The sequence below is a fragment of the Lagenorhynchus albirostris genome, chromosome 1 (assembly GCF_949774975.1).
Source record: "Lagenorhynchus albirostris chromosome 1, mLagAlb1.1, whole genome shotgun sequence".
Classification (NCBI taxonomy): domain Eukaryota; kingdom Metazoa; phylum Chordata; class Mammalia; order Artiodactyla; family Delphinidae; genus Lagenorhynchus; species Lagenorhynchus albirostris.
The window spans coordinates 9,942,696-10,013,858 of NC_083095.1; the positions used below are offsets into that span (position 1 = coordinate 9,942,696).

Below are 71,163 nucleotides of genomic sequence, written 5' to 3' on the forward strand. Positions count from 1 at the left end.
GGGAGTCTTCATGCTCTCTTCATTCAGAACCCACCCAGATGACTAAAGGACACTCCACTTGGATGTGTCCATCCTCAGGTTCAAAGGTGACAGTCGGCCTGCCTGTGTATACAGGTGTGGCCGAAGAGACACAGGTGTGACCTGCAGGCTGACCACCTCTAGGCACATGCCGGCTGCGTGATGACCGCAGCCGGCTTCTGGGGAACTGCTCGGCCGACAGATGCACAGACCCTCTCCCTCCTCTTCTTTTTATCTATTTCAGGAGAGCACCCACTGTGGTTAATTAACACTCTCCTGCTAATGGTCTTTGGCCTGGAATTTGGAGAGATCTAAAAGCAGGAAGGGGGCTGGTGGGAGGTGGCAAGGGTGAAGCCGTATTCTTAAACAAGGAGCTATTTAGCACGCTCACTGCACCAAGGCCCGGGGTCAGCTGGTGGGAGGTACAGAGCTGAATTGATGCTGATTCTGCCAGTGTGGTCCCAGGTCGGACACCTCCGACTCCAGAGGGACTTGCGCTGGAGTACAGAAAAGCCCCAACGATGACACCAAGGTCTTCAGAGTGGCAGAGGCCACATCCACGCGGCCAGACAGGGAAGCCAGTGTGGATGTGCAGAGACAGCAGGGGAAGGCCATGTAGGAAGACAAAACAGAGCCAACAAACGCACAGAGACAGATGGCACAGAGCAGGAGCCCTCCACACGGCTGGAGTCCTGACAGACAACAGTGGGAAGAAAGGCAGGAAAAGTACTTGGTGCCGAGGAGCAAAAGGTCTTGCATGCCAGGCCAAGGAGCTGGGCATTTCACTTGTTTTACTGGCATAATATGAGACCAAGAAGATAGCTTTGGAGCTAAACAGAGCTGAGTTCAAATCCAGACCTCAGCTGGAAGACTTGCGCAGACTAAAGGACCTGATCTGACCTTGGTGTCCTACCTGTAACAGGAGACAGTAACAGGGCCCACCTCCCAGGAGGGCAGTGGCCATCCACTGAGCACACGGAGACGGCCCCCTCCTTCACCCTTCCTTTTGGGCAGGACTTTCAGAATTTTGTGCCAGGTCCATTTGCTCCATTTTCTGGAACAACCAGATTAGCATGGTCATGGCTAGCCCTCATACCAGCTTCTATGGCCTGATGCCCTGGGATGCAGATGTTTGCTCTCAGTTAGAACATGAACCCATATAAAGGCAATTTGTTACTAGGTTGGGAGGCTAGTTCAGCCCCGACAGAGATCCGAGGAGTGAGATTTCACAGCGACTCCAGCTTTGTGAGCGAGAAGTATTCAATAAAGAACTTCCCTGAAATACGGAGTGGGGGCATTCGCCACACGTATTCAATATCCATCTTTTGTCAGAAGTGCTGGAATTCCTTTGCCAAGCAGAGTTGCTTTTCAAAGCAACTTTACTCCTCTGCTCCTCCTTTATTGAAGGACTTGAACGGTGAACAAGTCATTTTAAAAATTATTTGAAGTCAAACATTCACTGGATCAACGCAGTTTAACTTGGAAAAAGCTACTTTCTGAGGGTTTTGGAAAAAAAAAAAAGAGAGAAAGAAAGAATGGCCACGGCTTAAATCAGAATGTGGATAGCATTATCAAAAACTTATGTTGCTGTCTCAAAGTCAACTGGAGATACTGTAAGATCCAAATAATTCCAGAATTCTAGAGTTTCAGAGCAAGTATTGTCATTAGTTGGGCACGAATGTGTCTTGCCATCACCATTTCATTTGCACATATTGTGTTGACCTACCTGGCAGAACCAAAAATGACTCTATCTACAAACCTATCTACTCTATCTACAAACCGAAGAACATTTCATGTTCTTTGCGGGACCTATTTTATGTTCTTCGGGGACCAATTTTAAAAAAACTGTTCTTCGGGGACCTATTTTAAAATGTTCTTCGGGGACCTATTTTAAAAAAAATCCTGCGAGGTATCATGTAGACAAGAGGGGTCTTTTCAGCTCAACTGTCCTACATTTGGCTCGTACACTGAATTCCCCAAGCTATCATTACTACCAACATACTTTCCCCACATAATACATAAATTACACCAACCCAATGACATGGGAGATAGACTCTTGTGATTTTAAAACCAAGACCTTCTGGTCTGCAGAAAGAATTTTACTGCTAAGTGAAACCAAATTCTCATCGTGGATCAAGCATCTTTCAGTTTTTGTCCCTGACTGCAGGTAGATACCCCAAACAAGGAAATGCACACCAACTCCAGAAAGGAGCTGACCAGGGAGCGGCTTTGGAATTGACTGGCCCAGAAATGATCAGTGTACAAAAATGAAGGAGCAAGGGGTTGAGGGAGGAGGGGATGCAAATGTGAGAAAGTGAGGAAGGTGGTAGGTTCCCAAATTCCTCATCTCCTGGCTAAAGAAAAGACAATGAAAGCCCCAACACAAGTCAGACTGAAAGCTGAGGCTCTTCCTGAGAATCCTCCTCCTTTTTCCCATCACAGGCAAGCAGAGAAGCACCGAATTATCCAGACAGGCTGGTAAGGGCTCAGCCTCCTCTGCCCATGGCAAGGCCAGGCTATAGTTGGGTCACAGCATCAGATCCTTCGGATGGTGGGACTGAGCAGGTGACGTGGCCAGTGACCTCTGAAAATGGCTTTGTTTGTTTGTCTCCATTTCCCATGACTCTACCTGACTGTTCAGTCTAAGGAAGGCTTGATTTCTGCATCTAACCAGTGGGCAAGGGAGTCTAGCTGCTTCTTTAAAAAGCAGACGGGAATTAATGGGCCCAAGTAAGTGCCCTTCTAGAAGTTCAGAAAACTATTCAAAACCACGGACAGACAGAGATGTTGGAGTCTCCTCCGGTGACTACTTTGAAGAACAAGACACATCTGGGAATGTGCTTGTTAGTTTCCTTACTCCAATGTTTAAAAAGAATCAACAATGCTATCTAATATAAATTTCAATCCAGATCTTAAGATGATGTACCAGCAAATGACCATTTTATCGAGTTCTCTTTAAAAAGATAAATACAATAACAAAGTTCCACATTACACATATCTTTACTGATACTAACCTTTCTAGATCCATAGCTTTATACACGTAACGTGGCCATCCAGGCATGGCTATCTTTTTTTATAATTTTCAGTTTATTTTACAATATTCTTTCCTTCAAAAAAAAAAAAGGCCCCTCAATTTCCCGAATTATCTTTTAAGTCTTATGCGTCCCTCTTTTACCCAAAATACAGATCTTGCCTAGCTAACTTTGATCACGAATACATTTTGGGGGGTAAGTGTCTCAAAGTTAATCAGCTAAAAGCTTCAGAACTATTTTATTAGCAAATCAATTGTTTTTCCAATAACTTTAAAAGTACAGCAAAGGAAAAACAAATTATCCTTATTCATTTCAAAATGGACAGAAAGGTTAGGCAGGAGTGTAGACCGTTTAGAAAAAAAAACAAAAACACCCGCTTGGTGCCTTCTTCATGTCATGAAATACGTCCTTTCTTTCCGGTTTGCTGACCACAAGCTGATGTGTTGGAATGAATAAAAAATGTAAATAAAATACCTCCTGCTGTCTCTCAGCCAGTCTTTTTTCTTAATTACGTTTCTCCCCAGCACCATCTTTACAAAGAGAATCTCAGTTTGCTCTGAAGGCTCAAATGTATACAGAGAGACACTCCGTTGCCTCCTGTTCTCTCTCCGCCCAGTTCCTCCAAAACTTCACAAAAGGGGCGATGTCTCTCAGAAAGTCTGTATATGACAAAGCTGACTTGCAGGATACATATGGGCAGGACCCGGAGAACAGAAGGGAAGGGGCAGCCTTAGCCCTGCCACCTGGATCCAGAAGTCAATGTGTAGCCCCGTCTAGCACTTGAGCAACCCACCCTCCAATCCACATTCCAACGCTTATTTATGGGGGGCGGATACAACAAATGGGTTTATGCAGATTTATACCCGTTTCAGGAACCCTGGCAGCCCAGAGCGGTCTCTTAATTGTGCCCTGGGCCAGCTTTGCATCCCCCAGCAGGAGCCTCCCACCCTGAAAGACCCCCGTGCATGGCTCAGTGCTGTAATTTGTGTCCAGTGATTTTGTGCCCAGGATGATTCTCCTCCGAGACTGAGTGATTTTGTTTTGCATCTTAATGTGACATGGAACCATTTCGCTGGTAGCATCCCGAAGGGATACCTAGATTTTTAACACCTATTTGTGTGTTGGACTAAAACAAGCATTTAATGACATGCCAGTCAGTCCCAGCTCTGCTTAAGTGTCCCCTCAGTCAGGCCGGTTTAAAGAAAGATGACATAAAATGTTCTTTAATAACTATGGTTTATCCATTTCTCTCAGATAGTAAGTGGCACGTTCTCACCTCATGTGCAGCTTTTTTTTAATTCCAAATGGACATTGCTTTTGAAATATCCTCTTTCTTTCCCGCTTTCCTTCCTTTTTTATTTTTTCTCCCTGAGGCTGCCACTTGAAAGCTGAAATCTAGCAAGAATGTAATGGTAGGGTGGCAGCTTTCTGAATTACAGGGTGACTCTGCCTGAACTGATCCTACAAAACAAGTGTCTTTTTTATACCGCATAAAAGGCTGAAATGTTTACATATCAAAAGGCTATAGGCCAATTTCTGTCAAAATTACACATGAAGTTAAGCAGTACAAGCAATTTATTTAAACACTAGTCATTGTAGAAAAATTCAAAACCATATGCTCTTTTAGCAGCTTTTCACAAATGCATTTGACCCATGACTTGGCTAGACATACAAGCTTCATAATTTACTCTAAATTTCAAATCCCCTTGACGTTTAAATAAAAGATCTTCATTAATGAGGTTTACATGAATGAAAACTTTAGAAGCTGATATCGGTTAGCGAGGGGCTTCGGGAACCGTCTGTGCAATCGCTCTAATTTTCAAATGACTGACTCTGCTAATCATTTCAAGAGAAATTTCCACTGAGAAGAAATTATCGTCATTTGCATTCTGTGATTTGCAAAAGCAACGGCGCAGTCACTTTGAAACAAACTTTGGTAAATAGCTCGGCTGAAAGTGGATTTCTGCAACCCTGGAAAACTAGAGCTTTTTTTTTTTTTTTTTCCTGATGCCTTGGGAACGCGTCATTTTTCGACACCCTCTCCTTCTCCCCCAGTGTTATGAGTTTTCCTAACACCTTGATTATTTTGTCCTTAGGGGCTAGGTGGGTTTATTTGGAAGTTCCAAAACCCCCAGCAAAATGCAGCCAGCAAGCTTCCCTAAGTCGGGCTGAAAGCCGGAGACCCAGCCCTCTTAAGCGCTTCCCCTTAGTGGGGTGGCATTTGCTCTTCGTGTTCAACTCCATCCACCCAACCTCACACGGAAAACCCCTGGGGCTCCCGAAGGTGTCTTCGAGGGAGCAGCAGGGCGGTGGAGCGGGTTTTGTGCACTGGTTTCGAGACACTGGATATTTTTTTTTAAGTCCAAATGTAAACAATAAAACCGATAAGCGCTGTACAGACTGCGCGGGTCTCTACGCTGCGCCCTGGCTGCAACCGGGTCTGCGCATTGTTCCCAATTCCTCTGACCCGGCTAATTCGCCCTGCGAGGGGGCTCCGTACCTTTGAAAAGGACACGCCAGATTTTTGCACGTGCCACGAAAAATCCTACTTAAAGGCATCTGATTGTGAACTCTGCTCTGTGACCGGGCAAGAGGCTGAAAGAATTAAGAAAAGAAAGTTCCTGGAACGAACGTAAGAAGCTGGGGCCACATATACATTTTTCTTTTTATAGCCGTGTGTGTGTGTGTGTGTGTGTGTGTGTGTGTGTGTGTGTGTGTGTGTGTGTGTGTGTGTGTGTGTGTGTGTGTGTGTGTGTATGGGTAGCGGGACAACAGTTTTCTCCATGAAATATCTTTGGGCAGGAGGAGACACCCAGATGCACACTCCAAACTTGGGCACTCGGTTTGAAATCAGAGAAGCAATTTAATCTACGCTCTGTGAATCAATTTAAGGATGATCGCAGTGCAAAAGCGTCTTGATAGATGCTGAACCGCAAATATACCTTATGCATGTGGAATCCGCTGATCTATTCTTTAATATTTTAAAAATGAGGGCTATTACCAGGGCGACTGAATCCTCAACAAACACATTTTCATAGACTTCTGCGTGGTGATTGCTTTGTGTGAAATCGTGTTTGGGTGATAATAGGGAAAATCAGGAGCGTGTTTACCGCATTTCCGATCTAAGCGCTCGCCGGCCCCTCCAGACGCTCCTGGCCCTCCCATGCTGAGCGGCGCTTGCAGGGCGACAAACAATCGCTTAGCAACACGAAGCAGGCAATTTGCGTGCGTCGTATTTGTTATTCCAATGGCACCGAGCAACGCGAGGCTACTGATTGTTTGTTTAGCGCGTTGTGGACACTTGTGGGTTTCGGCCCCGCGGAGGAGGCGCAGCGCCCCTGACTGCCTTCCACGGCTACTCGCCTCCCTACCGCCTCAGAGAAACCTCTTTGGATTGAGGGGCAACCTGGAGGAAGAGGCCCCATCGCACCGGGGTGAGCTCCCCGCGAGAGCCCGCCGAATAACGGGAGTGGGGTGTCCTCGGAGTCCCTGTGACTTCTTCCCGGAAAGCCACTACCCACGGCAAGACAGAGCCTTCAGCCTTGCATTTCCTCATCTTAGACCTGGCTGATACAGAGACCCTGCCCTCAGGTGGGGGTGGGGACAGCAGGCTCCTTTGTCCCAATGAAAAGTTCTAGAAATGCTTCTAATTCCACCCTCAGTCTCCTTGGCAAACGGGGGACAACTGCCCAGCCTCATTAAGTGTTCGGGTTGTAAGGGACCCAATGAAGGTTGGCATTGGTTCAATAACTAAAAAACCTGAGGCCTGGAGAGGAAGGATGATTTGCAAGGTGGCAACGTTAGGTCTAGAACTCTGACACTCCAGACTCTCTGTACCGTGCTCTTCCTTCCAGGAATCGGACGGCACAGTGGGAAGGCTGCAGTAAAACAAGGGGTGAAGCTTAGGGCTTTGCTAAATCTGATTATTAAAGAGAACTCTGTGCCCAGTGGAAGGAGGCAGGACGGCATGTTGCAAGTAAGAGAGGAGGTTGCCTTATTTAAAAATTCGGAGGCACTCTGAGACCTGAAGCTGAAGTCTTTGCGTGGTGCTGCTCCGAGCACTCTTGCAGAAACCCACGAGGAATACGCCCCGCTTTCCCACTGTACTTCTGCCAATGCCTGACTCATCAAAGGTCTTGAAAGAGCCACACGCGCGCGCGCGCACCGCCGCGTGCGCCCAGCCACGAACACAAACGCAGCCGGAGTCCCTGCTAAAGGTGCAGCCTCTAGTCGTGTTCCATCATTTGCCCTGTAGAATTAAACTCGGAAAAGGTTGGCGGGGAACGTGTGCGTCCAGAACCTACCTGGTGATTTTTAAGTCTTTAAGAACAGGGGAAAAAAAAAAAAAAGCCTCCATCCCTGGTTAGTGGGAGAGGGAGAGGCGATACCCTTCTTTCCCTAGATCTGACCTCTCTGGGCGGGGGCGGGGGGGGGTTACACTCCTTCCTCTGGGAGCGGTGTTTATTGTAAAAAAAAAAAAATCCAGCGCATCCCCAAATTGAGACCCATCTGCGTCCTACCCTAATCTCCTCCTACAACCACTTCTAAGTTGCTCAGCACTCATAGAAGCAAAGCTCTCAAGCCACGAGCGGGTGAGCGGGTGGGCATGAGGGCGCCGAGGTCCACGCGGGGAGGCCCAGGAGGAGAAGCGCCACCGCCTAGCTTCTGCCGATCAGTGCTGCGCGCCTCCGGAGTTCTACGCGCGGGCAGGACCAAGCCTCCGCGCAATCTCTCCTCTGACCCGAAACCAGCAATTAAGTACCCTTTCCCCTTTGCCCCAGAACCACGGAGGAGGCGGCCCACATACTTAGCCGTAGTGCGGCGACTTCAGATACTCTTGCTGGGGCCCCAGGTTAATGAGCCAGTAAGAAATAGCGAAAAATGGGCGTGAGTTAAAGTCGGCCATCCTTCGGGAAACCCGAGGTGCCCCGGTACCCCGGCGCTAGGCAGTCTCGCCTGGGCCCGGCACTGCCCTTTCCCCTGGAGTGGCCGGAGTTGCCTGCGCGAAAGGCCGAGAAAGCACAGCTCTGCAAGACCGGGACTTGCGCCGGGCTCGAAGGACCTCGGGGGCTGCTTTCGTTCCGCGCTCAGCGTGTCCTACCTTCTCGCAGGGCGCTCGGCTGCCTGCGCTCAGTCGTGGACCGGACGCGCCTCCAGCAGCTCCGGCTGACGGGCCGTGACGCACCGAGGATCCGGCAAATCACCGTGGCCGCCTGCCGAGAGCAGAGCCGAACTTCGGCCAGGCCACCGGGGCCCAGGGATCCCAGCTTAGGCCTGCCAGGGGGGCCTTAGGGGGCCTGTCCCAGTCAGGGAACCAGCAAGTCGAAAGGGAAAAATGCGATTCAATTGTTGGGAAAGGGGACAGAGAATCCCTCAAGTCCCATTTTTTGTATTTTGCACTGAAAACAAAAACGGTTAAGGGAGAAGACACCCTACTTCCGAAAAAAAACAAATTAAAAAACAAACAAACACGAAACCTACTGACACCCACGCAGGAGGCAGTTGGAAGCATCGCTTCTGATTGCTACTCTGGGTGGAGAATTTTAAATTAGTGGATGAATTTGGTCTCCGCTGTGTAAGGGCCTAGGGACTGCTATGCTAGTTTTCACACCCAAAGTGACTGCAAAAAAAAAAATCTATCTATATGTGTATATACATATATATATGTGTATATATATATATACACATATATATACACACACAATTAAGAACCACGATGCACTTCTTTCGTCGTTTTGTCATTACAAATTTTGGCGTTTGCAAAAACAAAAGGGTTTTTTTAGGGGGTTAACCAATTCCATTCGGGAGAGGATGTCAAGATAAAAAACAGAGGTGAAATTAGGCGGCCAGTGCATGGGGGCCGAAGGAAGAGCGGAATTTCAATCTCGCTTGATTGAGGCCGCAGCCCCTCACATTTTCTAAAACAAAACACATCCCGAAAGGAAAAGAAAAATGTAGCCCCAAAGTAAAACTGGCCACAATGAATTTGAGTTTCATGGAGAGGAAATCGCACCCAGTAATAGGACCCAATCTGAGGAAAAAAGGTGGGGGGCGGAGAGGTCGGCAGAGGGAGTTGTTAACGGCGGCCTCACGGTGGAATTAATGAGATTAACCGGGGCAATTAGGACGCCCGCCCAGCTCCGCCGGCCCGCGGCGGGGCGGCTGAATGGAAAAGATTAGGTTAATTTCATTAATTCGCAATCCACAATCTATTTTCAGGCCCCCGTAGCCCCCTCCCCTTGGCACCTCTTCCCCTCCCCCTCTGTTCAAGCCCCCCCACCCAAAGGAACAGAAAGGGCCAAATCTGGTTCTGTTTGTCATCTGCATATTACCAGGAACTAAATCCAGGATGACGTCGACTCAGTATAAAACCAACAAGAGGTTCAGCTGGTCTAAACTCCGTCCTACCCGCGAGTTGAGTTCGGCAAACGCTGCAGCGAGGGGAGGGCGGGAGGAGGGAGAGCGGACGCAGGGGGCGGGGAGGGGCGCGGGGCTGCGCGCTCGCCGGCGCTCTCTTTCGGTTTGGTCCGCCGCGGGAGGAGCGTGGACCCCCCCACTTTGAGGCTTTTTCCTCGGCGCGTCCCCGCCGCCCCCCGGTACCGGCGCGGGGCTTGGGGATGCCCGCCAGCATGTTCAGCATCGACAACATCCTGGCCGCCCGGCCGCGCTGCAAGGACTCGGTGCTGCCGGTGGCGCCCAGCGCCGCGGCTCCCGTCGTCTTCCCGGCCCTGCACGGGGACTCGCTTTACGGCGCCGGCGGCGGCGCCTCCTCGGACTATGGCGCCTTCTACCCGCGCCCCGTGGCCCCCGGCGGCGCAGGCCTCCCGGCTGCGGTCGGAGGCTCCCGCCTGGGCTACAACAACTACTTCTACGGGCAGCTGCACGTGCAGGCGGCACCCGTGGGCCCGGCCTGCTGCGGGGCCGTGCCGCCGCTGGGTGCCCAGCAGTGCTCCTGCGTCCCGACGCCCCCAGGTAGGGTCGCGCTCGCGCCGGCCTCGGCCTCGGCGGCCGGCCGCGGTCCTCAGCCCCTGGGACGTGGGTGGGCGGTGGTGCTCGCCTTTTTCACTTTGCACAAACTTTTCTCCTCTTGAAAACCTGCCCCCACCCGACCCCCGTCTTTTCGTGGATCGGGCGCAGGCGTTTGCACACTTGCTGCAAACTTTAGGCGAGAGTTAGCGGAGACTGTAACAGTGCCTGCGTGGAGGAGACTTTTAGAATTTAGCCTTTTAGGATTCCCTAACCGGCTTTGGGCGTGTGCGGGTGGACGCGGTCGCACGGTCCCCCGGTTCCTCACACCCTGTTTTCCGCGCACCCCCAATTCCCAGCACCCCCTTGCTGACTATTTTAAATCCGGAGTGGGTGTCGGGCGGGCGTGTGCGCGCGCGGTGGCAACGGAGGCGGCTGACCGTACGCCTTACTCTGTCGCAGGCTACGAGGGCCCCGGCTCGGTGCTGGTGTCCCCTGTGCCGCACCAGATGCTGCCCTACATGAACGTGGGCACCCTGTCGCGCACCGAGCTGCAGCTCCTCAACCAGCTGCATTGCCGGCGGAAGCGGCGGCACCGCACCATCTTCACCGACGAGCAGCTCGAAGCTCTGGAGAACCTCTTCCAGGAGACCAAGTACCCAGACGTGGGTACCCGCGAGCAGTTGGCCCGGAAGGTGCACCTCCGCGAGGAGAAAGTGGAGGTAGGCGCGGGACCCCGCCGGGGCGCGCTCCATGGCCCTTCCCAGCGAAATAAGGCTCCAGCCGGGTTTGCTCAGCTCTCCTTGGGTCTCCTTGCTCTTTAAAAACATCCCAGCAGCGGCCTGGAGGCTACTGGAGGGCGCTTTAGGCCCAGGAAGTTGGATGAAAATACGGAAGCGGGAGCGGGTCTCCTTTTGATGGCGTGCGCGCGGGATCCCCGCGTTCCCTCTCCACGCCGGGGTCGTCCCGGGGGTGCCCGGGCATGGCGGGGGCGCGCCTTTGATCCTAACCGTTTTTTTGTCCTCCGTTGCGCAACAGGTCTGGTTTAAAAACCGCCGCGCCAAATGGAGGCGGCAGAAGCGGTCCTCGTCGGAGGAGTCGGAAAACGTCGAGAAGTGGAACAAGACGTCGTCGAAGGAGTCGCCTGAGAAGAGGGAAGAGGAAGGTAAAAGCGATTTGGACTCGGACAGCTGACGGCCGCGGGCCGGCCGTGGCCCTTGCCTAACTCGAAGGACTTGCACACCCAGACGATGCTACTTTCTTGCACACGCGCTGCCTTGCGGGAGGGGGGTCGAGAAAGAGGAACGAGGAGCTGTAAATAGTGTACCGTCCGGAGGGTGGGCGCCTGGGGTCGGGCCGCGCCGGGACTTGCTGCCCCGAAGTCCGAGGCCGCCGGCGACTCACTCCCCACCGTAGTATTTATAGTTAAATTAACGGTGACAATACAATAAAGTGACGGCGATGTAGACGGGCCACATTCTGTATTTCGTACCCTACCGCCAGCACCATCTGAGGCCCACAAAAAAAAAAAAAAGAAATCTAGTTAGTCTATAGCTTCAAAAGGAAAACCGGGCAGCTCTGACCTGCCCAAAAAAGGAAAAAAAGAAAAAAGGGAGACAGAAGGTCTGGGTACGAATGGTCACAGGACCGGGCGTCCTGGTGTAAACTTCGTCTGTAGGTTTCCGGGCAGGGGTGGAGAGTGGCACTGCCGGCACTGGGGGCGGTAGCGTTGTCCCTGCGAGCAGGCTGTTCCCCCTCGCCCGTGGGGAGAGCCAGGACCTTTTCCCTCCTTGCTGCCCATGGGATAGCGGATAAGCAGGATCTGCTTGGAGCGGACGGATCCTGGGAGCGTCTCCAGAGTCCGTTTAGGCTGCTCACCCGGCCCTGCTCCCGCGAAATCCCCAGACCTAAGGCGGCGGGTCCGCGTGGAATTAGGCAGGCATGCCCTCTCTCCAGAAGCTTTCCTGGATCTTTGCTGGTCTCTCTCGCCGCTCACCTCCTCCCGGGTGAAAGTTTCTGCCCCACAGCCCTGCTGTGCGCCCAAGAGCCCGGTGAGGAGCCTGCCGGTGCGGGGGGGGGGGCCCATCATGCTTCTCCCTGGGAGTTGGGGATGACCAGGTGCACATTCTGAGCCCTGCATTCTGTCCGCCTACCGGGCCTAGAGCACGCCAGCAGCTGTGGCAGAGTCATAGTGAGGTGGGAGTGCTGAGCCTTTGGCTTTCTCTGCCTACTGTCTCTGCTCTGCCCCTGATGGGGCCAGAGTAGGAGAAGCCCCGGAGAGGCTGGGGCGCTGGTCAGTAGCTTGGAAAGGCCTGTAGAAGCTTCCCGGTGCTGGGAGAAGCACTGGGGGCGAAGATGAGAGCATGCATTCCGTAGGGTTCTCTCCAGACCATGGGGAGGATGGAGTGGAGGCCAAGGGCCAGCAGGAATGGCTTTTAATGTGTTAAACTTTATTGGGTTTACACTAAATCCATTTTATAGACAAGGAAGCTCAGGTTCAGAGGGTGTCCCGACGTGTCTGCTGCCAAGGAGGTGAGCTCTTCCCTTCTCCTGGGCGGCCTCCGGCAAGTAGCACAGCGCACACAAAGTAACCTTTTTTTTTTCTTTTACAAGAAGCGGTAGTTTTTTTTTTTGTTTTTTTTTTTTCAGCGTTTATCAGGTTTAAAAGGTAGAAGTGACTCTTGGAGCAGGTGAAAACACTTAGGAAATAAGGGGTGGCTTCCAAACAGCACCTTTTAAATAAAGAGGATCCCTAAATGAAGGAGGTGGGTAGCAGTTTGGAGACCAGGTCTGCCTCAAGGGGCAAGATTGCCTTGGTTCCTCTCCAGACTCCGTCATTTGTGACGTTGGGCAAATGACTGAACGCCCCGCTGTGCCTCACCTTCCATGACTGTAAAATGGGCACAGTGATAGCATCTGCCTTTCAGGGGGGTTGTGGACGTGAGGCACTATCTATCTCATTAAAGGTACAATGACACCTAGTACGGGGGAATCTTTCATGGCTACTTATTTTTTCTTAATGTGATTATGACATTATGTCAGACACAGCACTTCGATTTATGTACGTTATCTCATTTTACCTTTCATGTACTCTGAGATGGGGAATGTTTTCACCGTTTTACAGACGAGGAACCTAAGGTTCAGAAAGGTTAAATACTTTTTAACAACATTCAGCTTGTAAGAAATAAAGGGGAGACAGCATCTTCGCCCAAGTAAATCTTATATTGTAATTGGAAATGTTTCCACTAATGTCAGTTCCGGTGAGAAATACTCAAAGAAGCTGTCCCATTAATTTCAAATGGATCTTGCAATGGCCATTATGGTACCTCCTCGTCAGATATCAGACTCCCAGGGGGAGAGCCTTGCCTGCCTGGCACCCCTTCTGTATCACCGTTCCTAGGTGCCGCTCTGTGTCCCATTTGGAGAGGGGTGAGCCCTGTCTTCCACCCTTCCTCCAGTGCTCCCTTAGTCTAGAACATTCTGACATACAGCAGAAGCAGGCAGCGTCATTTCACCCTGAGAAATCTGACGTCTCTGGAACTCTATACCCTCCTGTGTGTCTTTCTCCACAGCCTGTCCCTAGACTCCTTATAAATGGGATCTTTCATTAAAAAAAGAAAAATTGTCTTTGTCTAGCTTGGAGAAGGGTCCTCAACAAGTGACAGGGAGGGGATTGAGGGAGGGGTAGGTTCTCAGATACACCTCCCTCACGGGCACCTGGCGAAAAGCCACAGCTAGTGGGCTGTGCAAGGAGGGGGGCGGGATGGGGGGCGGGACAGCTGCTCCCAGCTTGGCCTGGGCAGGGCCAGGGTGGCAAGAGAAAGCTCCCCCCGAAAGAAAGCTCCAAAGGACCCGACGAAGCACGTTAGTGTCGGCCCAGCTCACAGGAAATAAACATAACAGACATCTGGAGCAAAGAGGGAAACGTGAGGATGGTCTCATTAGAGTCCAGCCACCTCCTCCTGCATTCCCCAGGCAGCCGTGGGGCTCAAACCTTCGTCTTAGCCTGGCTGTTGGGGTCAGGGAGGGCCACATGGTGTCTGGGAGCAGAAGGCTTTCAAGAGCTGTCTTTGGACCTTGTAATTGTCTTGGGTGAGAATTTGGATCCCGGTGTTAGAAAAGTGATGGGTGGGACGTAAGCCAGGTGACGGGCGAAGTGGTTTCCAGTCTTCACAACATGTCCCCCTTCCTGCTTGAAGGTGTTCTCCCCATTTCACCGTTGAACAAACTGAGGCACAAAGTTATCACAAAGGTCCAGGATGAGAACTGCCATCTCCAAGGGACAGGGCTCTTGTCCATAAATCAGGCTGCCTCACAGAACCCAGGCTGTTCTTTTCTGGTGGTGATTGAAGCTGCGTTTGTAAGTTCCGCAGGAGTGAATGCAGTTGCCCCTGGGGGACACAGGAATTAATCTGCCACAAGGTGCCAGACAGGCTCTGGCAAAGAACAATGGTGACCATTAGAACCCCTGACATCAGTCTAGCACTTTCGACTGTCAAGCCCTTCTGCACGCCTCTGGAGTCCTCAGGAGGTGGGAGTCGCAGCCCATTTTGCAGATGGGAAATGGAGGTTCAGAGAGACTAAATGCCTTCCCTGGGACACTTAGTAAAGGGCAGAGCAGACCTGAGCAGAGCCCCCACCTGCCTCTTGGGATTGGTGGCAAGATATGGGGTGATGACTTCCGGGTACCCCAGGTCACCTGAGCCAAGGAGGCCCTTGGCTGCCAGGAGCTGACCAGTAAGAGACCACGGAGTGTTTGGGGGAAGATGCAGGGCCCCTTGCTCCAGGGAGGGTGCGTTCATCTTAGCTACGGGCTATGCAGGGGGGAGGGGGGAGGGGGAAGGGCTTAAAACAATTGCTTTACAAACCGCACCCTTGGAGAGTGTATCTCAGTGACAGTCCTTCAAGTTTGTCTTTTACTGACTTTGGAACGTTGAGCTAACATTCTAAGCCTTGTGTAAAGGGTGTCGTAAAGGATGTTTCAGTGGGTGTGTGTGAGATCAGGTTGGCAGATTCCTCTTCTCATTTCTTGGCATGTGGGAGAAAATGGGGGCCGAGAGGTAGGGGTGACAGGGCATGCTTTTTCTGAATTGTACGAGGTTTTCAGTAAAATAGTTCAGGCACCCAGTCCCCCACCCAAAGATCCCTGCGTCTGTCACCTAGGTCCCCCACATGAACCCTCCTTTGTTCATTGCACATCCAATCAGTCACCTCTTTAAGTGAAACAGACGCTAACTTTCACCTGTACGGAAGATGGAATTCCAGCCCAGGGAGGGCAGGGTGACATGAGGTGGCGAGTGGACAGCTGGGTGGCTGGCCCTTAAGTCACACTGGTCCAAGCCTCCATCCGGATGGGGCTTTGTGCTTGTCAAGCGACCTGGGAGAGGTTCCTTCTTCACCTGCAAAATGGGCTTGGGTAGAGGATTAGAGATAATATAAGAACCCAGCAGAGTGTCTGACACGTTTATTATTGTGTGTTTTGAAAAACCACCCTCAAGTTGGCTGGCTACTGCTCTGCCTAAGTAGACTGGAATTAGAAATTCAGGAATGCACCTTGTTTTTAATTGTTGCTGGCTTAGGAGTTTATGCATGACCACAGGGCACAAACTCTAACGAAATTAAATGTGATTGCCATGGATTTAAGACAAGGAAGTATCTGATAAGGTATAATGGATTGCATTCTGCTTAAGAGCTTTAGGACATGGCGATTGACAGTGAAGAAGGCGAACTGGGAGCGGATTTGGATTCGATTTCCAAGTTTTGTGAAATGACCTTGAAGTTTTTCAAAAGGAAAATGAAAACCAAACACAGCATCCAGTGCAAAGCTCCTTGAAAGTTCTGGGAGACATGGATCGGGCTGGGTCTTTTGGTTGTGAGGGTTTCTCACTTGTCGGTGGGACATGGGGTATCCCCGAGGTCTGTCCCTCGAGCCATGTGACAGCATGGAAGACCTCTGTCACAGCTGGGTTTTAAACCTGGGCAAGATAAAAAGCCATTGTCTTTGCAGTCCAAATGACCCACAGAACCAACAGGATGAATTATGGCGTGTTGCAGTATTTTTAAGTGGGTCTATAATTTTTGGATTCCAGCAGCCCTCATTTGTTCTCAAGTGTCCAGCCCTGGGACGCATCAGTGAAGAGAGATCTTAAGAATTCCTCTCCCAACCCCTCCTCCTCTCCTTAGGCATTCGTTCCACTTACACCTTCTGTTTTCCTAATTTTGAGGTCCTCCGGCGTCTGCTGACCAAATCAACTGGCTGGGTTCAGTCGGATGAACTTCATGTAGCTGGGCGTTTGCATGCCCTCCCTTACCCTGAGCTGATTTATAGAAGCTATAATTAGTGAGATAACTTTAGCCGAGATGGACAGAGTTGCAAAGTGTCTGTATCATTTCCTCCCTGATTTACCAGTTGTATGATGCCGAGCCCAGGAGGTGCTTCACCCCTGCTGCGTGATCAGTGAGACGGACCCTGCGAGGGAGCGCTGCAGGTTCAGGGGACGAATTCTCCTTGTGGAACTGGGGAAGGCTGAGCGCTCTTTCCTGGCCACTGCCACACCCCCCACCCCACACACTCAGAACTAACACAGGGTAGCTGCTTTAAAATTTGGGGGAGGGCACAGAAATATCTAAAAAATAAGAAATCTTCGGAGAAAAGACCTGTGTTTTCCAGCAGCCTACAGTGAGAAATACAGAGTGTCATAAGTGCGGTGTCCACAGGTCGTCCACAGCACAGTGGCAGCGGTCCCACATGGCTGCAGGGCTGCACAGAGGATGGAGAGGCTGTCAAGGGCATCCTTCCTGAGAGGGGGAGCTTGTGGGCTTGGGAGGGCCTGCGCCGGCCAGGTAGGAGCTCACTGCAGAGACAGCCCTGGAGCCAGCGTGGTCTGAATCACACCAGTTAACGTTTGACCAGCCAGCCTCACGGTGACTGTGCCTGTTTTATTCGTGTCCTAAAGAAATTCTTGACATCGCCTGGCAAGACCCAGCAATGCTTCTTTCCAGATGGAATAGGGCTAATCCTCCTTTGAAAATCCTCAAAGTGCTAACTCTGGGACCAGAAAAATAAAACTGCCCTTCTCCAAGAAACAGGGAAGCCCAGAGCATTTGGAAAGATCCCCCCTCTGCTAAGAAGACTCAGGACTCTGTGAAGTCGGAATCCCATCTGCTCGTTTCATCTGAAGATGTTCCGACCGAAGGCCAGATGGCTGGGACATTAGGGGATGTGCCTGTTCAACATTGTTTTGTATTTGAGGAATAAATATTTAAATCTGAAACCAAGTGAATCACTTTCTACTGAAGTGGGCAAGGATGGAAAGTTGTGTGTGTGTGTGGATGCTGCCCTTCCCCCCGCCATCCTAACCATAATCTGGGCATGCATGATGATTCCTGCCATGCTTGAAACCTTCAAAGAGGTGTCCCCCCTCCGCTGGTGCAGGATGCCAGGAACAGGGTGGCGCTCCCCTTGTTTCAGGGTTGCTGTTTTCATTTCATGTCTGCTTCTGCTGCAAGGAGATTCCCGACGTGCATGGGTTGAAACGGAGACCCCATGCCTTAGTGTGATGAAACCCCCTTGGTTTTGTTTCAGTTTCGGCCTGTATGGTAACTGGACTCTGATACAAATGTGAGTGGATGGAAACTTAACCCTTTTCTTGACTGCAATTAAAGCTCTGAAAAGATCGTAGGTCTTTGTGGTTGATTTCTGTCTTTATGGAAGAGGTTTGCATTGTAGTTTTCTGCTTTTGTTTTTTTTAAGAAGGGAAGTATTTTCTGCAGTGCCAGGAGGGTGTGGTAAAAAATGCATCTTATGTTTGGGAGGATCAACAGTTTCATAATCACATCCTTATCTAATCCCTTCTAAGCCTTATGAGGCTGGGTGGAAGTGTTTGCTGTCATCTTGTTACATAAGGACAACTACTTCAATGGCTTTTGCCATGTCCAGCACTGTTCTGAGTGCCTTATCATCTGTACCTTATTTAATCCCGTTCCTGCCCCTGTGAAGTTGGCATTATTGTCGCCATTTTGCAGAAGGTGAAACGATGTCGTTCTTTCAAGTAAGGTCGCATCTGAGACTCTGTGAAGTTGGCATTATTGTCGCCATTTTGCAGAAGGTGAAACGACGTCGTTCTTTCAAGTAAGGTCGCATCTGAGACTCCATGTCCAGTGCTCTCTCTACACTGCCAGGCTACCTCCCTTAATAAGGACCCACCAGGAAGTCTGGGCTCCGATCTCTGCCTGGTCACCAGCAGGCGGCGTCACCTGTGAGCTTCAGCCCCCTCATTTCCAATGTGAGAGGATTATAATTTCCTGCAACACATGAAAATCACCTGGGGTTTTGCAAACACAGATGATTAGTCATGGTAAATATATCAATGCATTAAAAATAGAAGCACGTAAACGTTATTCATTGAAGATTTTCAACAATGATAATAATAATAATGGCCTCCATTCAGTTCACAAATGTTAAAAGGGTGCCCTGTCTGTGCCAGGCACTGTTCTAGGTGCTGAGGAGACTGGAGTATCCTGGAGTTCCTGGTTCTGTTGGGGGACACATTTAGTCCCCGAGCAGACAGGCTGTGATTTCAGATTTCAGGGGTAAATGCTGAGATGAAAACCAATTCTTCTGCGGAGATGGAGGGAGCTAGGGGTTGAGGCAGAGTTTGGGATATTTTATGGTGTGGTCTGATGTTGTCTGTGTGGAGAGGGGTTTCAATGTCATCTCAAGTAATCCTCCAAAGCTGGGGTGGACAAACTACAGCTAGAGGAGCAATCTGGTCCACTGTCTGTTTTGTCAATAAAGTTTTATTGGAACACAACCATGCCCATTCATTTATGAGTTTTCTACAGTTGCTTTCCCCCTTTAATGGCAGAGTTGAACAGTTGCAGTAGAGATAGTAGGGCTTACAAAATGGAAAATATTAACTGTCTGGTCTTTCATAGAAAAAGTTTGCTCCTCGCCAGTCTAAAGTTTAGAGTTTAAGCCAGAAATGGAGTCTGTTGTCAATAAGGGATGGAGGCAGGGTTTACATCTGTTTGCTTAATGCTTTGTTTCCTTTCTCTGGGGTCTTAGCACAGTAGGCCTCCTGTGATGGGGGTGGGGGCGGGTTATAAGGCAGCATATGGAAGAACACAATGCGGTGCCTGCTGCCTGGGAGCTGCTCTCTTGGGGCTGTAGTCTGCGTGTGTAAGAAACAATTTCAGGACAATAGGAAACAGGATGTCAGCAAGGGCTCGATTATGTGACTTTGACTTGGAGACCAAGAGGAAAGATGGCTGCAACCCCGGAAGCCTTCCTGGAGGAAGTGGGAGTTGCAGACCAGTTAGTATTTGGCCAGGCAGAGCAGAGGCATGAAGACAGGCAGGTACGGTGGCAGCAAGGAAGCCACCCTGCTCAGACCAGAGAGGAGGGTGTCTGGCTGTCACACTCCAGTGTTTCTGCGTGCAAGCTGTTCATCCAATGCTTGCCAGTCCTACCGAGTGCCGGGCCCTGTTCTGAGTTGGGTCACAAACAGGAATGGAGCAGCGTCCGTCCTCAGGCAGGAGGATTAGGCTGATTCGCTACTAGGTGACCGGTACTGAGGTGGAGGGTGCTGGGCACCCCATGGCATCCTGTGGTTGGCAGAGGAGGGGTCCTAGAAGACTTCTGGTGGTGGCTCGTTGGAGCTCTGTGGTTTGAGGCACCTGGTGATGGGCAGGTGAGAGGGAGAGGGTCCTTCAGGAAGAGGGGACAGCTTGGTCAAAGGCTTGGAGGTGGGGAGGCAGGGTGCCGCCAGTGAGAGGGTTTGGCTGGGCAGAGAATGGAAGGAACGGAAGGTCTGAGCTTGCTGGGAATCCACAGTCTCGTACTGCATAGTGTTCAGTTCACTCACCTGCGGAATAGGCTTCTCTCTCCTCCCAGGTGTCGGGAGATAGTCAAGGAGATGACCAGGGTCATGCTAAGACAGCATTCACATCCACGTCAGCCACAGGCCTTTCTGGCCCAGAGATGCCTGCGGGGCCACATCTCACCAGCATCTGCTCAGTGTTCTCTCCAGCTGCCATCACAGAAGGAGAGAAAAGCATCTCACTCAGGGCCTTCTGCAAAGAAGATTGTTGGGTTTTTTTTCGTTTTCGGAACGAGTTTTAAAATACACTGATTTGTGGCTGGTAGTCGAGTTCATCAAAGTGATTTTTCCAGATGCTATAATTCTTGGGCCGCCGACACATCAAGGATCCCCCTATCCCCCAGCTCCAAGTCCCGAGCCGGCCGTAGGCACCAATCCTCACCCACGGGCACTAGCTCAAGCACACGTGCGGCAACTTACAGCTTCTAGAACCCCCTTCACAACTGTTCACTCCCTGTCTCTGCAACAACCAGGGGATGTGGCCATGGCAGGGACTGTTCTTCCCATTTGACAGAGGAAGGAACTGACAGACCCAGGGCAAGTGCTTCTGGGGACAGGCGGGAGTCAAACCCTCCTCTGAGCTCTGGGCCGGGCAGAGAGGGTGGGACCCCCTGGAGCGCAAAGCCAGAGGACAGGCGGCAAGGATTTCCCAACACCTTCCCCGTTGCTCTTCCCGGGGGTTGAAGGACAGCTCTCAGGCCTGAGAAACGGGGCTGGGCACGGGGCGATGGAGGTCGGGAGGTCAGGAGTGTGTCGGCAGAGAGGCTCGCTCCTATGAGCCGGGCCCCGGCAGCACCAGCCCGCTCGGTCCTGTCTGTCTCTTTCCTGCTGATTATTGCCAAGTTAGGCTTCGAATTAGGACTAAGCACGGGGGTGGGAGGAATGGGGAGAGACCTGGATCGGCCCCAGAAGCTAGGCCTCTGCCACCTCCTGGCTTGGTGACCACTGGCCACCACACTCAACCTCTGGACCTCAGTTTCCCCCTCTGTTAGGGAGAGTCATTAATCCTGCCTTGTCCACCTGCCAGGGTTGTGGAAGGGCCCACATGATTTGACAGATGTGAACATGCTGTGTGACAGGTCCTATGATGCCATGTTGGTCGATGTCCCCCCCGCTTGAGGACTTTGGATTATACCTAGAAGTGTTGCTCTCAGCTCTGACATTCTTTACCTCTTATTTTTTGGCCTCTCCCGCATCCAGGCTGCTTCATGGAAGTATCTGTTTTTCACCCGGCCTGTCACTGTTATGGCCCAAGACATGTGGCCCCTGCCGTGTGGTAGGTGGCCCCCTGACAATGCAGGCCACAGAACTGGCCGTCCCTTAGAAGGCCTTTGTGGGCCATTTAGTTTGTATCCTCTGTGGAAAGGGTAGGGCCTTAAAAGCATTTGGCCTCCTTTTTTTTTTTTTTTTCTGCAGTGGGTTGCATTGTGTTTCCCAAAAGATATGTCCAAGTCCTAACCCCTGGGACCTGTGACTGTGACCTTGTTTGGAAAAAGGGTCTTTGTAGATGTAATTAAGCTAAGGATCTCAAGAGATCATGCTAGATTTAGGGTGGGCCCTAAGTCCCATGATGGGCATCCTTATAAGAGAAAGGAAAGGGGGATTTGAGGAAGGGGAGAAGGCACACCAGCGGGAGGGTTCTGTGAAACGGAGGCACATTGGGCTGATGCTGCCACAAGCCATGGACACTTGCAGCCCCCGGGAGCGAGAAGAAGCAGTGAGGATCCTCCCCTGGAGCTTTCAGAGGTGCCTTGGCCCTGCCAACCTGTCCAGTTTTGGACTTCTGGCCTCTAGAGCTGGAAGATAATACACTTCCCCTGCTGGAAGCCACCAAGTTTGCAGTCATTTGTTGCAGCAACCCTAGGACATTAATATCCTGCTTTGCCCTGCAATGGTGTCCCCAAATCTAACTCCTTCTACCGTTGTCTGTAATGATACTTAATAAGGGGATGGGGCCTTGTCCTCTCCCATCCCCCTGGCTGGAGCATTTCAGTGTTCCATTTAATTTTAGGATCTGTGAGAAGACAGCAAGGAAAACTGTGAGCACTCTTTTGAAGTTAGGAAATGTTCATTATCTTTCTTCTGAAAGCATTACAGGATGACATTTACAGGGAAATACTTTGAAGCCCAGGGGGGTCGAGCGTGTGACCTTCAAGAAGGGAGTAGAGGACTTCCCTGGTGGTGCAGTGGGTAAGAATCCGCCTGCCAATGCAGGGGACACGGGTTCGAGCCCCGGTCTGGGAAGATCCCACATGCCGTGGAGCAACTAAGCCCATGTGCCACAACTATCGAGCCTGCGCTCTAGAGCCCGGGAGCTGCAACTACTGAGCCCGCACACAACTACTGTGCCCGTACTCCACAACTACTGAAGCCCGCTTGCCTAGAGCCCGTGCTCCGCAACAAGGGAAGCCACTGCGATGAGAAGCCCGTGCATCGCAACGAAGAGTAGCCCCCACTCGCCACAACTAGAGAAAGCCCACGCACAGCAACGAAGACCCAGTGTAGCCAAAAATAAATAAATAAATTAATTAATTAAAAGAAGGGAGTAGAAAGGCCAGTAGCCAGGCAGTCGGGCTGGCCTGGCCCCTACATGTGCCTAGGAGCATCCGTCCATGCTGCTCCCTCTGCCAAGGATGCCTCTTTTCCCCATAGTACTGCCTCTTGAAAATCCTATCATCTTCCAGCAGCTGCTCAGGAGGCAGTCAGGTAAGCAGGGAAATAGACACTGGCCCCAGACCCAGAGCCTCGGTGCGCCAAGAGAATGTGACCAGGCTCTATGGAGGCTTGGCATTCGGTCCCTTTGTGAGCTTGGGTAAGACTCCCGCCTCTCTGGGCTTCGGTTTCCCCTTCTCTAAGTTCAGTTCAGTTCAACCGGTATTTATTAAGCATCTACTATGTATCAGGGAGGCTGTTTGGAGATTAAAGAGCATACGAACTAGTTACATAGTTGTTACTTCTAACATTAGGACGTAGAGACATCTGTAGAAAGAGTGGGTGAGTGAGTGAGTAAATGAGTACATGCCTTTCACCACCGGCTTGAGGTTGTTCTTGCTGGGCCCTGCTGTGTGGTGGAAACTGCTGCGTGCATGTCTGCCTTTCCCTCCACTTTCCTGCCCTGGAGGCAGCACCAACTGCAGAGTGAGTAGCAGACAGACCGGAAGCAGCTACAGAGGCGACAGAATTTGGGTTTTTGCTGAACGATTGGGCTCATGCAGTGCGACCAGGTGTTTGCATCTTCGTAGGTCACCAGGGGACCCAAAGGCATTATGATCATCCTTCACAGACCCTTGTACGTTCATCGAGATAAAATCCTCTTGCTACAAACCCCAGAGAACTACCGCTTCCTCATCTGTGCTGGGGTTTGTTACATCAACTCTGTTTTTGGTCCTCCTGCAACCTGTCTGTCTGGGGCTCACAGAGCGTTTTGTTGCTGTTACCCGCAGATCTGATTCAGTATCCCACTGACTTTGGCATTGGACTGATTCCGTTCTCATTCTGGCCCTGCCAGGTGTGACCTTTGTGACTTGGGCAAGTCACCTCGCCTGAACTTCATTTTCTGCATCGCGAGGGAGAGAATGGGCGTAATACACTTACCCCAGGGTCTACAAGGAGCAAATCCTCCAGAAACGGGAGCTGTTGTCATTAGGAACTCTGTGTCATGACATTAGTTGCTACTTCTGATTTCACTTGTCCATGAATCTAAGATTAGGGATTGAACTGGCTGGGGATGGGGAGGCATATCAGTTTTCTGTGGCCATCCTAACACGTTACGGTAAACGTGGAGGCTTAAAACAACAGAAATTTATTCTCTTACAGTTCCGGAGGCCACAGATCTGAAGACAAGGTGCTGGCAGGCACGTGCTCCTTCCGAAGTCTCTTGGGGAGATTCTGTTGCTTGCTTCTCCCAGTTTCCAGCGGCTCCAGGCGGTCCCTGGCTTGTGGCTGCATTAAGCCCCATCTTGTCTCCATTTTCACAGGGCTACCTCCCCGGTGTCTCTCTGTGTGTTAGATCTCTCTCTGTTTTTCTCATATTTAAAGGACACTTGTCTGAAATTGAGTTCTTTGTAGTGAGGTGGATGGACCTAGAGTCTGTCATACAGAGTGAAGTAAGTCAGAAGAAAAATAAATATCATACGCAAATGCATATATAGGGAATCTAAAAAAAAAAAGGTTCTGAAGAACCTAGGGGCAGGACAGGAATAAAGATGCAGATGTAGAGAATGGACTTGAGGACACGGGGAGGGGGAAGGGTAAGCTGGGATGAAGTGAGAGAGTGGCATGGACATATATACACTACCAAATGTAAAATAGATAGCTAGTGGGAAGCAGCCGCATAGCACAGGGAGATCAGCTCGGTGCTTTGTGACCACCTAGAGGGGTGGGATAGGGAGGGTGGGAGGGAGACGCAAGAGGGATGGGATATGGGGACACATGTATACATATAGCTGATTCACTTTGTTATACAGCAGCAACTAACACAACAATGTAAAGCATTTATACCCAATAAAGATGTCAAAAAAATAAAAAAAATAAAGGACACGTCATTAGTTTTAGGACCCACCCTAAATCCAAAATGATCTCATCTTACCCTGGATTAGATCTGCAGAGACCCTTTCCCCAAATAAGGTCACATTTACAAGTTCCCAGAGTTAGGACATGGACATATCTTTGGGGAGCCACCACTGAACCCACCCCTGGAAGTAAGGAAAAGGAGGAATTGCTGTGAACTCATTTCTCTTACTTGCACATCATTCTAAGAAGGTCCAAAGCAGACCTCTCCCCTTGGCACTCACCACCCAGCCATGCAGAAGGTGACCTGCATGTACCTGTGATGCTCTGGGTGGGGCTTCAGTGCTATCCTTGCAAGTTCCAGGGAGATGAAAACCCTGGAGGCAGCAAGTGACAGATGGGGCTCAAGACCCCCTGTTTTTGTCACTGTAACAAAATATCAGGGACTGGGTGGCTTAAAGAATAGAAATTTATTTTCTCCAGTTCTGGAGGTTGGAAGTCCAAGATCAAGGTGCTGGCAAGGTTGGTTTCTTGACTTGCAGCTGGTCACCTCCTCTCTTTGTCCTCACATGGACTTTGTGTGCAGGCACTCCTGGTATCTCTTCCTCTGCCTATAAGGACACTAATCCTATCAGATCAGGGCCCCACCCTTATGACCTCATTTAACCTTAATTACCTTCTTAAAGGCCCCTTCTTCAACTTCAGTCACACACTGAGGGTTAGGGCTCCAATACTGAATTTGAGGGGACACAGTTCAGTCCATACCACCCTTTTGATTAGCTTCACCAATGGAACCAACATCTAGATTGATCTGGCCTACAGGAGGTTGGATTTCTTAGGTTATACATGGTTTTTCCCAGTGTTTTCGTTTATTTGTTTGTTTTTTTAGTATTGGAGTATCGTTAATTTACAATGTTGTGTTAGTTTCAGGTGTATAGCAAAATGATTTAGTTATATATATTCATACATCTTCCCAGTTTTATTAATCAATACTGCCCATCAGAGCTTCTGCCACGTGTAGACATTTCATTAAGATCTTCATGGGTCTCTGCTTAATAATTCTACTAGAAGAGCCCCGCACATTGAACACTGAAAGCAGTGAAGGGACCATGCTGGGCGTTTATACACTATATGTTCAGGCCTTACTTCACCCTCCCCCTATCAGCGGGGATGATTATTTGTTCCATTTGATTGACAAGGGGCTTTAGGCTCAGAAAGGGGAGATCTCCCAGCTAGGAAGTGTCAGAGAGGCACCAGGAAACCACATCTATCTGACTCCAGGGGCTGTGTTTCTCCCCCTGCCCTTTTCCTTACCTCTGTTGGTTCAGAGAGGAACCTTGAACACCCAACTCGGGCGCTGTTCCCCTTCCTTTTACTCCAAAAAAGATCTGCTTTTCCCCATCCAGCAGCTTCTTCATCTCTCTTTGGAAGGTTGCAGGCCTGGCCAGATACATTGCTGTCTTCAGTAATCCAAAAGCCATCTCCGCGGGGACATCCGCTGGCCCACGCAGCCTTCTCACTGCCTGCTATTACGTTCAGTACTTGAGGGAAAAACCTTCCCCACACGTAGCAACGGTTTCCAGTCCAAGCCGAGCTGAGGGCTTCCAAGTAGAGGGGTCATCTGGATATTGACCAGCATCTTGATGGGATGGAGGTGACCACCAGCCAGCCAAAGAACTGGCTATGAAGAGTGGGTGTGTCTCTTTGCTGTGAAGTGGGGTGGACATCAAGGATGCTCATTCTTTCCAGTGCGTGGGGCATTCTCATCACTGCCACTGGAAATCTAGATGCATTCGCCTTTTGTGAAGAGTGGCTTGTTTTCGGGGCAAAGATGAAGAGACCCAGAATGCAGCGGCCTCTCGCACATGGTCATCCCCAGAAGCATCTGTTGCCAGAACGACAGAATGCGCTCCAGTTTGCTTTTGTTTGCGTCCTCTCTGGAAATGAGCGCTTTTCGGTCATGGCGATCCCCTTTAGTTGAATCGTTGAGGCCGTCTCTTTCTTTGCCGTCCTGAGGGGTTGGTCTGCATTTGGTCCAAATTACGTGACTGCCGACAGAGGCACTGAAAGTGCTTTAGCAGGCAGAGCAGGACAAGGTGGTGGGAATGACTCTCATCTGGGGATGGAGAGCCAGACTGCTTGGCTCTGCCCCGTGAGGCTGGTGACACAGGCGAGCGTTTTCACCTCTCAGAGGTATGGTTGCCTCCGGCATAAAAGCAGAGTTAGTAACTCACGTGCCTTTGTTCTTTCCAGGGCAAAGGACAGCAACCTTGGAAGCACAAAAAGCAACTTTTTTTCCCCTTTTCCCTCCAAGAGGGAGGGCTGGGTGGACTCTTCAAATGAATTGGAAGTGAAGTGGGAGAATATGATGTTGATAACAGTTCATACTTTTTTTTTTTTTTTTTTTTTTTTGCCGTGCGCAGGCCTCTCACTGTTGTGGCCTCTCCCGTTGCGGAGCACAGGCTCCGGACGTGCAGGTTCAGCGGCCATGGCTCACGGGCCCAGCCGCTCCGTGGCATGTGGGATCTTCCCGGACCGGGGCACGAACCCGTGTCCCCTGCATCGGCAGGCGGACTCTCAACCAGTGTGCCACCAGGGAAGCCCAACAGTTCATACTTTTGCCTGTGGAATATTGCATCTAAGTGTTCTGTTTCTAGACCCACGATAGAACATCTGGGAGGTCAAATGCAAGCTATAGGAACATGGTCTTTCTTGAAAAAAAAAAAAAAAAACAAACCATCCACCCTGGACTGCTCGGCAAGCATGAGTGAGGCATTTTCCCATTTAATGCTGGTGATAATGGATGAGAGAGCGATGAATGTTCCAGATGAGGAACGGAGGCTCGGGGAGAAGGGGCAGGTCCAGGATCTCACTGTAACTGGCTGCATCTGTGAGGCAGGGGCAGCTGAGCTCAGAGTCCAGGACAGGGGCCTCCCAGGCGTGCCCAGAACACCAGGAGAGGGGTCTGAGCAGACAGGGCCAAGAAGGGATCCTGCACCTCAGGTCAGGGGGTGAGGAGAGGCCACGATCGAGACTTGGGTCTTCAGTCCAGGGCCAAGTCAACTGGAACAGCTCTGCAAACTGGGTGTGGGGTGCACTGGGTCCAGAGGTTCAGGAAGGTGCCGTGAGTTGGGTGCATGGGTCAGTAGCCTGCTCCTGCCTTCCATGAGGGCGGGGAACAGGCCTGCCAGATGGAAGATTCTGGGAGTGAGAGGCACTCAGGCAGCACATGGTGAAGCCTGGATTCACATTCCTGCACCAGGGCCACTTAAGACTCCACTGAGGGCTGTGTGAGTGCAGAGTCCCCATGGGGACAGCACTGTTTCTAGCCAACACTGGGACGAAGGTCCATGATGAAAAGTGACTACTTCTTGTCTTGACTATCATTGCTGCTGTTCGTCCCACGGGGCTGCCCACCCCTGGCCCCGTTCAGCCTCGTTCTCAGGACCCTACATCATGCCCTCACTTTGTTTGTCCTCTCTGAATCTCTCTCCTCCCCCTTCTCTCCCATGGTCTGTTCCTTCTTCTGCATTTCGTGCCCTTCCCTCCTCCAATGCCTTTGCCCTTTGCTAGGAGCTGGGGATACAAAGATGAATAGGGCAGAGCTCCAGCCAAGGCAGGAGACAGACTCTGAAACATGAATTCCGTGGAGACAGTGACCAATGTGGAGTGAGCGGTTGGTGCAGGGCCCAGCAGGGGACCTGGGGAGACAAGGGGGCACGCAGGCTTCCCTGGGAACCCTGGCCCTGCCTCGGTTTTCGTATCTGTGCCCTGAGCCTACTGATATCGGCTGCTTCAGGGGGTGCCCAGGACCTAATTGGATGCCGCCTATAAATAGAGCCCTTAGCCCAGCACCTGAGCAGGACACATGCCCAGCCCGTGCTGGCTACTCTGTCATCCCCATCATTGTTATTCTACCTGGGGATGGAAAGAGATGGAGTCAGGAAAGACTTCAGGATTAATAAAAGTTTTAAACAATCACGCCTGAAGCCTTTACCAAGGGGACCACATACCACACGAAGGATGTGCAGGTGGAATTTAAAGAGGCTGCGGTGAGGGAGCCCGGGGGCCACAAGAGAGGGGCTGAATCCTGGGATGGGGGCCGCAGGGCCGGATTAGCGGGGCTTTAGCGGGACAGTGCTCATTAACAGGGGCTGATCCCCCGCTTTTCTTCCCCTTGGAATGACGCTCCCAGTGTCCTCCCTGAGACAAAGGTGTCACTGGATCAGGCTAATGAGGTTGATTGTGCCTTAAATTGGCGACGGCTCTCTTCACGGCTTAGGACACACACAGTTCTGTGGGTCACTTGGGAAGGGCTCCTAGCTTTTAAAGACAGTGAATTTATAACAGAAAGTGGTGAGGGAGTTAAAATCTGTATCCATATCTATTTCATCTCTCTCTCTATCATATGTCTATCTCTATCTCTATATCTATCTATGCAGGCTTACAGAGAGATATCTTGGGTTTCATTCCAGGTCACCACAATAGACTGAATATCACAGTAAAGGGAGTCACATGAATTTTTTGGTTTCCCAGTGCATATAAAAGTTATATTTACACTATACAATAGTCTACTAAGTGTGCAATAGCATTATGTCTGTCTCAACTTTCCACATGCCTTCCTTACAAAGCTTAATCATTTCTAGCTTTTGATTTAAAGTAAGAAACATGCGACTCTTCCTTCACTTGAACACTTAAAGGGTAACCATTGTAGGGTTATTAATTGGCTTAATTTCAAGACTGTTGTATCTCAGAGAATAGGGAGACTCGAGGAGGAGGAGGGAGATGGGGGAGTGGCTGGTTGGTGGAGCAGTCAGAACACACACATCATTTATTGGTCAAGTTTACCGTCTTCTGTGGGCACAGCTCTTGGTGCCCCCAAACAATGACAGTAGTAACATGAAAGATCACTGGCCACAGTCACCATAACGAATATAATAATAACGAAAATGTTTGAAGTACTACCAGAATTGCCAAAATGTGGCACAGAGCTGTGACGTGAGAAAATGCTGTTGGAAAAATGGCATCAGTAGACTTGCTCGACTCAGGGTTGCCACAGTTAAACCAGGTGTGCCTGTCTCCCTATCTCTATCTCTATCCCCAAATCTGTCCCATAGGAAAACACAAGTATTCATTCATTTCTATTTTTTTTCTTTCTTTTTTTAGGATTCCATAAACCATTCATGCCCGTGTAAAATTTTAAACTATACAGGACGGTGTAAGTAAGGAGTGAAAATCTTCCCTTCCTCTTTAATGCTTTAAAAAAAAATTTTATCGGAGTATAGTTGGTTTAAAATACTGTGTTAGTTTCAGGTGTACAGCACAGTGATTCAGTTATACATATACATATATTCATTCTTTTTCAGATTCCTTTCTCATATAGGTTGTTATACAATATACAGTTCCCTGTGCAGGGTCCTTGTTTGTTATCTATTTTATATATAGTAGTGTGTATATGTTAATCCGAAGTTCCTAATTTATCCCTCCCCTTCATGTTTCCCCTCTGGTAAGTTTTCTTTGAAATCTGTGAGTCTCTTTCTGTTTTGTAAATAAGTACATTTATATCGTTTTTTTAAAAAAATTAGATTCCACATATGAGTGATATCATATATTTGTCTTTCTCTGTCTGACTTACTTAGTATGATAATCTCTAGGTCCATCCACGTTGCTGCAAGTAGCCTTATTTCATTCTTTTTTATGGCTGAGTAATATTCCATTGTATATATGGACCACGTCTTCTTTATCCATTCATCTGTTGGTGGACGTTTAGGTTGCTTCCATGTCTTCTTGGCTATTGTAAATAGTGCTGCAATGAACATTGGGGTGCGTGTATCTTTTTGCATTTTCGTTTTCTCTGGATATATGCCCAGGAGTGGGATTGCTGTATCATATGGTAGTTCTATTTTTAGTTGTTTAAGGAACATTTAATGCTTTTCTTGAGGGAGAACCACTGTTTAAAGTTTGGAAGTCCCAGGCCATCTCTCTCTCTCTCTCTCTCTCTGAACGGGTATGTGTGTTTTCATTAAACAATGCATCGTGAGCAACTCATGAACTTCTCCGTGTGTCATGTAGATCAGTCTCCTGCCCTCAGTGGGAACCAGCGTGCCTGATTTCTTGACCCATCTCCTTATTGCTACATAGGAAGCCACTTCTGACCTTTAACTGTCACAGGTGACACTCAGAGACCACTGGGCAAGGCTCCTATTTGCCCTTTCCCCTGGGGGACAGGATCCCGCAGGAGGAGTTGCTGGCTAGTCACACTGCCCCCCTGCAGGTGTCAGTCTTAGCTGTGCCAGGCTGAGAGGTGGGGGTGACGACAGCCTGGCACAGCCTGTCTCTCGCTAATAGAGAGGTTGGCATGTTTTGTACTGCTTGTTGGCGTTTCTTCTCTCTTACGTGAATTGCCTGTTCATACCCTTCATTTTTCGATGGGACAGTTGGCCCTTTACTCTCAGAGCTTTAAGCCGGCCAGGGCGACCTCTGGCCTTTATGTGTGCTCCAAATATTTTCTCTCAAGCTGTCATTTGTATTTCCACTTTATCTGTGGTCTTTTGCTGTATAGAACGTTTACTCTTTATGGAGTAAAATTTGTGAATCTATTTCTCAAAGGCTTCCGGATTCTGTCTTGCTTAGAAGGGCCTGCTCTACTCCAAGATTATGACACTAGTTGTCTGTACTTTTTTCTAGTACTTTTATAGTTTGATTGATTGCATGTCGGTCTTTAATCCACCTGGAATTTATTGTAGGGTGATGTAACAGTTTACTTTTACATTTTTCAAAGTGATGGTCAGTTGTTTCAATGCTCTTTACTATATAATCAATCACCCCCCACCACTGATTTGTAATATAGCGTTATCTCTATTATTCTGTGACATCCTATCCCTATCTATCTATCTATCTATCTATCTATCTATCTATCTATCTATCATCTCCCCCTTGGTTGTGTTCCATTGGTTCATTTGTCTGTTACCATGTTGTGTAACTAGCCTAGTTTTAAGGTACCTCTGAATATCTGATGGGGTAATATCTTGTTCTCCTCCATTAGTTTTTTTCCCTCCATAAATTTAGCAGCTAATTTTGTTTTGCCATTTAATTTTTAAATCCCAGAGAAGTAAATATCTGTTGGTATTTTGATTGGAATCACACTGGACTTTATAGATTAATTTGCAGAGAATGCATCTTTACAATATTGAGTATCACCATCCAGGAATATGGTGTATCAGTTACCTCTTGCTGTCTAACAAAGCATCCTGAAACTCAGTAGGCTTAAAACACATCTATTTATTATTGGTCACAAGTCCATAAGATGGCTGGACATGGCGGATCTGGGCTGGGCTTGTCTGGGTAGTTCCCCTTCAAGTTACAGATACATCTGGTTGGGCTTAGCTCCTCACTGAAGTTGGGGCTTAGGTCGGCTCCCTTTTTATTCCTTTTGGGCATCAGGTCTGGGATAAGCTTCTTTCATGGCAATGGGAGAGATGCAGGAAAGCAAGCAGAAGTGCCTTAAGACCTAGAGTCCAAATTGCACACTGTTACTTCTGCTTACATGCTGTTGGCCAAAGCAAGTCACATGGTTTAGCCTAGAATCAAGGGATGGAGGAATATACTCTGCCCACAAGGAGGCCAAGGTAAGGAATGGATTCAGACAGAGATGAAGAATTGGGGCCAGTAATGCTGTTGACCTCAGGGTATACCTTGTATTTAGCTAGTTCTTCTTGTTTGTTTTTTAGTAAAGTTTTATGGTGTTTTGCAGATAAATTGCACAATGCTCGTTAGGTTTATTCCTAGGCATTTTACAGTTCTCATTGTGTTAGCGAGATCTTTTTTCCATTACACATTGCAATCGTGTTTTTTTGGCATACAGAAAAATAATTGATTTTTGTTTTTTTATATCATATTCAACCACTTTATCAAACTCTTACAGGTTCAGCATGATATTCAGTGGATTTACTAGGTGGATAATCATATTATCTGAAACTATAATAATTTTGCCTGTTCTTTTCCTATATTTGTTTCTCTTATTTCTTTTCCTTACCTTATTGCATGCACCAAGTCCTCCAGAAAATAGTGAATGTCATGGTGTTGGTGGCAGGCATCCTTGTTTCTTTAAAGGGATTGCTTTTGGGTTCCACTGACAAATATTATATTTGCTCTTGGTTGTTCCATGACAAATAACGGTAAATACTTAAAGTGAAATAGGCCTCCTTCTAGAAAATTAAAAAGTTTCAAAGTCAGTGTGAGGAAGGTACATCCATGCAGTAACGAATTGTTAGTTTGCAATCTTTTGGCTGCAAGAAACAGATATCAACTCAACCCACCTTAATTTAAAAAAAAACAAAAACAAAACGGCACTTATTATAAGGATGTAGGGCAGGAGCACAGGTAAGCTTTTTTTTAATATGGAATGCTTCACAAATTTGCATGTCATCCTTGTGCAGGGGTCATGCTAACCTTCTCTGTATTGTTCCACTTTTAGTATGTGTGCTGCCAAAGTGAGCCCAGAGCTAAGCTTGATGAAGGCCTTAGAAGGTCACTCAGGTTCTCCCTTCGTCTCTCATCTCCATTCCTTTTTGTGTCTCTGCTTTATTTTTATGTCCCTGCAGACCTATGTTCTCTGTTCCCCATGTCACAGGGCAAACCATGCTTACCAGCCACATGAACAAGGTCTCATTCCTTCTTTCTCTGTCTCTCATCACTCTCTCTATTTCTCCATGACTCAACTCCAGATTCTAAGGGAAGGAACTCTGATCAGCCCTAAATGAGTTGGATGTGCTCCCCCTTCCCCCAAAAAACTCCATGGTCAGGGCACAGAAATGCTTCATTCTACCTGGTCAAGAGCATCCCCCCCTCTGGATCTGGGGAGGTAAGGGGAGGTTGTTTTGGATGGAAGACATTCCATAGATGTCACTTGTACAGAGAGTGCCCCCAACACAGTGGTAGGAGTACTGGATTTAGAGCTGAGAGACTTCAAGCCAGGTCCTGACTCTGCTTTGGACTCTCTCTTTGACCTTGGAAACGTCAACAGCCCCCAGCCCTCAGCTTCCCTATTTTTTCCAGCTTTATCGGCAAATAAAAATTGTAACTATATTTAATGTGTACAATGTAATATTTTGATATACAAATATGTTGTAAAATAATTACTACAATCAAGCGAATTAATACATCCATCACCTCACATCGTTAACTTTTTTTTTTTTTTGGTGTGGCGAGAACATATATGATCTACTCTCTTAGCAAATTTCCAGTGCACGATACAGTATTATTCACTATAGTCACCATGCTGTACATTAAATCTCCAGAACTTATTCATCCTGCATAACTGAAACTTTGTACCCTGTGGCTAACATCTCCCCATTCCCCTCCTACCCTCAGTGCCTGGCAACCACCATTCTACTCTCTGCTTCTATGAGTTTGACTCTTTCAGATTCCACTTCTAAGTGAAATCGTGCACTCTTTGTCTGCGTCTGTCCTATTTCACTAAGCATAATGTCCTTCAGGCTTATCAAGGTTGTCCCAAATGGCAGAATCTCCTTTTTTAAGGGTGAATAATATTCCATTGTATTAATATATACATACCACATTTTCTTTATCCATTGACACACACTTAGATTGATTCCATATCTTAATTATGGTGAATAAGCATCTTCCCCCATTTTAAACATTGAATTAACATCGTCTGTGCTTCTTCCTTGCAGGGCTATTGGGAGAAAGCAATGTATTATTTAATGTGAAAGTATTTTTTGCCCCATAATTACATAATTGTATAATTGCTGTGATGATTTCTTCTTCTGTTTTCTTCCCATTCCTCCTTCGTCCTAAAATATAACTTGTTTCCTCATCATTATAAAAAATGTACAGTATTATTGCCGGAAAACAGAGGGAAAGCCAGTGCCAAAAAAAAAAGATAATAAAACACCCTGAATCCTGCTGTCAACACTATGTCATAAACGGGTTGTGACCTCAGTTTTCTCTCCTTTTTCCTTTTTTTTCTACATTCACTGTTTTTCTTTTTATTTATTTATTTATTTATTTTGACTGTGTTGGGTCTTCATTACTATGCACGGGCTTTCTCTAGTTACAGCACGGGGGCTACTCTTCGTTGTGGTGTACGGGTTTCTCATTGCGGCGGCTTCTCTTGTTGTGGAGCACGGGCTCTAGGCGTGTGGGCTTCAGTAGTTGTGGCACGCGGGCTCAGTAGTTGTGGCGCATGGGCTTAGTTGCTCCGTGACATGTGGCATCTTCCAAACCAGGGCTGGAACCCGTGTCCCCTGCATTGGCAGGCAGATTCTTAACCACTGCGCCACCAGGGAAGTCCCCATTCTCTTTTTTAAAACAAAACTAGAATCGTTCAAGGGAGGTCTTTGTCCCAAGTATTTCCTCCTCTGGGGACTGAGTGGGAGTGGCACTTGGAGATAGAATCATTAGGGACCCAACATTTTGGAGAGAAAATGAGAGAGAAGGGTGAGGGGAAACCAGCCTGGACCTCTCACACTGCCTGTCCCCCCACTGTGGGCTTTCCTTCCTCTCTCCTTCCAGGTTCCTTCGAGGGGCCAAGGGACCACTGCTGGGTGGGGGTGGGCTGAAAGCAACACCCCTCCCGTCTCCCCACTTCTCCTCTCTCAACATGCATCTTCTCAACCTCCCCGACCTGTGAGGCAAAAGTCCACCGGCCTTCCTCTTACCTCCAGACTCTGCCATCTCTTTATGACTTTTTTCACCAAGAGCACCCACCCAATTTAATTTATCCCACTAAAACTGTACAGACATCCACTGGTGGGGAGACCCTACAGGAGTCTGGGCTTGGGCAACGAAGCCACTCCTGACTGCTGACGTACCTGACCTGTCAGAGGCCATGGGCCCTGCTGGTGGAGCATTATTTTGGCCTCCTTTTTAGGCTGCTGGGGAAGAGGGGGTGGGGTCCTGGGGGCGGCCAGTTGTTGGGGAGCGAGATGCGCTTTCCAGGAAGGTGGGTGGAGATTTATGCCACAAGCCTAGGAAAGATACAAAGAAAAAGCACAACATGCCCATTGGTTAAAAACTTGGGCTCCTGAGTCAGCTGTCTAAGTGCAGACTGGGGCCCTGAGATCATGGGAAAGTCATTTAATCTCCAAACCTCAGTTTCCTCATCTGTGAAATGGGGATGTTGAGGGTCTGATCTGGGGAAGTAGCGCCCGATTTGTAGTGTTTGCCAGCTTCCACGGTATACACACTCTCATCGTGGATGATTTCAAACCACCAACATGAAGCCAGGGAAGTCAGAGCTGGGAAGAGACTACAGCCACACACCACGATATACCATTTCCAACACACTGATACAATGTTTGTCAATAGCTCCCAAAGCATAGGTGATAGTAAAATGTAGTAGAATAATTAGGAAGTGACGAGTTTTGAGTACGTATTACCTATGCTTTTAATATAATTTACTTAACTGTAAGTTCATATACTTTAATTTTTAATAATAACTATGTTTAACAGACAGCTCACAAAGTTTCCAAAAATTTAACAACTTGCTCGTGAGAGCCCATAGGAGCTGACGCAGGCACGGGCACGATGGGTCGTCCCAGGGATTCAACGAAATAAGCAGAGAACCCAGCATCGTGCTTGCCGTGTCACGGGGCATCTCAAACCTTGGTGTGGGTAGCCTCGTCTACAGGGCTGATGAAGGACACAGAGGCTCAAGTGAGCTGAAGTAAGATGAGGCCTGGGCCTTTGTGGTTTTTCCAGATTCCCAGGTGATTTTGATATGACCTGAGTTTGAAAACCACTGGTATGTGGTGTTAGAATATGACGGTGCCCAATAAATATTAGCTTGAACTGTACCAAGTTGTCAATATCCTACTGACCTGTTCAGCTGGCGATTTCACATGATTCAGCCTAGTAACTCTTCCCTGTTCCTGATTGGAACTAATAAAGAAATTACAGAAATAAAGCAGGTGGAAAATGGACATACAGAAGAGGCTGATATTGAGAACGTGGCCTCCATCTATGGGCCGTGGGCTCCCTAAGACTGCGCCCCGGAAGGAAGCACTTCTCGGCGTGGGGGTCACAGGGCACGTGGGGTTGAGCCAGAGGAGTGAAGCAGGTGGTCCTACGGGGAACCGCCCATCCTGTTAGCCAGTCCCCTTCCCAGACTCACCAGTCAGGTAGCCAGGGCTGATCTGCCAAAAAAGAGTCAACAACTGATATGGGGCATGAAATACACCCTTTTCTCTCCTCTCCAAGACGTAGTGCAGCCTTGGTCCTCAGGATGGGGTCCGTGGGTCAGCAGCATTGGACTCACCTGGGAGCTTGATAGAAATGCACCCCGACCTGAGGCCCACAGATTCAGATGCTAGACCCCCAGGGCTGCCCGTGCACATTCACGTTCCGTCCTGGAGGAAGCAGACGACTCACATGGAAAGGAATAAGCGCTCCTGGATGGTGAGCAACGTGAGTTCCCCGAGGGTGGGGTCCGGTCTGTTTCGGTTTTGTTGTTGTTATTAACGGCTTTATTGAGGTATAGTTTACATCTTATAAAATACACCCTTTTTAAGTATATGAATTCCATACTTACTATTTTTAGCATATTTACAGATTGGTGCCACCATCACCACGATCTAATTTCAGAACATTTCCATCATCCCCAAAAGAATTCTTGTGCCCATCTGCAGTCATTCCCCATTTCCACTCCCAGCCTTAAGCGAACAGTAATCTACTTTCTATCTCTTTAGACTTTTTTGGACATTTCATATAGATGGAATCATACAATACGTGTTGTTTTTTTCCCCCATCTTTAACGAGATATAATTGACCGATAACACTGTGTAAGTTTAAGGTGTACGGTGTGTAGGTTTTATACATTTATGTATCGCAAAATGATTGCCCCATAGCATTAGCTAACACCTCCATCCCGACACTTAATTACCCTTTCGGTTTTGTGGTGAGGATATTTGAGATCTACTCTCACAGATACTTTGAAATATGCGATTCCGTGTTGTTAGCTGTAGTCAGCAAGTATGTAATACAGCGTTGTTAGCTGTAGTACATCACATCCGCAGAATTTATTCATCTTATAGCTGGAAGTTTGTACCTTTGACCAACATTTCCCCATTTCCCCCACCGCCAAAGGCCTTGGTCTGGTTTGTTCATTGCTTTATTCTTAGCACCTGAAACAGTGTGGATGGAATCAACGTGGGTTTGTATATTTTGGTGGGAAAGGTGGGGACCCGGATTTGGACTCAGGGGAGAGATTAGCATCCCTGCTGGGCCGCTTGCCGACTGTGGAAACTTGTACCAGACATTTAATATCTCTGGGGCTCCGTATTCCTGTCTGCAAAATGGGATTAGCAACAACTGCCTTAAAGGGTTGCTGCGAGAAGAAAATGAGATAATACTGCAGCCTGGGAGCACTTAGCACTTAACACTGAGTGGTGAATACATGCAACACAGTCTCTAAAAACCCTGTGCCCGAGGGTGTGTGTGTGTGTGACTCTGTGTATGTTTCCGTATGTGCGTGTATATGACTCTGTGTATGTTTCTGTCTGTGTCTCTGTGTGTGTGTGACTCTGTGTATGTTTCCGTGTGTGCGTGTGTATGACTCTGTGTATGTTTCTGTCTGTGTCTCTGTGTGTGACTCTGGTGTATTTCTGTGCGTGTGTATGTGTGTGTGTGAGTGTCTGTTTGTGCATGGAGATGGGGTGAGAGGTGGGTGGAAGGAGTAGGGGCAGACCAGAAGGTAGAAATCCCCCAGATTTGGGTTTGGGGAGCCCATTATTTAAACTCACATCTCCTGGGTGACCTTTGAGTCCAGCAGCCTCTTTAGGGATTATACCCCAAGATGGTTTTCATATTTTCAGGTTTCTTTCCCTTTCTGGTTTTCTTCTTCTCTTCTGGACCACAGTTCTGCCTCTGCTGCTGCCTCTGTTGCAAGCCTGTGCACAGGGTCCTGGTTGTTCCAGTGCCCGGATCTCAGTGACAGAGTTTTTCCCTCTGTTTATCCAGCAGTCACACCTGATTAATCTAAATCAATTTGCAAATGTCTTTATTTACATGGAAAATTCTTTGGATAAATAAGAATCCTGTGATATAGTTCACACTGGAACAAAAAAATCCCAGCTCCTTAAAGAAGTTTCCTGACATGCAGACACCCAGGCCATCCCAGACCATTTTCAGTGTGGCCAAGTGGAATCTGTGGGTGTTCTGCCTGATGTGAGCAGAGAATGAGTCCTTTACAAGTTTCTCTAGAACATGCTCCTCCTACTTCAGATTGTCAAGGTCTTTGTAAATCATCAGAATCTGGCCCGTGTGAGCCCCTTTGGAGGTCAGGACTCTAGGGGACTGGGGCTCCTGTAAGAAAGTACCACAAACTGAGTGGCTTAAACAACAGAAATTTATTCTCTTGTATAGATCTGGAGGCTGGAAGTCCAAAATCTAGGTGTCGGCAGGGCCGTGCTCCTTCCAGTGGCTCTAAGGAGGGATCCTTCCTTGCCACTCCTGGCTTCTGGTGGTGGCCAGCAATCCTCGGCATTCCTTGGCTTGTAGCTGCATCTCTCCCATCTCTGTCTCCATCATCACATGACCTCCGCTCCTGTGTGTTTCTCTCTTTTTCTCTCCTCCTTTTCTTATAAGGACACTGGTCCTATTGGATTAGAGGTCTGTCCTATTCCATTATGATTTCATCCTCACTAATTACATCTGCAATGATGTATTTCCTGCTATTCTGAGGTCCTGGGGGTTAGGACCTCAACATATCATTTGGGGGGAACACAGTTTGCTCTTTGTTTTGTTTTGTTTTGTTTTTGGTCGCACGGTGCGGCATGCGGGATCTTAGTTCCCCAACCAGGGATTGACCCCATGCCCCCCTGCATTGGGAGCATGGAGTCTTAACCACTGGACCGCCAGGAAAGCCCTTGGGGAGACACAGTTTAACCCATAACAGAAAGAGGTTTGGGGCCGGGACATCTGGTTTCACATCCCAGCCATGCTTTTTGCTGACCGTGGGCAGATGGTTTTCTCCTTGCGACTTGCTTCCTGTCTCCGGACGATGACTGTAACAGGCTCTTCCTGACAGGACTGACCTGTGATCAAATGAGATGATGTAAATTGCTCGGCCTAGAGCCCATCCTCCATAGCATTTCTTCTGTCTCCTTCCTACAGGCCAAACTGGGAAGTAGGAAATATTTGTCTTCTAAGCTTCCCATGAGAAAAGTTTGCAGTATCTGGAAGAGTTTCTGTGGCAAATGAAATCCACGTTCACATTTTCAGAATGCACAGTGCCATGTGGATTGGATAGTAAGGAGGGTCAGTCCTTGGGTGCCATCCTAACCGACAGCCATCCACCCGGTTGTTGCAGATGACGCGGGAGCCCACTGGGTTCACTGGGCTTCAGGAGTGCTGTAGTCTGCTAACATTTATGAACACAGAGCTGTTACTAAATAAAAGAGCTTAAGAAACCCCACGAGACGTGAGATCCCTCATTATTCAACTCTGGAAGTCAGTCTTGCCTCTGTGCTCCCTCTGAGCCTTGAATACACCCCACAGGGCCCTGATGTGGTATTGAAACTGTGATTCTGTCTCCCTGTAAACTGTGAGTCCTGAGAGCAGGGTGACGGTGCTATTTATTTCTCTACCCAGAATGTTCCAGTTATTTATTGCCATATAACAAACCACACTGAAACTTAGTGGTTTAAAATAACATGTCATTACCTCGAGGCTTGCGGAGGTTGAGTAGGCTCAGCTGGGCGGTTTTCACATGACACGGTTGTGATGGGAGGGGGGCTGGGGTTGGACTCATCGGAAGGACTCGCTACGTGGCTTCTCCCGCATAGTGACTTCTGGGTGGTTGGAGTCCTTCTGGGGATTCAGGGCTCCAAAGCATATGCCTGAAAAAGACAGAGCCAGGTAGGGTCTGTATTGCTCTCATGAATGAGCCTCCAAACCCAAGCTGGGTCTCTTCTAAGAGAGTCACAGAGGCCAGCGCATAGTCGAAGGGAGGCCAATCAGACATGCCTTTTAATGGGAGGAGCATCGGAGAATTTACAGGCATGTCTTTTTTTCTTGCGGTACGTGGGCCTCTCACTGCTGTGGCCTCTCCCGTTGCGGAGCACAGGCTCCGGACGCGCAGGCTCAGCGGCCATGGCTCACGGGCCCAGCCGCTCCGCGGCATGTGGGATCTTCCCAGACCGGGGCACGAACCCGCGTCCCCTGCATCGGCAGGCGGACCCTCAACCACTGCGCCACCAGGGAAGCCCTACAGGTATGTTTTAAGACCTTCATGGAATAGGCAAGGGAGTTGCTGTCTTACTTTTTAATTTTTAAAAAAGGTGACAAAAATGCTTCTCAAGCAGTTCCCAATCCACATGTTAGGTATAAATTAAACTGCTGTTGAATTCTGAAGATGCTGATCCATGTTAGCATGCTAGATTCTTTTTTTTTTTTTTAAAGAAACTCAGAATTGGGCAATTAGCTAGATCTTAGCCTCTTAGGAAATCATCACACACAGAGTTATGTATTATTGCTGGCACCCATGAGTCATTTTTATCACCCAATGAAAGGTCTAGTTTCGTTAAAAACACTTGGAGGATTCATCTAATATGAAGTTGCTACAACTACAAGCATCAACTTTTTGTCTTTTACCTTATCTCAAGATTTTCTTTTTTCTTGGTCATTATAAAAGAGGATTATTACTAGTGTGAGGGCAGACCTCACAGAGAGCACACAGTAGGTGCTCAGTACGTGTCTGCAGAATTGACTTGCTGTAAAACTGCATCAGTGAATTCCAATCTATAGTTAAGCAGACATTGTCTAAGCGATGGCCATAGGAACAGCTGGTCTTAGTATATACCCTGAAGGCTCAAAGCTTGCTTTATCATAGAGCTGGATGAGAATAATTGTGGTGTACAGTATTAGGGTTCCCTCAGAGAAGCAGAATAGCTGTGGGTGTCATAGGGGATTTATTATAGGCATTTGACCTTACACATCTTGGGAACCAGTTAAACTGTCTACGTCAGTGTGTCGTCCCCAAGTCTGCTGTGGGTCTGCGGCCAGCAGGGTTGGCAACAGGAAAAGAAGACGACCTTGCAGTGGGGAGAACGAGGTCAATTTCGAAGCCAGGAGGATATGCTGAAACCCCCAGGAGGCTGTGTCTCATTGGATCTCCAGTTGGTCTTTTATTTCCTCAAAGCCCACGACCCTGATGCTTTAAGGTGAGCTGCAGACGAGCTGGTACTTCCCCAGAGAAGCACCTGGCCCAGGTGGACACGAACAGGTTCATTCACATAAAGTGACCCAGGATTTGGGACCCTGACAGACACGTTGAGCAGCAGCTGAGGGAGCTGTGGGTGTGGATGCTGCTGTCTCCCCAAAGTGAGCCAGGAGACCCGTAATGGTGGGTGTGAGCCCCAGTACCATCTGCTCTACACCCTCCATGGGGGCTGGGGGTGCAGAATTCATGTTGAACAGGTGGCATCTTCTTCCTGTGCAGGGAAGAGGGTACACACGCCCATGGTTGGTGGACATGCAGTTACTACAACCTCTCGGGGAGTAACTTGGCAAAATGTATTAAAATTACACACACATGCCCCATTGACCCAGAATCCCACTCCTGGGAATCCTTATACTAATAATGTAAGCATATATGTTCAACGTTGAATAAATTGTGGATAATTCATAGTAACAGATCGTTCTCAATAGTTCATTAAAAATAGTGAATTAGCACGATATCTGGGGACCTGGAGCAATTTGCATGAGGTATTAAAAGAGAAGCTGGAGCAGAGTGTGTATGCTTTGAACCTATGTTTTCCTAAAGCAATGACAGAAATATTTTGTATATGTATATATACATGTATGTGTGGTCTTATATGTTTAGAAATAATTTTACAAGCATAGGGAAATATGGAAAAGGTCAATACTAGGTTGCTAAGGTTGGTTAAGTGGGGTGGGGTGGGGTGAGGAAGTGGACAGGGAGCCACATGAAGAGAAAAAGGCAAATGTAAGACTGGGCCAAACACAGCTCTAACACCATTTGATGAAGATGATCTCTCTTAAAACATCAATCAGGGTTATGCGTGTGTGTTTATACGTAATTTATCTCTCTGAATACTCTATACCTTGAAGTGTATTTAGCCTGTTATTAATATAGTCACTCCATCCTTCTAAGTCTTACTTTTTTTTTTTTTATATGAGTGACTTTTATTTGATACAACAATTAAGACATAAAAATGTGCTGAAAGGGCATATATTAAACATGATTATCTTTCATCTCTTTAAAATGCCATTTTTGAAAAAAATTAAATGTTTATCTTAACACTTCTTAAAATTGGGAAACTTGTAAATCATATACATTATGGTAATAGAATCTTCTTTTTTTAAAATGTGAACATTACTACTTAACTTTTTAAATTAGAGTTTAAAAATTACCTTGGTAATTTTTTTTTTTTAACATCTTTATTGGAGTATAATTGCTTTACAATGGTATGTTAGCTTCAGCTTCACAACAAAATGAATCAGTTATATACATACATATATTCCCATATCTCTTCCCGCTTGCGTCTCCCTCCCTCCCACCCTCCCTATCCCACCCCTCCAGGCGGTCACAAAGCACCGAGCTGATCTCCCTGTGCTATGCGGCTGCTTCCCACTAGCTATTTACCTTACGTTTGGTAGTGTATATATGTCCATGCCTCTTTATCGCTTTGTCACCGTTTACCCTTCCCCCTCCCCATAACCTCAAGTCCATTCTCTAGTAAGTCTGTGTCTTTATTCCTGTTTCACCCCTAGGTTTTTCATGACATTTTTTTTTTAAATTCCATATATATGTGTTAGCATACGGTATTTGTCTCTCCCTTTCTGACTTACTTCACTCTGTATGACAGACTCTAGGTCTATCCACCTCATTACAAATAGCTCAATTTCGTCTCTTTTTATGGCTGAGTAATATTCCATTGTATATATGTGCCACATCTTCTTTATCCATTCATCCGATGATGGACACTTAGGTTGTTTCCATCTCCGGGCTATTGTAAATAGAGCTGCAATGAACATTTTGGTACATGACTCTTTTTGAATTATGGTTTTCTCAGGGTATATGCCCAGTAGTGGGATTGCTGGGTCATATGGTAGTTCTATTTGTAGCTTTTTAAGGAACCTCCATACTGTTCTCCACAGTGGCTGTATCAATTTACATTCCCACCAACAGTGTAAGAGGGTTCCCTTTTCTCCACACCCTCTCCAGCATTTATTGTTTCTAGATTTTTTGATGATGGCCATTCTGACTGGTGTGAGATGATATCTCATTGTAGTTTTGATTTGCATTTCTCTCATGATTAGTGATGTTGAGCATTCTTTCATGTGTTTGTTGGCACTCTGTATATCTTCTTTGGAGAAATGTCTATTTAGGTCTTCTGCCCATTTTTGGATTGGGTTGTTTGTTTTTTTGTTATTAAGCTGCATGAGCTGCTTATAAATTTTGGAGATCAATCCTTTGTCAGTTGCTTCATTTGCAAATATTTTCTCCCATTCTGAGGGTTGTCTTTTGGTCTTCTTTATGGTTTCCTTTGCTGCGCAAAAGCTTTTAAGTTTCATTAGGTCCCATTTGTTTACTCTTGTTTTTATTTCCATTTCTCTAGGAGGTGGGTCAAAAAGGACCTTGCTGTGATTTATGTCATAGAGTGTTCTGCCTATGTTTTCCTCTAAGAGTTTGATAGTTTCTGGCCTTACATTTAGGTCTTTAATCCATTTTGAGCTTATTTTTGTGTATGGTGTTAGGGAGTGATCTAATTTCATACCTTTACATGTAGCTGTCCAGTTTTCCCAGCACCACTTATTGAATAGGCTGTCCTTTCTCCACTGTACATTTCTGCCTCCTTTGTCAAAGATAAGGTGTCCATATGTGCGTGGGTTTATCTCTGGGCTTTCTATCCTGTTCCATTGATCTATCTTTCTGTTTTTGTGCCAGTACCATACCGTCTTGATAACTGTAGCTTTGTAGTATAGTCTGAAGTCTGGGAGCCTGATTCCTCCAGTTCCTTCTTTCGTTCTCAAAATTGCTTTGGCTATTCGGGGTCTTTTGTGTTTCCATACAAATTGCAAAATTTTTTGTTCTAGTTCTGTGAAAAATGCCAGTGGTAGTTTGATAGGGATTGCATTGAATCTATAGATTGCTTTCGGTAGTAGAGTCATTTTCACAATGTTGATTCTTCCAATCCAAGAACATGGTATATCTCTCCATCTATTTGTATCGTCTTTAATTTCTTTCATCAGTGTCTTATAATTTTCTGCATACAGGTCTTTTGTCTCCTTAGGTAGGTTTATTCCTAGATATTTTATTCTTTTTGTTGCAATGGTAAATGGGAGTGTTTTCTTGATTTCACTTTCAGATTTTTCATCATTAGTATATAGGAATGCCAGAGATTTCTGTGCATTAATTTTGTATCCTGCCACTTTACCAAATTCATTGATTAGCTCTAGTAGTTTTCTGGTAGCATCTTTAGGGTTCTCTATGTATAGGATCATGTCATCTGCAAACAGTGACAGCTTTACTTCTTCTTTTCCGATTTGGATTCCTTTTATTTCCTTTTCTTCTCTGATTGCTGTGGCTAAAACTTCCAAAACTATGTTGAATAAGAGTGGTGAGAGTGGACAACCTTGTCTTGTTCCTGATCTTAGTGGAAATGCTTTCAGTTTTTCACCATTGAGGATGATGTTTGCTGTGGGCTTGTCATATATGGCCTTTATTATGTTGAGGAAAGTTCCCTCTATGCCTACTTTCTGCAGGGTTTTTATCATAAATGGGTGTTGAATTTTGTCAAAAGCTTTCTCTGCATCTATTGAGATGATCATATGGTTTTTCTCCTTCAATTTGTTAATATGGTTTATCACATTGATAGATTTGCGTATATTGAAGAATCCTTGCATTCCTGGAATAAACCCCACTTGATCATGGTGTATGATCCTTTTAATGTGCTGTTGGATTCTGTTTGCTAGTATTTTGTTGAGGATTTTTGCATCTATGTTCATCAGTGATATTGGCCTGTAGTTTTCTTTCTTTGTGACATCCTTGTCTGGTTTTGGTATCAAGGTGATGGTGGCCTCGTAGAAGGAGTTTGGGAGTGTTCCTCCCTCTGCTATATTTTGGAAGAGTTTGAGAAGGATAGGTGTTAGCTCTTCTCTAAATGTTTGATAGAATTCGCCTGTGAAGCCATCTGGTCCTGGGCTTTTCTTTGTTGGAAGATTTTTAATCACAGTTTCAATTTCAGTGCTTGTGATTGGTCTGTTCATATTTTCTATTTCTTCCTGATTCAGTCTTGGCAGGTTGTGCATTTCCAAGAATTTGTCCATTTCTTCCAGATTGTCCATTTTATTGGCATAGAGTTGCTTGTAGTAATCTCTCATGATCTCTTTTATTTCTGCAGTGTCAGTTGTTACCTCTCCTTTTTCATTTCTAATTCTATTGATTTGAGTCTTCTCCCTTTTTTTCTTGATGAGTCTGGCTAGTGGTTTATCTATTTTGTTTATCTTCTCAAAGAACCAGCTTTTAGTTTTATTGATCTTTGCTATTGTTTCCTTCATTTCTTTTTCATTTATTTCTGATCTGATTTTTATGATTTCTTTCCTTCTGCTAGCTTTGGGGTTTTTTTGTTCTTCTTTCTCTAATTGCTTGAGGTGCAAGGTTAGGTTGTTTATTCGAGATGTTTCCTGCTTCTTAAGGTGGGCTTGTATTGCTATAAACTTCCCCCTTAGAACTGCTTTTGCTGCATCCCACAGGTTTTGGGTCGTTGTGTCTCCATTGTCGTTTGTTTCTAGGTATTTTTTGATTTCCTCTTTGATTTCTTCAGTGGTCACTTCATTATTAAGTAGTGTATTGTTTAGCCTCCATATGTTTGTATTTTTTGCAGATCTTTTCCTGTAATTGATATCTAGTCTCATGGCGTTGTGGTCAGAAAAGATACTTGATACAATTTCAATTTTCTTAAATTTACCAAGGCTTGATTTGTGACCCAAGATATGATCTATCCTGGAGAATGTTCCATGAGCACTTGAGAAAAATGTGTATTCTGTTGTTTTTGGATGGAATGTCCTATAAATATCAATTAACTCCATCTCGTTTAATGTATCATTTAAAGCTTGTGTTTCCTTATTTATTTTCATTTTGGATGATCTGTCCATTGGTGAAAGTGGGGTGTTAAAGTCCCCTACTATGAATGTGTTACTGTCGATTTCCCCTTTTATGGTTGTCAGTATTTGCCTTATGTATTGAGGTGCACCTAAGTTGGGTGCATAAATATTTACAATTGTTATATCTTCCTCTTGGATCGATCCCTTGATCATTATGTAGTGTCCTTCTTTGTCTCTTCTAATAGTCTTTGTTTCAAAGTCTATTTTGTCTGATATGAGAATTGCTACTCCAGCTTTCTTTTGGTTTCCATTTGCATGAAATACCTTTTTCCATCCCCTTACTTTCAGTCTGTATGTATCTCTAGGTCTGAAGTGGGTCTCTTGTAGACAGCAAATATATGGGTCTTGTTTTTGTATCCATTCAGCCAATCTGTGTCTTTTGGTGGGAGCATTTAGTCCATTTACATTTAAGGTAATTATCGATATGTGTGTTCCTATTCCCATTTTCTTAATTGTTTTGGGTTCATTATTGTAGGTCCTTTCCTTCTTTTGTGTTTCTTGCCTAGAGAAGTTCCTTTAGCAGTTGTTGTAGAGCTGGTTTGGTGGTGCTGAACTCTCTCAGCTTTTGCTTGTCTGTAAAGGTTTTAATTTCTCCATCAAATCTGAATGAGATCCTTGCTGGGTAAAGTAATCTTGGTTGCAGGTTTTTCTCCTTCAACACTTTCAATATGTCCTGCCACTCCCTTCTGGCTTGCAGAGTTTCTGCTGAAAGATCAGCTGTTAACCTTATGGGGATTCCCTTGTGTGTTATTTGTTGTTTTTCCCTTGCTGCTTTTAATATGTTTTCTTTGTATTTAATTTTTGACAGTTTGATTAATATGTGTCTTGGCGTATTTCTCCTTGGATTTATCCTGTATGGGACTCTCTGTGCTTCCTGGACTTGATTAACTATTTCTTTTCCCATATTAGGGAAGTTTTCAACTATAATCTCTTCAAATATTTTCTCAGTCCCTTTCTTTTTCTCTTCTTCTTCTGGAACCCCTATAATTCGAATGTTGGTGCGTTTAATGTTGTCCCAGAGGTCTCTGAGACTGTCCTCAGTTCTTTTCATTCTTTTTTCTTTTTTCTGCTCTGCAGTAGTTATTTCCACTATTTTATCTTCCAGGTCACTTATCCGTTCTTCTGCCTCAGTTATTCTGCTATTGATCCCATCTAGAGTATTTTTAATTTCATTTATTGTGTTGTTCATCGTTGCTTGTTTCATCTTTAGTTCTTCTAGGTCCTTGTTAACTGATTCTTGCAATTTGTCCATTCTATTGTCCATTCTATCTCCAAGATTTCGGATCAACCTTACTATCATTATTCTGAATTCTTTTTCAGGTAGACTGCCTATTTCCTCTTCATTTGTTAGGTCTGGTGGGTTTTTATCTTGCTCCTTCATCTGCTGTGTGTTTTTCTGTCTTTTCATTTTGCTTATCTTACTGTGTTTGGGGTCTCCTTTTTTGCAGGCTGAAGGTTCGTAGTTCCTGTTGTTTTTTGTGTCTGTCCCCAGTGGCTAAGGTTGGTTCAGTGGGTTGTGTAGGCTTCCTGGTGGAGGGTACTAGTGCCTGTGTTCTGGTGTATGAGGCTGGATCTTGTCTTTCTGGTGGGCAGGTCCACGTCTGGTGGTGTGTTTTGGGGTGTCTGTAGACTTACTATGATTTTGGGCAGCCTCTCTGCTAATGGGTGGGGTTGTGTTCCTGTCTTGCTAGTTGTTTGGCATAGGATGTCTAGCACTGTAGCTTGCTGGTCGTTGAGTGAAGCTGGGTGCTGGCGTTGAGATGGAGATCTCTCGGAGATTTTTGCTGTTTGATATTATGTGCAGCTGGGAGGCCTCTTGTGGACCAGTGTCCTGAAGTTGGCTCTCCCACCTCAGGGGCACAGCACTGACTCCTGGCTGCAGCACCAAGAGCCTTTCATCCACAGGGCTCCTTAATTTGGGATGATTCGTTGTCTATTCAGGTATTCCACAGATGCAGGGTATATCAAGTTGATTGTGGAGCTTTAATCCGCTGCTTCTGAGGCTGCTGGGAGAGATTCCCTTTCTCTTCTTTGTTCTGACAGTTCCCAGGGGCTCAGCTTTGGATTTGGCCCCGCCTGTGCGTGTAGGTCGCCGGAGGGCGTCTGTTCTTTGCTCAGACAGGACGGGGTTAAAGGAGCCGCTGATTCGGAGGCTCTGGCTCACCCAGGCCGGGGGGTAGGGAGGGTCACGGAGTGCGGGGCGGGCCTGCAGCGGCAGAGGCCGGCGTGACGCTGCAGCCTGAGGGCGCCGTGCGCTCTCCCGGGGGAGCCGTCCCTGGATCCCGGGACCCTGGCAGTGGCGGGCTGCACAGGCTCCCCGGAAGGGCGTGTGGCTAGTGACCTGTGCTCGCACACAGGCCTCCTGACGGCGGCAGCAGCGGCCTCAGCGTCCCATGTCCGTCTCTGGGCTCCGCAATCTTAGCCGCGGCTCGCGCCCGTCCCTGGAGCCCTCTCAAGCAGCGCTCTTAATCCCCTCTCCTCGTGCACCAGGAAACAAAGAGGGACGTAAAAGTCTCTTGCCTCTTCGGCAGGTCCAGACCCCTCCCCGGACTCTCTCCCGGCCAGCCGCGGCGCACCAACGCCCTGCAGGCTGTGTTCACGCCGCCAACCTCAGTCCTCTCCCGGCGCTCCGACAAAAGCCGGAGCCTCAGCTCCCAGTCCCGCCCGCCCCGGCGGGTGAGCAGACAAGCCTCTCGGCTGGTGAGTGCCGGTCGGCCCGATCCTCTGCGCTGGAATCTGTCCGCTTTGCCCTCCGCACCCCTGTTGCTGTGCTCTCCTCCGCGGCTCCCAAGCTCCCCCACTCCGCCTCCCGAAGTCTCCACCCGCGAAGGGGCTTCCTAGTGTGTGGACACTTTTCCTCCTTCACAGCTCTCTCCCGCTGGTGCAGGACCCGTCCCTATCCTTTTGTCTCTGTTTAGTTTTTTCTTTTGCCCTAACCAGGTACGTGGGGGGTTCCTTGCCTTTTGGGAGGTCTGAGGTCTTCTGCCAGCGTTCAGTAGGTGCTCCGTAGGAGTTGTTCCACGCGTAGATGTATTTCTGGTGTATCTGTGGAGAGGAAGGTGATCTCCACGTCTTACTCTTCCACCATCTTCCCGGAAGTCCTAAGTCTTACTTTTTACATGACAAATTATTTTCCATTCACTTTCAATCTGTGTGCCTTTATAATTAAAGTGCATCACTTTTAGACAAGCTGAAGTTGGCTCTTTTATCCATTCTGACCATTCTACTTTTTAATTGGAGTGTTTAGACCATTAACATTTAATATGATTATTGATGGGATTGGCTTTATTTTATTTATTATTTATTTTCTGTTTGTCCCTCTGCTACTTTTTAACTGTTTTTAAGAGTAATTTTAAATTCCCAGAGAAGGTACAAAGATAACTACAGACTGAGTGTTTGTGTCCCCCCTCCATATTCATGAAAGTTGGAATCCTAACCCTTGATGTGATGGTTTTTGGAGGTGGGGCATTTGGGAGGTGAATAGGTCATGAGGAGGGAGCCCTCATGAAGGGGATTAGTGCCATTATGAAAGAGGAGGAAACACAGGATCCCCCTCTTTCTTTTTGTTGGGAGGATACAACAAGAAAATGGCCATCTGCAAACCAGGAAGAGGACTCTCACCGGAACCCAACCATGCTGGCACCCTGATCTTGGACTTCCAGCTTCCAGAACTCTGAGAAATAAATTTCTGTTGGCTATAAGCCACCCAGACTATGGTATTCTGTTATAGCAGCCTGAACAGACTGAAACACTAGTACAGAGAGTTTTGGTTCCCCCTATTGTTAACATCTTACACTATAACTTACAGTGGTACAATTGTCACAAGTAAGAAGCCAACATTGGCACATTACTGTAAACTAGACTCCAGACTTTATTTGGATTTCACCAGTTTTTCCATTAGTGTCCTCTTTCCAATACAGGGTACCACGTTGCATTTAGTCATCATGCCCTCTTAGTCACCTTTGGTCTGTGATAGTCTCTCAGTCTTTTCTTGTTTTTCATGATGTTGATTGACAGTCTTGAGGAGTCCTGGCCAGGTATCCTGTAGAATGTTTTCCAACTTGGGCTTGTCTGATGTTTTTCTCATGCTTAGACGGGGTTTTGGAGTCTTGGAAAGACTACCGTGGATGTGAAGTACCTTTTTCATCACATCGTATCAGAGGGTTCATATCATATCAACATGACTCATCACTGGTGATGTTGAGCTTTATCACTTGGTCAAGGTGGTGTTTGCCAGGCTTCTCCACTGTAAAGGTACTATTTTCCCTTTTTTATACCCTCCTCTTTGGAAGCCAGTCACTAAATCTTGTCCACCCTCCAAGGAATTAACCTCTACATCCTAGAGAGGGAGCTTCTACATATATTAGTTGAAATTCTTTTGTAAGGAAGATTTGTTTCTTTTTCCTATTTATTCCATCATTTGTTTATATTATTAATAGGATGGACTCACATATATTTCTTTTATACTTTGGGTTATAATTCAGTTCTGTGTTATTTATTTTGTTGTTCAAATTGTTCCAGCTTTGGTCACTGGGAGCACTTTCAGGTTGGTTCCTGTGTCCCTTTGACTTGTCCCTATTCTAAAGTTTTATGATTGGATCTACCCTGAGCTTTTCAACTTTTCAGCTATATGAGCCAATAAGAATCCCCTCCCCACTTTTTATTGCTTAACTTAATTGAGTTGGGTATCTGTCAACTGCAAGCGAAAACAGACCTGATATAATGTATACTATATATATCTGATATGTAAGAGATATAATATATACCAGACTCAGATAAAGTAGGACTGTTAAAGTTATTATTGAGGATTATTAAGCAAATATTAAAATAAGCGGAACAATGATCATACCCCAAATTTAGGCCAGTAGAGTTCCTGGTCTTGAACAGATAATTTAACTTTGAGTTTCCTGGCAGCCAAAGCAAAAATAGAAATATGATGAGTTATATAACACTTGTCTGATTAAAGGAAACATACCAACCTCTTAAGAGAGATAAAGTTATCCTTGATTCAAATGTCACAAATATTTTCTCATGAGGATCCTTACTTGTGAGAATATTAAGCAGCATAAGGATTTTCCTAAAGATGCCGTAACATTCCAATATAAAAGCAAAAGACCTTATTATTTCAGTGCAATTTAGTAAAGGCATTTCTGTAAGAAGTTAAGTTCTTATACTCTATAAACTTGATATACACTGAGCACTTAGGAAACTGGAGGAATGGATCAATAGTCTGTCTTAGACTATCTTTTCCAAATACCCTTGGATATCTGAAGGATAGAAGCCAAACTATTTCTTTAAAAATAATACACACAGCATACACATATTACTTAAACGGTAGTCTCTAGGTCAGGTGCACACACACACACACACAGACACACACACACACACAGCCTGGCAGGGTTGAATCCCAGTTTGTAGCTGTTCAGAATAAGACTAGTAAGAAAAACATTCATCTCTGAGGAGGAGTATAAACTGTAGAGATAAAAAAAAAAAAAAAAAATCTCTAGGCCAGGATTCCAACTCTAGTATTTGAACTGGAGACTTAACATTGCAGTTTCCACTGATGCTAGTGAATGTTGTGTCTATTTCTCTACCTATCAAGCCCAACACACTCCTTCTAACTTTTCTGTAGCATTTAGTGAGATTATTCCTGAAGAAAGTGCTCCTAACCCACTAAGGTTAATAGGTTTGAATGCAAGGGGAAGTGAGCCCAAAGAAAATCCCCTCCCAGATATTTGCTTTCATTCCTGTCGCTTTCCCCCTTCCTCGCAACTTCAAATGCGCTGCACCTTGGCATTTGCAGGCTAAAACTCCCTGCCGGGCATTCCATGCCTGGCCCCTCTGGATCTACATGAGAGCTCCAAACCCACGTTTCATCTGCATTCAGGGGCCCACCTCACAGGGAGCTGGCCCACCTCCTGACTTGGATGCCGTCTCCAGAAAGGTTTACCTTCCAGAAGCTAAGTGAGTTAATCCGTTTACCGAGGGTTTGGCCGCCTCTCGCCTTCTAATGGTATTTTCCTGTCACCGACCAGCTGTCTCTTCTGTCATTGAGTTTCTATAGCGCTGTAGGATTTAAAGCAGGATAGATTAGCCTAAGCGAAAGACTTTGAATCACATCGCTCCAGTAGGTCTTAGGAGTTCCAGTTCCTAGGGAGGCTGTTGGCTTGGAAGGAACCCCAGATAGCATCCCGAACGCAGGCCTTCGAGGAACAATTTGTTCAAAACACTCGAAGGCTGATCTAAGTCAGCATGGCCAAAATGTGGACCAGCCGTACGCTGCACACCAGTCAGCCTAACATCTGTATGACGGTTTACTTGATACTTCTTCGAATCGTTTTGTGTTTTAAAACTTAAATGCATTTATTTAAATATGAGATTAGAGAGCGGGACGTTCGGCTTGCGAGCGGGAACCTCTTAGTCGTGCACGGAGAAAGTACGATTTAGAAAGGCGTGATGTTGAGAAGGGCAAGAAGATTTCTGTTCAGAAGTGTGCCCAGTGCCATACTGTGGAAAAGGGAGGCAAGCACAAGACTGGGCCACATCTCCATGGTCTGTTTGGGCAAAAGACAGGTCAGGCTGTCGGCTTCTCTTACACAGATGCCGACAAGAACGAAGGCATCACCTGGGGAGAGGAGACGCTGATGGAGTATTTGGAGAATCCCAAGAAGTACATCCCTGGAACAAAAATGATCTTCGCTGGCATTAAGAAGAAGGCAGAAAGGGCAGACTTGATAGCGTATCTCAAAAAAACTACGAATGCGTAATAGTTGGCCACTGCCTTATTTATCATGAAGCCGATGTCTCATGACTTTTTATGTGTACCATATTTAAATTGATCTCATACACTAGAATTCAGATCATGAATGGCTGATGTAATATTTCTGTCCCGATTTAAATAAGATTGGCTTGTGGCTAAATGAATATGGTCAGCTTTTTGAATTTTGCTAGTAATTCTGGTTCAACAAGTACTATCACTGTTTTCCCCTTCTAAAGAGATGATTAAACTTGAATAAGGAAGGTTAAACTTTTCAGGGATATGGTGAACGCCTTCTCAAACCCTATAGGAGATTGGTTTTATATTTAGATTTCTATCAGTGGTTATATTAATATATTTAAATCCTGAGAAGTTCCCTTCACTGTCTCATAGACCAGCAAGAGTCACCTGTGTTTCAGTTGTGTTCATTTGCCTGTTAAGGCAAGGGCTGAAGATACACTTACAATGTCCACTTTATCTTTTCGGTCTTAACTATGCCAATTTAATTAAAATTCTCTATCTGATAGATTAAATAAATAAATAAATAAATAAACAAGAAACCGCCTGGGCCTGATCAGCCAGGGCTGCAGGCCCTCCCAGCTCCATGGGGGCTTTGGCTGTGGAGCTGGAAGGCCTTCAGGGGCAAAGGATGGATGTGGTCATTAACTCCAGTGCCTGTCAGAGCCCAAAGGGGGTTCAGAAGGGAGAAATGGGGAGAGGCCAAGCCAGCTGGGCCTAGGCAGTGGACCTCTCATATCTCCATAGGGCTGTGTTACATCCTTCTCCCACCCACTGCCTTGCATAGCTGCCCCAGACTCAGGGACGGACAGGGGTAACAGATCGTTATAAAGCAGGTGAACTTGCAGTAATGGAGGGTGGGGCAGTGCTAGAAGCCAGCTGTGGAAAAGACACAGGCCCCATCCATCACATTTTAAAAAAAAAGAGTTGTCAAACATATCTCCCTGATTCCACTTTCTGAAACTCCACTAGGATTTCCCAAACATGGGGAGAGGCAGGGTATAATGGAAACCACAGCTGCCTCTGGCCTGGAAGGCTGCTTGGGGAACGTCACCCTCACCTAACCTGTCCTCAAGTATTCTTGCAGGTGAACAGCCAACTTCATCAACAGCCCTGGGAGTTTGTAGATGGCCTTGTCAAAGATGCTTAGATGCTGCTAAGATCCCATCGGGGCAAAAGCGAGTGTGTCCCCAGAGGGATTCAGCTTCCTTCCTTTCTTCCTGAACTGTCTGTTAATAGTGGAGAACACGTTTGAGGTGGAATTGTTTTGAATTCAGAAACATTCCTTTGTCCCAGAAGTGATTTTGCGGCCAAGGATGTGCACAGCTTTGGAAACTGAGCGGGCTACGGTGGCATTGTGTGGTGGACGTTGGAAGCTGTTGGTTGTGATCCCAGCATCTTCCAGCCTCTGGACTTGAGGGAGGCTGTGCTCTGAATATCAGCCCCTTCAAAACAGCCCCTTCCATATTTGTTCATGCAGGTAGGAGACGGGGCTGAACTCACAGAAGGCTTGCAAAGAAAGATATTGTTATCTTTTCAGCATTGGCAGGTGATGCCATTTGTGGTACTTTGAAAGGAGACTTTGTAAAAACGAACCAAGGGTGGAAGGACAGGGGTGCACGGACCCATTTCTGCAATTCTGAGGAGTAAAAGTGCCTAACTTTGTTCAGTGAATTGGTTGAAGCTCTGAACCAGCGAAAAGGCTGGATGGCTTTCATTGTAGTGATGGACGCGAACACCTGTGATAATGTGTAGTTAAGTGGACCAGGTATAACTTGACCAATGAAGGGCTCCAGTACACGAGGCTGGTGGTGGGAGGATCCTGAAATTCTCACCTTATGCTGGGGAGGGGGTGACGTGGTGGTGTGGAGGGCTAGGAAGTGACCATCTAGGTATCATATGAGACGTTCTCAGTTTAGGGTATAGGATAATTTTCACTGTCTGTACTTTTGTGATTTTTGTGACTGTATAGACCACCTATAATATATCAATTTTCACTAACCTCATAATAATGCAATGCATCTTTCGCGGTTGAATGTTTGGATCCTACTTGCCCTAATGATGGTGGGGATTTTAGGTGTTTTGTAACAGAAAACACTGTGACGGGACTTATGGTTAAACCCAAGGTCCCAGAAGTATGAATCCTGAAATACACATTTAGAGAGGCACATTCTGAAATTCGTAGTAAGGGAAGAGGAAATGGAAAGGGCTCTTTACGTCACCACAGTCAATGGAAAACAAGTATGGCTTCCCATGCAGAGATGGACATGACCAGTGAAAACTCTGCAGCGCTGCTCAATTCTAGCTCACCTGGGGAGGGTTCTCATCCCCAGGACTATGTTCTTTCTGTTAACAAGGATCCTCTTTCTTCTAGAGGTCATCAGAAGTCCTATAAGGGGTTGAACAGGAAGGACCTGTGCAGTGTCATTCAAGGCTGTTTAATGCCCTCTTCCATGTCCCAGTTCTTTGGGGGACACTGGGTGCTGGAAGGAGGCCAGACTTTGTGCACATGTCATGCTGGGCTTCAGTCCCAACTCGGCCCTTTTTAGCCACATGATCCTGGGGCAAGTTCCCTTCTCTCTCAGTTTCCCTTCTCCAGAGACCGTGATGCTGATTTTTCCCTTTGAGACCTGTTCACCAGGGATTGGAGATCCCCACCGGCACAGCAGAATGTGCCTGGCACGGTGCCCATTAACACGTAGTAGGTGCTTAGGGGGTAGCTTCAATTGCAAAAAGATCAGGAGGTCCACAGCTGGACAGACTCCAGGTCTGAGTTTCAACTGGTGTGCAGAACACAGTACTTCTCCCTGATGTGAGTGTATCATAAAAATTGCAGAAAAAAAAATTTAAAGTCTACCCTAATCTTACGATTCTGACACAGCCATTTTCATTCTCCTTTTGATCCATCATCACCTCTGTAACATTCCTTTTTTTTTAAAAAAAATAAATTTATTTATTTTATTTTTGGCTGTGTTGGGTCTTCGTTGCTGCGAGCGGGCTTTCTCTTGTTGCAGCGAGCGGGGGCTACCCTTTGTTGCAGTGGGTGGGCTCCTCATTGCGGTGGCTCCTCTCGTTGTGGAGCACAGCTCTAGGTGCGCGGGCTTCAGTAGTTGTGGCACACAGGCTCAGTAGTTGTGGCGCACGGGCTTAGTTGCTCTGTGGCATGTGGGATCTTCCCGGACCAGGGCTCGAACCCGTGTCCCCTGCATTGGCAGGCGATTCTCAACCACTGCGCCACCAGGGAAGCCCCTGTAACATTGCTTTTTGTGCTTAACATTATAATGTGAATGTTTTTCCTTTTGCTACCCAGTCTCTCCCAAATACCATTGAGTGAGGATTTCTCATTTCTTTATGTGTCCTGATGGCTGGGCCTGGAGATTATCTTCAGTTATCCACAGCTCCATTGACCACTCCGGTGGATCTCGACCCTTAGACCTCACTGTCCAACCCATCATTTCTTATAATTCTAGAAAACCTTTGTAAAGCACTTTCCGATGTACATAGTGAATTCAATATATTATTTCTTTTCATTTTTTTCCCCTTCAAGATTGGATCCTTAGAAAAATTCCCAGGAGAGTTGTCAAAAAAGAACAAAGATAATGGACATTTTAATGGCCTCCAGACAATTGACAAATTGCTTTCAGCTCAACAGTTCAGCAAACATATACGGGGAGTCTACCGCGAGACATGCTTTCTCACCTGTAGTAACAAGACTGACCCATCACTTTGAATGTGTATTTGTTTTACTACAACTAGGCCTAGCACTACATATTACTATGTTTATTTTTTTTCCTAGTTAAATAATACCCTCTGGTTTGTACTGGAGATCTGTTTCTAATAAGTTTTCCCTTGGATTTGATTAATGGGTTTGCATCTTAGCCAGCCATAGGAACCTCCCAAAGCAGCGTCGTGCTGCAAATCAATTCTCCTGCCCAAGCTTCAGTTTTGTCATCCAGAGAACAAAGGGGAATAGATGCCCATTAACTCACGTGCAGCTGCCCTGGGAAAGAGGTGTTATCGTTATCCCATTTTTCTGATGTGGAAACTAAGGCTCGGTGACATTGGGTGACTTGTCCAAGGTTGCTTGCGTGGATAAGTACCAGCTCTACCTAAATTGTGGATTCTCTAACACGTGGCATAGTTTGTTCTCAGAGACACTCCGGGGACGGAATTTTGTTGGCAAATGTAGAAGTCCTACAGAGATTAGTTGGGAAGGGGCCAATTTCATCTCTAGGATGGGCCAAAGTGGATTTCTTTTTTTAGTTTTTGTGTCTGCACGGCACCACCACGTCACCCCTCCAGACCACCTACTTCCTGAAGGTCTGCCTGTGCCTGGTGAAAAAAGTGGGAACCCCCCAGCAGAGATAGATTTGTACTACTACCTAACATGGTTGTGCCCTGGAGCACTTGGAGACCACCAGGTCCCCGTGAGGCATCCCAGCTCCCTTACTCTTCAGCCCTGGCTCTGCCCACTGTCTTCATGGGCTTTGCAAATCAAAGGACCCTTTTCATTCACTTGAACAAGTTGGCCATGGATTTTTTTTCAAGAGACATTCTTTCCCTTTTGGAAAATGGAATCAGAGTCTAGGAGAGCTTCTGTTTTAAGTAAAGCCTGTAGCAAATCATCAGTAGTTAGTTCTCCTCTGGTAATTTATCAAGGAAATTTCCTCCATGGTTTCCAGGGTTCATAGCCCAGAAGAGATGAAAGGAGCTAGAGAGCCCATATATCTTAAGAATTATAAAGTCAAATGTCTACAGGAGCCGGAAGTGATACAAGTGAGTGAAAACAGGACAATAGGGACTGGTGGGGATTGTGGGGAATGGAGAACACATGTCCTCTGTATGGCAGCAACGCTGCTCACTTTCCTTAGATTGTTGCTGTGAGTGAAATAGGCCCAGTATTGCTAAACCTTTTATTCTTCAAGAGAGGCTAGATCTCCAGATTTTTAGGTAGACTATCCCATTTTTATAAATGAGAAATAGATTTGACTTCTAAGAGGCAAAAAAGAAAAAAAAATGCAGGCCAAACACCAAACATATCTGCAAATTGACTTTGGCGGAGGGCAAGCAGTTTGTAAGGTTTGATGTAGTGGCATCATCTATTTTACAGAGGCAGAAGCTGAGACCCAGACAGAAGGAATGGCCATTAGTGATCACTTTCTGCCAACAGTTTAGGGGCCTTCCGATAGAAGAAGCTGTATCACCAAAGTGCAGAATTGTAAAGTCACTTGGATGCAATAAGGGATAACTGCAAAAGATAATTTTTATTGACCCCCTGCTACATTCTGGGCCCTGTGCTGGGATATATCTCATATGGTCATCATAGCTACATATTTGTCGACTTTACAGATGAGGAAACTGAGGTTTACAGATGATAAGTCAGAATAAAGGGTAGACCAGTGTACAAGAGTGGCTGACTCCAGTGTCTGTGTTCCTTCCACTATTGGTACCTGTCTTCTTATGTAGTGAGCCTCCTGTCCCTGGGTGTACCCAAGCAGAGGAGGTATTGGGGCAAAGATTCTTATATTCAGAAGGAGACAGAACCAGATGCTCCTGGAATTTCCTTCAAGGGAGAGTTTCTCCACTTTGGCACTCTTGATATTGGGGGCCAGATAGTTCTTTGCTGTGCAGGCCGATCCCATGACGGAAGTTTAGGAAATAGTATGCCTGTCCTCTACCCAGGGATCTTCCCTAGATGCCAGTGGCACCCCTTTCCTCCCCCAGTTGTGATGACCAAAATTTTCTCCAGATATTGTCGAATGTCGCCTGGAAAGCAAGACTGTCCCCAGCTGGGAACCACTTCTTGAAAGTTTTGAGATTTTCATGAATCTATGATTAGCAGTTTTCTAAGTAGTTTTGGAACAAGGGAGGGGAAGGGAACTAAGATCTGTGGATCCTCCAGGTGCCTCCCACACATTATTTCATAAAGTTCTCACAGGAGCCTGGGAGAGAGGGTCATCAACCCCATTTCACAGTTTAGGATACAGACACTCAGAAAAGTTAAATGAGTCACCCAGGTCACATGGCCAAGTCCTGTAGGATGTGATCTACATCTATGTCATAGTGCACTGGACTTTTTACTGTATTAAGAATTTCAGTGTGAAACAAACATGCTAAACATTCAAATCAAGAGATTAGAAAAAGATATGTTTGATAAGAGAGAAGACAATAATAAAGATAAGGGTGGAAATCAGCTAGAGAATAACTACAATAACAGAAGTAGAGAAGAGTAAAGACACCAAAAGTTGGTGTTTTAATATATTAATAAGATTAACAGGAGAAACATCATTTGTAAGGCTGATGATAGACTGATGCAAATAAACAAAATATAAATAATAAAGGATAAATAGCAACAGATACAATTACACACATAAAGGAAGAAAAGATTGCTATAAATATCCATTACTAATAAATTTGAAAATTTAGATGACATGGACATATATCTTGAAAAAATATAAAATGCCAAGTTTGGGCACAAGAAAAATTTTAAAAGAAAACTTGAATAGACTAAAAAGTATTAGAGAATTTGAAATGTTAGGCAAAGACCTTCCTCCCAGAATGCTTCAGTCTCAGATGTTTTTATAGGTGAGTTTTAACAAAGTTTATAAAGAATGAATCATCCAGATGTCTAGAAAGATATCGTGGAAAATATAAGAATGAAAACTGCTTGGCTTATTTTGTGAAGCCAGGATAATATTGGTTCCGAAACTAGAAAAAATATATAAGACTAATCACTCAGAAAAAAAAATATAAGAAAATAGATTGTAGGTCAGTTTATGTAATGGATGAGATACAAATAACCTAAATAAAATATGACCTAAAAGAATCCAAGAGCCTTTAAAATAAATAGTACATCATAATCAACTAGAGCTTATCCCAATAATATCAGCATTATATCAGAGAATCTATTTGAAAAAAATCAAATCTACTTGAAAAAATTCAGATAGAGGCAGGAAAGTATGTTATGAAGTGATAAATGTTGTTTTTAAACCACTTACCAATAAACTGGAAGTTTTGTTAAGTTGGTAAAAGTCATGTATCTAAGTTCTATAGCAACCTTTATTTTAACAAAGTAACTTTATATATTTTCTTTATGATTTTGAAAAACACAGCAATGCCTCTCTATCACCACTCCTCTTTAACACAGGAAGTCCTGCTAATGTTAGAAGAAAGAACAGGGACTTCCCTGGCGGTCCAGTGGTTAAGAATCTGCCTTCCAATGCAGGGGAAGCGGGTTCGATCCCTGGTCGGGAACTAAGATCCCACGTGCCGCAGGGCAACTAAGCCTGCGCGTGAGTAGCAACTACTGAGCCCGCGCCACAAGTAGATAGCCTATGCACCACAGCTACAGAGCCCACGCGCTCTCCTTGTGCTGCAATAAAAGATCCTGCGTGCCGCAACTAAGACCTGACACAGCCAAAAATAAGTAAAATAATTTAAAAAAAAATTTTAAAGCAAGAGAAAAGAGAAATAAGTGTACAAAGAAGATAATACTTTTTTTTCTTCAGAAGACATGATCTTCTTCATAGAAAAGTAGAATCAAAACTAAAAAGAGGGCTTCCCTGGTGGTGCAGTGGTTGAGAGTCCGCCTGCCGATGCAGGGGACATGGGTTCATGCCCCGGTCCGGAAAGATCCCACATGCCGCGGAGCGGCTGGGCCCGTGAGCCATGGCCACTGAGCCTGTGCTCCGCAACGGAAGAGGCCACAACAGTGAGAGGCCCACGTACCACAAAAAAAAAAAAAAAAAAAAACTAAAAAGAGAGGACTTCCTTGGTGGCGCAGCGGTTAAGAATTCACCTGCCAATGCAGGGGAAATGGGTTCGAGCCCTGGTCCGGGAAGATTACACATGCCGCAGAGCAACTAAGCCCGTGTGCCACAACTACTGACCCCACATACCTAGAGTCCATGCTCCACAACAAGAGAAGCCACTGCAATGAGAAGCACGCACACCGCAACAAAGAGTAGCCCCCACTCGCCGCAACTAGAGAAAGCCTGTGCACAGCAACGAAGGCCAGCACAGCCAAAAATAAATAAATGAATTTATTTAAAAAAAAAAAACCTAAAAAGAGAGTCAAGCATGGAATACAGATACACGATCAACTTTGTAAAAATCTGTAGCATTTCACTATATCATTAGCAACCAACTAGAAAAGACTATAATGTATATAAACAATAATTATGTATACTAATGCATATGTAATATAATAAAAACCAAGATGCCATTCACAATAGCAGTAAAAACTAGGAATTAACAGAAGAATACACAAAACCTCTATGGAGAAAGTTTAAACATTTGATATTAAAGAATAAAAATAATATCTGAAAAGTGGAGAGACAGTCATACACTTTATTTATTTATTTTATTTTATTTTATTCTTTAACATCTTTATTGGAGTATAACTGCTTTACAATGGTGTGTTAGTTTCTGCTGTGTAACAAAGTGAATTAGCTATACATATACATACATCCCCATATCTCCTCCCTCTTACGTCTCCCTCCCACCCTCCCTATCCCACCCCTCTAGGGGGACACAAAGCACTGAGCTGATCTCCCTGTGCTATGCGGCTGCTTCCCACTAGCTATCTGTTTTACATTTGGTAGTGTATATATGTCCATGCCACTCTCACTTCGTCCCAGCTTACCCTTCCCCCTGCCCATGTCCTCAAGTCCATTCTTTACGTCTGCGTCTTTATTTCTGTCCTGCCCCTAGGTTCTTCAGAACTTTTTTTTTTAGATTCCATATATATATGTGTTAGCATATGGTATTTGTTTTTATTTTTCTGACTTACTTCACTCTGTATAACAGACTCTAGGTCCATCCACCTCACTACAAATAACTGAATTTTGTTTCTTTTTATAGCTAATATTCCATTATATATATGTGCCACATCTTCTTTATCCATTCATCCGATGATGGACACTTAGGTTGTTTCCATCTCTGGGCTATTGTAAATAGAGCTGCAATGAATATTGTGGTACATGACTCTTTTTGAATTATGGTTTTCTCAGGGTATATGACCAGTAGTGGGATTGCTGGGTGATATGGTAGTTCTATTTTTAGTTTTCTGAGGAACCTCCATACTGTTCTCCATAGTGGCTATATCAATTTACATTCCCACCAATAGTGCAAGAGGGTTCCCTTTTCTCCACACCCTCTCCAGCATTTATTGTTTGTAGATATTTTGATGATGGCCGTTCTGACTGGTGTGAGATGATATCTCATTGTAGTTTTGATTTGCATTTCTCTAATGATTAGTGATGTTGAGCATCCTTTCATGTGTTTGTTGGCAATCTGTATATCTTCTCTGGAGAAATGTCTATTTAGGTCTTCTGCCCATTTTTGGATTGGGTTGTTTGTTTTTTTGATATTGAGCTGCTTGTATGTTTTGGAGATAAATCCTTTGAGACAGTCCTACTCTTTTTTTTTTTTCTCGGTACGCGGGCCTCTCACTGTTGTGGCCTCTCCCGTTGCGGTGCACAGGCTGCGGACACGCAGGCTCAGCGGCCATGGCTCACGGGCCCAGCCGCTCCGCGGCATGTGGGATCCTCCCGGACCGGGGCACGAACCCGTGTCCCCTGCATCGGCAGGAGGACTCTCAACCACTGCGCCACCAGGGAAGCCCAGTCATACTCTTTAATAGCATTACTTAATGTTATAAAAATGTCAATTGTCCCAAGTTAAGCTATTGTTTCGATGTAGGCCCAATCAAAATTGCAGTTGGATTTTTTTGGGAACTCCATAAACTTATTCTAAAAAACATTTTTTCACGAACAAATGTCCATGAATAATTGAGGCAACTTTGAAGAAGAAAAGCAGAGGATGTAGTAATGAAAAAAGTATAGAAAAAGAACATTCCATTGGGCCAGTGAACAGAATAAAGCGCTCAGAGACTGACCTGTGTGTGCATGTGGAAACTCAAGATATGAGAAAGATGCTCCCACAAATCAATGGGGGAAGGAAAGGACAGTCTAGTGGCTGGAGTTGGGAAAACTGACCCACTGAATGGAGGTAAATAAAACCCTAGATTCTCTGTCTAATACCACTTACAAAGGCAAGTTCCAGATGGAGTGAGACTTAAATTTGAAAGGTAAGGCTAGAATGTCAATAGAAGATAATATAGGAGTGCATTTTTGTGAGACACTGCAGCGTGTGTGTGTGTGTGTGTGTGTGTATGTGTATCCCAAAAGCACAGAGTATAAGACCAAAAAAAAAGGGACGGATTTGATGATAATACAATTAAAGATTTCTGTTCCGTGAAGGACACTCTGGAGTAAGTTCATAGACGGATAGCAAACTGAGAGATGTTTGCAACATCAGAAATGGACAAGGAACTAATATTGAAAATATCTGAGAAATTTCTGCGAAACAGGAAAAAACAAGAACTGCAAGGGAAAATTGGGCAAGAGATATGGGCAGGCGGCTCACAGGAGAGGAAACCCCAAAGACTAAGAAGCCAATGAAGAGAAGTTCAAACTCAGCGGCAAACAGAGAAATGCAAATTAAAGCAACAAGGCGATAGCACTTATACCTATCAGGTTGGCAAAAACAATAACATAGAAAGCAGGATAATGCAACATATTGGCGGGGATGCAGGGATACAGAAAACCTCGTGCAGGGCTGGTGGAAATATTTAGATGGATGCAGCTATCTTTGACAGTCCCCTTGCTGGCCTTAGTGTAATTGGGGTGTATATGTGCACTCCATGACCCAGCAAGTCATCCCTGGATATAATTTCTCAGAGCAACTCTTACACACATCTCCAGACGGTGATGTATACAAGTTATTCATCATAGGATTGTTGAAACATTCAGAGGTATTCTACGTGTTTGTCCATCCCCCCCAGGAATGGGTACATGAAATGCAGTGGACGAACACTGTGGAATACTGTGCAGTAGTTAGAAGCGAGCCCCATGTCTGCACAGTGAGGGTGGGTGTATCGTCATAAACAAGCCCAGGAAATTCAGAATGATGTAATGGCCATGGGCCTTCTGGGCGAAAATGAAAAAAGTCCCCATTTCACATCCCTGCCAACATTTGCAGTCCATAAATAGGAACTTTTGAGGTGAAAAAGAGGGAATAGCTATGTAGCTGCCATGGAAATCTTTGTCCTGGGAGACATTTGGAAGAAGGGGACAGAACCAAGGACTGTAAGACATACTTGCACTGATATTATTTTTTATCCCCTCTCTCCATCGAAGGCCTCTGGGTTTTGTGAGCTGCAGTGCAGACCGTTGAATCTGGAAGCTGTGATGACGATGCTGGTACTTATTTATGTTTTCTCTGGCTATCTATTTATTATACACTTTGTGCCAAGTACCAGGATGGGATCGTCACATAGATTATTGTTGATTCTTGTGACACCTCCTGTGGGGAAGGAGTTTGGGTCCCATTCTGACCTGAGAGAGAAAGTAGATTTCTGAACTCCTTAAAGACCCTCCAGACTCTCCCTTCCCGAAGGCATCTACTCTCCATGGACAGGACGATGGCAGGAGGCCTGGCTCCCATTCCTAAAGCAGGATGCTGTGTGCCCTTGGGCAAGGCCCTCAACCTCTCTAAGCCACAGATTTCTCACCTATGAAATGGGCATAGGGTCTCTGCCCTGGCCACTTCAGCAGGTTGTTAGGAGGGTGAACTGGTGGCTTGCATTCTCTGAATGAAGGAATGTGTTAATAATTTACTTTGGGGCTCTGTGGTATCACATGGGTTCACCTTCACCGTCTCATTACTTTCAAATTACCTCTCCCTACCCTCTTATGTCCTGTGCCCCTCCTCCCTCACCTTTGACATATGACTATTTCACTATCACATATACATCATTTATGGTTATTATTATAACAACTACCGTTTTTCCAATATGCATGAAATATACATGCACTACTAGGCAACTTATGGGCATTTTCTGAATATTCCTAGTGTGTATATGTGAGTGTGTGAGTGTGTAAGAGCAGAGGGAGACTGGCGTGAGAGTGTTGGGGAGGAGAAGAAGCAGAGCTTGAAGGGCTCCCGTTGCTCTGATCTCGTGCTCGTCCCTCTATCTGGGCAGCCTCTGTCCTTTCCTTGGTGTCTTCCAGGGGGTCAATAGAGCTCAGCTTTGGGTTCAAAAGAGACCTGGGTTTGAATCCTGGCTCTGCCAAGGATTAACTGCGGGACCCTGAGTAAGTGACCTAACTGTCAGGTGAGGACATCAATATCACCCTCACAGGGGTTGAGTGTGACGTGAGATCATCTTTGCAAAGTGCCTGGTGCACAAAAAGCCTTCAGTGAATGCTAATTGCCTCCTTTCGATGTGAAACCTTGTGTATCTTCCCTCCCAGCATGTTTGTTCATTGGTCTTTCAGAGAGAGAAGGAAGAAACTGAAAATTAAAAAAAAATTTAGACCTTGGGATGGTTAATTTGATGTGTCAACTTGACTGGGCCGCAGTACCCAGATATTTGGCTGTGAAGGTATTTTTTGTTTTGTTTTGGGTATGAGATTAAGATGTAAGTTGGTGGACTTTGAGTAAAGCAGATTGTCCTCCATCATGTGGGTGGGCCCTGACTAATCAGTTGAAGGCCTGAACAGAACACACTGATCTCCCTCAAGCAAAGAAGCAATTGTGCCGGCAGACAGCCTTTGGATTCAAACTGCAGCTCTTCTCTGTGTCCCCACCTGCCAACCTGCCCTGAAGATTTTGCATGAGGCAATTCCTTAAAATAAGTCTCTTTCTACGTACATATATATAAAATACACACACACAAATATACCTATACGTACACACATTTATACACACACACACTCGCACGCACGCACACACATATATCCTGGTGGTTCTGTTTCTTGGGAGAACCCTAAAGCAGACCCCCAAGTCAAAACTCTGTGTTACGTGATGCCTCTCTCGGAAGAGTCAGCCCTGAAATGGATTTGGGGTAGGTCTGCCCTGGACACCTTGGAAGGCAGGTGAAGTGTGCAGTGCTGGTGCCTCTGAGTTGCTCTGCTGAGCAGTGAGCTCTGGGTCCTGATGCTGAGAAGCTGAGCAGGAGACAGGGGGCATCATGGGATTTCCCCAATTTGTGTGAGTAATGAAGTGCTGCCCATTGCCTGCATAGCTGACTAGGAACAAAATCTATGTTCCGTGCTTTATCCACCATTTGGAGAACGAAAGAAAAAAAGTATTTGGATTTTTCATGAATGCTTTCATGAAAGTATGTGCTGTGTTCGTCCACTTCTCTACCCCAAAGCCTTGCTAATTACCAAAAGTTATGTTCTTGCAGTGTTGTATTACAGTTGCTGTGGAAGCTCAGACATTAAGTTTCCAGGCTTCGACATTCTGGAGTTTTCCTTTATAACAGGTTTCTCAACCTCAAGACTATTGACATTTGGGCCCGGATGACTTTTTGCTGTTTGGGGTTGCTCTGCGCATTGTAAGATGTCTAGCAGGCCCCCTGGCCTCCACCCAGGTCCCACTTGCGCACTCGTCGCAGTAGAGCCGGTGCCTAAGGCTCATGGTAATTTTAGGGGCTTACAAAAATGTTTTAATTTAATTTCAAAATCAGAAGAAAAAATGAATATAATAATAAAGAATACATGTTAATGAATCCAGCCTGGATTAGATTTCTCTTCACACCAACTTAGTTTTAAAATATAATTTTTAACGTATTTTTGATGGAGGAAGGGGCTCAGGCCCACAAAAGTCTTACTGTATAGCTCTGCCTCTAGCCACTAGATGCCATTAGCATTCCCCTTTCCAACTGTGACAACCAAAAATGTCTCTAGACATTGTCCTGGTTTGGGGGCAGGTAATGCAAAAATTGGCCAGTTGAGAATCACTGCTTTACACTGTACTATGCTATGTAAGTACTAAGTACTATACACTGTAAAAGTAATAATTATTCCATCAACAAGCATTCCATTCAGGGGGCACCTCCTGGGAGCTGTGTGCTTGCTCTGGGTGCTGTAGGAAGAATGGAATAATAGTATTCTTCCTGCCCTGGAGCTGCTTGGGGAGTGACAAAGGAACCAAGTGAGGTCCATAAGCGGGCTGGGAAGACGTAGGGACACGTCAGACCCTCGGTTACCAAGGAAGAAGTGAGTAATTGATTACAGTAGTCAGGAAGGATTCTCAGAGATGGGCATTCTGAACTGAGTCTTGGAGGTGGAGTAGAAGTTTTTCAGGTTGGAATGAGAATGAGGGGAAGGTCCTTGGTCTGTGAATAAGCATGGAGGGGTGTAAGGGCAACTCAGTGTCTGCCGCTGGGGTCACTGCAAAGTTTTAAGGGCTGGACATAGGCCCCTTTGTAATAAGTAGAATAGGTGGGTATTTAGTTCCCTGGAATCAGGGAAATACTAATTTCTCCTTGAATCTCCTGAAAGATTCATTTCTTCTGTCAGCACCAACAATAACATACGACGTGAAATACCACGGGCTCTGACACCATGTCCAGACCCCGTGAAGTCCAATTAGAAAATTAACGTTGATTTCAGATTTATCAGATTCGAGTTTTGACTTTTGTCCAGAGGAGAACAGGGGCACGGTGTTATTACAGGCTTGTATTTCACCTTCCCGAGGAAGGAAAGGAAAGACACACGTCGTTTTGATGGGATCCAGAGCCCAGGTCAGAGAGAGGCACCCTATTTTATAACGGGCTGCTGTCTAGCAGGAGTCTGGCCCTGGGGATGCTGTTTAGTTTCTGGGCCGTCATGCCAGAGACGTGAAATAGAATGCAGTCCCTGGGCCGACGCCGGCCTTTGCAGGCGACGGGATCCGCTGGCTGCAGGGCTAAATGGTCCTGGTACAATGAGAGCTCTCAGACTGGCACTGGGGGCTGGGAGGGAGGGTGCTTCTGGAACTTTCAAATTAGCCCCAGTTTGCACTCTGCCTAGGAGTGGTGCCTGCCTGTCTCAGTGTAAAGGCAGGGCCTGGAAACGCTGGAATTGGGTGCAGTTGGATGACCCGGAGCACCCTTGCTTCTTTGGGGCTGTGGGATTTTTTTTTTTTTTTTGGCTGTGCCCCGCGGCTTGTGGGATCTTAATTCCCCAACCAGGGATTGAACCCCGGGCCCTGGCAGTGAGAGCGCTGAGCCCTAACCACTGGACTGCCAGGGAACTCCCTCATCCTCTTTTTTTTTTTTGCGGTACACGGGCCTCTCACCGCTGTGGCCTCTCCCATTGCGGGAGCACAGGCTCCGGACGCGCATGTCAGCGACCATGGCTCACGGGCCCAGCCGCTCCACGGCACGTGGGATCTTCCCGGACCGGGGTATGAACCCGTGTCCCCTGCATCGGCAGGTGGACTCTCAACCACTGCGCCACCAGGGAACCCCCCATCCTCTCTCTTAATAAGAGAATAAGAGAATAGCCTCCTCCCCACGCCCTCTTCCCTTCCAGGAGCAACACAACATGGCAGAAGGACAAGGATGTGGGGGACTGAGTCCCTCCTCATTACCTGAGCGGCGGGGCTGTACAGGTTCGAATCCCTCTTCTGCCACTCAAGTCCATGGCCTTGGGAAAAGTTATTGACCCTGTCGGATGATGGTGGAACCAGACACTGTTGTATATGCTCTTCGTATCTTCACCTGTTGGCCACTGCAGCAACCTAGGAGGTGGTGCTGGGCATAGAATGAGCATTTGGGAAACATTAGTTCTTGGCGTTACCATTATTCTGAATTATCATCACGGTGAACATTAGAGGTAACATGCATACACTGCTGAATCTCGAAGCTGTGTTCACCAAGTAGGAGCTGGTACTAGTATTTGCTGAGCTATTCTTAGCTCCTCTGTTATGACTGGGATTGTGGCTGGAGGGATCTGGACACAGAATAGTGGTCATTCTGCAGGAGAGGAGTCCAGCCTGCCTGATCCTGTAAGGAAGGAGGGGAGGACCTCGGGGTTCCCATTTTACAGATGTGGAGACTGGGGCTCCTGAGCCGGCCCGTGCCTTGCCCAAGGTCACACGTGAAGTGCAGCAGAACCAGGAGGCTGTAGACTCAGGGCCACCTGCCCCTGTCCCAGGCGGCCTTGGACAGTTTCCTTGGGTTCACAGCTTAGGTCCCTCCTCAAACCTCTTCCCCCACGGCCCACAGATGTCCTCTGCGTTCCCTCCTGGGCCAGTGACTCGCCCGGTCCCCCTCTCGTTGGGTACACCGGCAGCCCTGGCCAGCATCGCTGTGGCCGCAGAGGGAGCAGAGCCCATTGCCTCCAGAACCATCTGAAAACAAGAAAATAATACTTGCAGATGCAGCCCTCAGGATCTCTCCGGGCAACAAGATCTGTCTACAAACCTTAGAAGTTCAGATTACCAACTTTCCAGGCCTTTTTACCAACCCAATCCAAAAGCAATCCTGGTTTTATAACTCAATAAAAAGGACTCAAGGACTCATGCACAGCGGGAGGGCCGCGCAGGCCCAGGGGCAGCTGGGGGAAGCGATCAGTCTTCCGAATTGGGAGGTGTGGGGGGAGACTGCCAGGCTGGGGGCGGGCGAGCTTCAGGCCCAGAGTCCTTGTCTGGGATGAAAACCAGCCAGAAACGACTGCTTCCACGTCCTTGATGGGATTTATCCCCAAGAGAGGTGACAGGCGACAGGCCCGAAAGGCAGCAGGACAGATCACACTCTTCTCTCTGACAGATGCGGAACGCGAGGTGCAGGGCAGGCGCAGTTTTCCCGGAGAGATGTGGCCGGTGAGGGTGGGCGGCTAGTCTTTGCTGGGCTGGCAAACCTGCTCCCTGGCGCAGGGCTGCCTCCGCCTGGAGGGAGCGCCCTGTTCCCGTTAGTGCGCAGGCGCCCCGTGGGTGCGCACTTGGCTTCAGCTGCCTGGGCAGCAAGTTTTCTGCAGGGTTTCTGTGGAGTCCGCGCGTCGGGAACCAGGACAGCTCAGAGCACGTTTTGTTCTGTCCTTGCGTGCTTTATTCCTGCAGTCAGATGGCTCTGGGTGGGTTATGGGCGTGGCCAAATCTCAGACGGTAAGGATTTAGCCTCAGTTTCCTCCGGGCATGGGGGAAATGAAGCTCTCCCTTGCAGGGTTAGCTAAGGTTTAGATGAGGTGATGAGGCCAGGGGCTGGGGAAGAGGTCCCGTCCTACACAGCTAGTGGCTGTGGAAATTGGATCAATGATATTGACTGGGGGATTCGAATCAACAACGTTTATATTCTTTGACCCAGTAATTCCACTTGTGGAATTGATCCTGGGGAGTAATTTGAACAAAGGGCAAAGATGTATGGAGGAGGAGGTTCAGGACCACCCTGTGTGGTGTAGGAATGAAGACTGACAAATACCCAGCCCTTGATAGATCGCGGGTTCAACAAAGAAGGTGCCCTGCACCCGGCTCCCCTGCCCCAAACATGCTACAGTCATTGAAGAAAATCAGGTAGATCTACATTCAGTGACTAGGAGTGAAAACTAAGTTAACACACACACACACACACACACACACACACACACACACGTGCACAGCAGATTATGGAACACTAGGAAGGGTATTGTTTGATTTTTGTATTGATTTATATATTTTCTCAATATACATAGATAAATCTGGAAGTACATACCAACTGAATTGTTAACAGTGTTTATTCCTTTAGGATAAGCCTGTGGGGACTGTTTGCAATCTACTGAATCCATTTTATAGTGTATGATTTTTTAAAAATGTAGCCTGCATTAATTTTCTAAACAGAACAGAAAATATTCCAGTTTGGTTTAAAAAAAATCTGAGAGAACACAGGAAAAGCATGAGAGCAGTGACCAGCACAGAGTAGCTGCTTTAATACACGAAGTTCTGTTCACGGGGCCTCTTGACCTCATCAGTCACAAGGAGCAACTTTGAAATTTATGTGACCATTTGTCCCCTACTGAAA

The 71,163-nt window shown here is 46.6% G+C and overlaps 2 protein-coding genes and 1 non-coding gene across 3 annotated transcripts; 2 read left to right on the forward strand and 1 right to left on the reverse strand.

Annotated features, from left to right (window-relative positions):
- Window positions 1-9,597: 9,597 nt before the first annotated feature.
- GSC (goosecoid homeobox) lies at window positions 9,598-11,470 on the forward strand. The gene is made up of 3 exons (XM_060165614.1): window positions 9,598-10,022; window positions 10,479-10,738; window positions 11,055-11,470. The coding sequence occupies exons 1-3, from the start codon at window positions 9,668-9,670 to the stop codon at window positions 11,208-11,210; spliced, it is 771 nt and encodes a 256-aa protein (XP_060021597.1). The 5' UTR covers window positions 9,598-9,667; the 3' UTR covers window positions 11,211-11,470.
- Window positions 11,471-19,282: 7,812 nt separating this feature from the next.
- Window positions 19,283-53,342, forward strand: LOC132523808 (cytochrome c-like). The gene is made up of 2 exons (XM_060155493.1): window positions 19,283-19,375; window positions 52,996-53,342. Exons 1-2 carry the CDS (start codon window positions 19,283-19,285, stop codon window positions 53,323-53,325), a joined length of 423 nt encoding a protein of 140 aa, XP_060011476.1. The 3' UTR covers window positions 53,326-53,342.
- Window positions 32,800-32,906, reverse strand: LOC132504518 (U6 spliceosomal RNA). The gene has a single exon (XR_009534925.1). It is a non-coding gene; the product is annotated as a U6 spliceosomal RNA (small nuclear RNA).
- Window positions 53,343-71,163: the final 17,821 nt, after the last annotated feature.

Coding starts and splice junctions, on each gene's coding strand:
- GSC (XM_060165614.1), top strand. CDS start 9,668: ATGCCCGCCAGCATGTTCAGCATCGACAACATCCTGGCCGCCCGGCCG. Junction 10,023..10,478: donor CTGCGTCCCGACGCCCCCAG/GTAGGGTCGCGC, acceptor ACTCTGTCGCAG/GCTACGAGGGCCCCGGCTCG. Junction 10,739..11,054: donor TCCGCGAGGAGAAAGTGGAG/GTAGGCGCGGGA, acceptor GTTGCGCAACAG/GTCTGGTTTAAAAACCGCCG.
- LOC132523808 (XM_060155493.1), top strand. CDS start 19,283: ATGGCTGCAACCCCGGAAGCCTTCCTGGAGGAAGTGGGAGTTGCAGAC. Junction 19,376..52,995: donor AGAGGCATGAAGACAGGCAG/GTACGGTGGCAG, acceptor GCACGGAGAAAG/TACGATTTAGAAAGGCGTGA.